Genomic DNA, 72089 nt, shown 5'->3' on the forward strand with positions numbered 1-72089 from the left:
ACAATTAGTGCTGTTGTAAACATTCATTTAGATTTATTCATATATTTACTATTTCCCTTGTTTAACAAACCTTCTTTCATCTCAGATACATATTTTTAGATATGTCATCAATAAGAGTCTGCAAATACAAAAATATATTCAGTTTTTAAAATGTCAACATTTTAACACAATGTAAAGTTAAATATATATGCAGATTTCCAATTTTTTTCTTTCCATATTTTGATGGTTTAAAAGACTGATTTGGGCCTTATTTTAATGATTTTTGGGAAGTCAGCTTTCCATTTATTTATTGTTTTATGATAACCCTTTTTTTAAAGATTTTATTTATTTATTTGACAGAAAGAGAGAGGTCACAAGTAGGAAGAGAGGCAGGCAGAGAGCAGGCTCCATGCTGGGAGAGATCCCAATGTGGAGCTTGATCCCAGGACCCTGAGAACATGACCTGAGCTGAAGGCAGAGGCTTAACCCATTGAGACACCCAGGCACCCCTATGATAATCTATTTTTCTCTCTGGCTTCTTACAGTTTCTGTTGCTTTGATATTGCAACTTAAATTATGATATATTGGTATAGGTATTTTTATTATTGTATTTGATTTGATTTCTTAAAAGCATTAAGTTTAGGGGATTCTTTGATTATCTTGACTCTGATGATCACTTCTTTCATAAATTTGGGATAATCTTCAGTTATTTTTTTCCAAATATTAACTCTTCTTCCCATTGAGGTTTTCTCCTTAGAATTGCATTTGTCTGCAAATTGGACTCCTCACTCATCAGTATCATTTGACATTTTTTTTGTATTTTTGTCATCTATTTAATGTCTGTAGTCTGCTGCATTATCAGGCATATCAGCACTTGGCTATTTCTCTCTGTCTAATACATTCTTTAGATTGTTCATTTCCCAGTTTTATATATATATAAATATAAATATAAATATATGAATATAAATTAAAATGAAAATAAAAATTAAAATATACATTTATCTGTATCTATATCTATGTGCATATAATTGTTAGAAGATTTATTCTTGTCTTTTACAAATACATATGTTAATTTGATAGTGATTTATTCTTTCTTCATACATACAATGGAATTTTAAGTAGTCATACCAATATGTTTTAATTATATATATTCTATCTGATAAATTCAAGATCTGCTGCTGTCTTAATATATCTGATCTCACTATTTTGTTTTGTTTTAATCTCCCACAAGAAGCTCCATTCATGGTAGCTTGGTTTCTTGCCTATTAGATATTTTTATTTATTATTTCTGTTGTTGCTATTGTAAAGTCACACTTACTGAAATCTCATCTGCAAAACATCTTTGGCTCTTGGGCATTAAACTCTAAGTTATGTTTCTCCAGATTATTTTTATTTCCTTTTCCCTCCACGTAGGGGCATTTAACCAATGTGGAATGACCTTAAACTAAACTTTTGTCTTTGAGATGGTTTTCATTACACAAATATTTAAATTTATTTCTATTTTTAGTAACTGTCAAAATAATTGTGTATGTGTATGCATGTATATTTAATTATATTTACTTTATTATATATATTACTGTACCCTCCATTCAAGATCAAAGATGAGACACAGGTACCTTGTCTATTTCCCAATGTATTGTTTTTTTCTTTAGTTCACTGTGGGTTTTGGCTTTCATGAATGCAGACTTACTATCAAGGTCTTGTATGAAACCCACATGAATTGCATGGGTCTCTGACTTTATCACCAGTCTAACACAAAAAGACTGATTTAAATACTTAGCTCTAGGCAATCAGAGATAACCAGATGCTCCAGAAAATGTGCCATAGTCAATACTCAATACTGTTTTAAATTTACTTTCTTTCTCAATCTCTAGCCTCTGTAGATTGTCTTATTTCATACTACATCTTATTTTTATCCAGGACTTTTTAAGTACTGTATTTCACAAGGATTGCTCTGGTCACCAAGACCACCATATTGCTAGAACTGAAAATCCAGTTTTGTTACTTTAAAAGTCATAGCTGTCAAAAACAGAATCTAACATATAATTTAAAAATACAGAAAAACCCCACCCCACAACAACTTCTATTTCTGAGTTCCACACTCTCCCTTCCCACAAACATAAACTATAGTTTAAATGAGTACTTAATTATGCACTGGTAACATTGCTAGAGAACTTGGCAGACATTCTACTTTTAGAAGCACTCCACACAGATTTATATATCACATTTTACATAATGAAGACTTCTTTCCCACCTCTTACTAAAGCAAAGTAATAATAATGATAATAATAAGTTTCTTAAAAGAAGGATGGGGATATATCAGGAAGGCTTAGTGAGCTGAGACAAGGAACAAGTTAAGGGTGTTGCAAGTTAAAGGGTGGGTGGTAGACACACTTCAGATGCAAGTTAAAAGACAAGATTTTGTAGCCCCAATTAGATCATATTAGTGTTTAAAGCTTCCCAGATTATCTGCATTGTTGAAGGAAAGACACAAAAGCTAAACATATGCCTGAACTAAACAGCATTTCCTCTGGATTACACCCATGTGGGGTTTCACATATGGCTGGGCTCTTTTTCTCAAACTCTAAAATAAGATACAATTTAGACTGTTATTTGAGTAACTGTCTGAATACATGGGCAATATTTCTTATTTTTTCAATTGTTTGAAGTTAAATGATTGGAAAAGCAGACCTTCATGCTTCCAAGCATGGTTGCTATTAGGTTTGTGTTTCTGAGAATGCTGACTTGCTCAAGAAAGCCTTGAGCCCTTTCATGAACATGCGCTAAACTGAGTAATTCTGCCTGCAAGCTTGGACACATGTGGCAAGATGTCCCCTTTACAAAACTCTCTCCTATGCAAAACATAGGCAACATGAAGAATATTTCCTTTCTGTTGATTATGGCACAAGTGATTCTATGCCAGTTCTGAGTCTAGCCTTTAAGAGTACTGATAGCTTCTATCTTGTTCTTTTGAGACCTGAGCCACATAGAAAATGTTCCATTATTTTGGTAGAGAGATAATACAAAGAAACCCTATGATTCCATTGATAGGGAGAAGTACTATCTAAGATTGGGCTTGAAGACAACAACCATATAAATGAAGCCATCTTGGATGCTCCAGAAAAACCCACCTGCAAGTTAAACAGCACTAAATGACCCCAGTTGAAACCACATGAGCAGAAAAATTGCTCATTTGAGCCCTTCCCACATTCCTAAACCAAAAAATTATGTAATTAAATGAAATTGTTACTTGCAAATAATTTAATAGCAACAAATAAATGAAGTACTTATTAAGCAGAACTTATCTCCTTTGTCAATAGTCAGAAAATATACTTATTTTGGATATGGAACTTCTCTCCACAATTACATTGTTCATGAGTGAACTAGAATTTGGACATTTAGAAGGTTTTTTTGTTTGTTTGTTTGTTTGTTTGTTTTTTGTTTTTTTGACAAAGACATGATGAGAATTTTTACTTCAGTAAAGTGATCAGATTTGAGGTGCACTATTTTCAGGCCTCACCTCAGGTAGCTGCTATTAAGTTGATCTGTATAAGAGAACTGGAAAGCAAGTAAATAAAGACCATCTGAGATCTGTTTCAAAAATAACTTTTGGTGTGGTTAACTTATACATAAAACCAACTAGAAGTAAAAAATAAGAAAGGTAATAAGGTTTTGAAGAAATTAAGTTGCTGAAGAACATCAGCCTCTTCTGAAAATCCTGTTACTGTTTGGCAAGTCTTAAAACAGTAGGAAGTAGATTACAGAAGGTGCACAGGTCCCAAAGAGGACATGTACCTCTATAGCCATATCTGATATGTCTGGAAAATAAAAAAATGTGGAGAGCCACTCAGGGATTTGCTGATTTTCCTCCATAAGTTTATAAGCTTTTGATCTTTCAGAAGATTCTTTATATGTTGATTAATTCAATCTGATTATGTTGAGTACACTATATAGGTACTGAATTGTTTTTTTAGGTTCTACCAATGACCAAAGGAAGGGAATGAAAATTAATAAGTTTAACAGTAGATTTTTCTATTTCCCTCTGTGACTCTGATAGTTTTTGCTGTTTGCATTGAGGCTTTAGTATCAGTGTATCTTCCTGGTAAACTTCCCTTTTTCTCATGATAGAATATTCTACCTTATTTTGGTAATAAACTTTGTTTTAAAGTATACTTAGTATTTTTTCTTCTTGTTATAGTGTGCATGCCATATTTTTTTTCTATTCTCTTGTTTTCAACTTATCATGTATACAGCATATAGTTCAGTCTTAACTTTTTTAAAATTTTAATTTCAGTTTTTTAAGCCAGTCTGAAGCTCTCTTCCTTTAATTGGAAACTTTGGTCCATTTATACTTAATGAGATTACATAAACACTTAAATCTGTGTATCCCATCTTAGTATGGATATCTTTCAGCTCCATCTGTTCTTTGTTTCTCTCTTCCTCCTAGGAAAAGAGTCAGACTTGTTTATTTAAAAAAAAAAAATTCGAGGGACACCTGGGTGGCTCAGTTGGTTGGGCAGCTGCCTTCGGCTCGGGTCATGATCCCAGCGTCCTGGGATCAAGTCACACATCAGGCTCCTTGCTCCGCAGGGAGCCTGCTTCTCCCTCTGCCTCTGCTACCACTCTCCCTGCCTGTGCTCTCTCTTTAAAAAAAAAAAAATTTTTTTCGAAAAAAAAAATTCGATAAGATGAGATTTTTTTTTTAAAGATTTTATTTATTTGACACAGAGAGAGATCAGAAGTAGGCAGAGAGGCAGGCAGAGAGAGAGGAGGAAGCAGGCTCCCTGCTGAGCAGAGAGCCCGATGCGGGGCTCGATCCCAGGACTCCGAGATCATGACCTGAGCCGAAGGCAGCGGCTTAACCCACTGAGCCACCCAGGCGCCCCGATAAGATGAGATTTAACTTTTTACTCAATCATGCCACAAACATTCTCTGATTTAACACATTTCTTCTAGTTTTATGTCAAAAACATCAATTTCTCCATCCTGGCATATCTATCAATGGGATGTAGCTGCGGGAAGACTCTGCCATCATTAGTCATCCTTCATCACTTTGCTGCCCTTGTATCAATATCTTTTGCCTACATTCATAAGACCAGGTGTTAAAGTGAGTGGCTCAGTTCATCCAATATAATATCAGGAAATATATCACCAAGTGCCATGCTTAATCAAATGCAGCTACATGACTAGAGTCTAGTACTTCTGTTAAAGAAGAAAATGTAGTTAGTCTGACATAATTTATTTCTGAGGCTTTACACTCTTTTTGTTCAACATATCCCCCCAAGAACCATTTCATCTTTTTCCCATAAATTCAGTTTTTCCATAAATTAACTTCTGTGTATGCTACTCTCCTGGATAATTAATTCCCTCTCATTTGTGTCCTGCTTATCATTTCCACAGCCCTACCATCATGCAAACCACTGCTCACCTGTGTTACCTCACTCACATCTTCACATGCCTCTCCTCTCCACTTTTCAGCCTCTACCCTACCAGTATCAGCATCACCTAGAACTAGATAGAAACACAAATCCTCAGGCACCACCCCGGAGTTACTGGTCATTCTGTAGTGCAGTCTGGCAATCATTGATGATTTGGAAGCACACTGCTGTACACTAAGGATGATTTCAAATATCCCCTCCTACCATCACATTATCTTTAACACCAATTGCCCTTTCCCACTGAAGCTGCTGATTGAATAAGTATCATACTATTGCACAGAAAATCTGGAAAATTCTCTTAATCTTTATCTTAATTATTACTTATTGTTTTGAAGTAAAACAAGTTTTATCTCTGTTTTATTATTATTATTAACATTTTTTTTGCAAAAACTAGCCAAAATGAATTAATTAACATCCAAGTGTGCCCTGATACCAAAATAGACATGAGGTGTTCTAGTCGAGCAGTCTGTACACGGTGATCCATAGGCCAAATCTAGCCTATGCCTTATTTCTGTGAATAAAATTTTACTGCAACACAGTCAAGCTTATTCTTTTCTCTTTTTTTGATATTATTTAATAGCTGCTTTTGATTTATAGTAGCAGATTTGAGCAGTTGTAACAGAGAATACATGCCTTACAAAGCCTAAAATATCTGGCACTTTTACATAAAAAGATCTTGACCTCTAATTGACATTGTCACCAGGTATTCATGCAACATATATGTGCTATTAACCAGGCACTGTTTCAGGCACTGAAGATCTAGAAGTGAAACAAGGACACAGAGCTCTGCAGTTGTAGAACATATATCATAATGAGGGAGGATGGCTGAAAATAAATAGCATACCAGTAAATAATTAATAAGATAATTTCACAAAGTAATTTGTGCTGTGAAGAAAACAAAGTGGATGCAACAATAGAAAGTGACTATCCAAGAAGCAGCACCATTGGGTTAAGTGTCAGGAGGCCTCTCCAAGGAGATGGCATTAAGCTAAAACCTCAAAGAAACGACAAAATGATGGAAAGAAATAAGATGTGCATAGTTCATGGGAAGGAAGTGACCTTGATTTGTCCTAAAAACATAAAGAAGTCCAGCATGACTAGAACAAACTCAGTATGAGGAAGATATGAGGCCCTGGCTGAATGTTTGCAAGACTCCTGATCAATGACGAATTGTATTCTTTCATTTCCACTGTGTCTAATAGAAGGAAGTGATATTGATTAAAGATTGCTTACTATTCTTTTTTGTGTTAATGATTTATGTTGGTTGTGCTGGAAGCATAAATGATTTTTACATCAATGGTGAGAAAATTAGGAACTTCTGATTAAAAATTTTAAAAAAGAGCAAGATTAATGTCCTCTTTAGATGCAAGGTTGAAATACTGCTCCTTACTCGTCTCTACCTTGAGCAGGCTGTTTAAGGTGACATCATTAAGTCAGACCTTAAAATTTTCCACTTTCCTAAACCTAGGAAATGGAAAGAGGCAATAACTTGAATATAAACAAGAAATAAGTTTAAGAATATATACAAATCTTCTTTTGTATTTCTTATGAAATAAAGTGTTGAGTGTAGGTACATTGTGAGGGATGGTAGTTTGTTGGGTAGAGGAAAATGTATATTGAAACACTAAGAATTCAAATTAAGAATCAACAGCTTACATGCTTGCTTTGGTATCACATACACTAAAGTTAGAAAGATACAGAGATTAGCATGCTCTGGTGCAAGGACAACATGCAAACAAAAGACATATGCCATATTTTTTTAAATGGGCAGAGGAGATGTATAGAGATTTCTCCAAAAATGATATACAAATGACCAACAAGTATGTAAAAAGATACTCGACATTAGTAATCACGAGGGAGTTGCAAATCAAAACTATAATGAGGAGTCACCTCAAGCCTCTTGTGTACTGTCAATGGGAATGAAAAAAAGTGTGCAAGTTCTTTTCTGGAAAACAGCATGGAATTGTCTCAAAAAGATTAAAATAGAACTATCAAATGATCCACAAATTTTACTCCTATAACCCAAAATCCTAAAAGCAGAATCTAGAAGTGATACTTATACAACCAAGTTCAGAGTAGCACTGTTGACAAGAGCCACAAGGTTGAAAAAATCCAAGGACTATCAATGGATGAATGGATACACAAAACATGGTTTATACATACAGTAGAATATTATTTAGCTCTAAAAGAAAAGAAGGAAACTTTGATACATCCTTCAATGTGGGGTGAGCCTAGAGAACATAATGCTAAGTGAAATAAGTCAGTCACAAAAAGATAAATAATGCATGATTCCACTTATATGAGGTATGTTGATTAGTCAAATTCAGAGACAGAAAGTAGAATGGTGCCTGTCAGTGACTGAGGGCAGGGGAGAAGAGGAGTTATTGTCTAACAGTACTGATTTTGCAGAATGAAAGGGTTTATGGGGTGGATTGCAGTGATGGTTTCACAATAATGTGAATGTGTGTAACTACACTGAACTATAAATGTATAAATAGTTGAGATGACAATATTATCCTATGTGTATTTTTACCTAAATAAATGTTTTAAAAAGTATCAATAACTTGTAGAAAAAAAAAGAGTGCCATCAGATTAGAACAGAGTTTAGGGTATTATAGATCAGAGTAGGTGGTTGACTTGTTAATATCACATGAAAATGTCATGCAGATATAAAGGATTGAAAAAAACTAATTTAAAAATGATTTCTCCGACTTTTAAGAAAGGACCAATGTGAAGTAATCATACACAGATTCTTGTTTTCTCCTTTTCACATATGTTGAGACCAGAAATTAGCAAAAGGTGACCACAGCCATTTTTTTATTTGACTCTGTTTTATGACTTCACATTAAGTTCAGGTTTAAACTTATTTGAAACAGTGTTATCAGTATCACTTTAAAGGTTAGCAACCTGAGGGTGAAGAGACTGAAGAACCATAAGTAGAGGCCATTCCAGTGGAGTTGAAAAATTGCCTATTCCTGTCAGAGTCTAAAACTTGGGTACTTGGTACTGCAACACTATGTTTCTTTTACATTAACTTCTGTTAGAACCCAGTTTCTCCATTTAATGGAGAATCCACACAGACTTTGGAAATGCAGAGACTAAAAGATGCCAATTCACAGGAAGCAGCTATTTATAAACTCACTTAAACCATCTCCTTTCCACGTGGACCACACAGAGAGTTTATTCTTTACTATTTTCCTCAGCATTGGCGATGATCAAAGACTTCATAAATGTCTATGCTACAAGACACAAAGCCCTGCCTTGGGTTATAAGAAGATGTGGATTCATTACCTGGTTCTGCGATATGCCAAGTACATTAGTGTGGGCAAGATTCAGGTGCTGCAGTTAAGTTTCCTCATCTATAAAATGATTTCATGTGCCTTGTAATGTTGTTGTAATAGTTAAGGGAAATAACTTTAAACAATAAAATTGTGTGTAAGAGCAAGTTATAATTATCATCTAAATCCTTGTAAATCTGGGAGGAAGAGATTACAAAGAAAACCTTTTATAAATCCTAAAAATAGAATCTTTCAATGCATTATCTATTGCAGTAAAACATTCAGATTAAAATGAGAGTATTCCTTTGATAACTTATTTTGAGAATAGTAGGGAAATAAGAGAGCTTTTCTGTCCCAGAATAGTCAATATTCTAGGTCTTAATTTCTTATCAAGGAAATATATTATCTTTATTTTATGCATAAAAAATTATAATCTAGAATCACAGAATCTCACATGGGATCTATAAATATTTTATTTGTCTGTAAAAATTAATTCATGAAAACCTTGATTCTGAGAGATTCAGTATTTTTAATGATGGAAGATTAGGGGCCAATCTGGATTCTAATAGTTTCTATAGATGATTTTGATCAAGTTCTTACATGTTTACAACCTCTTTTTTATATCTATTGAAGTGCAGAACAGTTTGTTTGGGTTAGTTTGGGTTCTCCACAAACAGTGCCTGAGACATGGATTTGGATACAGTTTATGTGGAAGATAATCACAGAAAGCAGAGTGAGGAAAATAGGACAAAGACATAGTAAGGGAAGAAAAGGTAATGTAAGAGGTATCTCTAATTTCTCTGGTGGACTACTAAAGCACAATTGCTCTGAGAATTGTGCAGAGGACTGCATAGACTGCTTCTCAAAGTAATCCCTCCAAAGGGAGGAAAGCTGATGTATTTATCCACTCACTCCTGTCCCTCATTGGTTGAGGACAGCTCCCATGCATGTCTGCATGAGGGCTGAGTGTCTCTCAGGCTTCAGAGGAAGTCTGAGAGGCAAGAAAGCAGAGAGCCACCAAAGCAGGCATTTGTGGTCGGTGGATGCTGGCCAAGGGCGTTAAAAACTAGTAGGCCAATCAGATACAGTATAGGCATAAAAGAACGTCTTGTACCTTATTGGTTATTGTGAGCACTAAGTAAATTGATATGGATGTACTTAGAATGGTGCTCCAAACATTGTAAAAACCATAAATGATAGCTGATGTTTTTATTAGACTATGAGATTTGTTTATAGACACTACTCATTGGTAGGATTTTGCTCTGGCCCCCTAATGCTTACTCTTTTTCTTTTTTTTCCTATGCCTTCTTTCTAGTACTCTATTACTAAACATATCTTTCCATGATTTGCATAGATATGTCTCTGTGTGAATATGATCACTCTTCTCATTAGCAATTTATACAATTTATTTTCTCATCTATAACATCCCATTTAAATGGCAACCCATTGAAAAACAAGATCAAGTGCTTCATTCAATTTTGTGTAATTGTGAGAACCTAGAACAATTTTCTGTGTAGGATGGTGTTTAATAAATATTATGCTTTTCAACATGGTTATAAAGTGAATGTCTTTCAGTTGCCCTCACAACTGAGTTTTACCACTATAAACACATGGCCTTATTACTTCACTGAAAATTCAAATTCATAGCTTCCATTAGCATTGCAGACAATTTCTGGCCTACTTTCCCTGGATATTAATGGAAGTTCAGATCTTTTAATGAGCTTGGTATGGGAAGAATTTTGGTATTCACAGAAACTACTGTCCCTGTCTTAGCCTAGGGCTAGAGAGAAAACAGTCACTATGTTGGTCAGGTAATTTCAAAGATACTTAACTGACAGAAAAGCCACTATGTACTGCATAAACAACAAATACACAGTCATCTTTGGTGCATTTCGATGCCAAATTTAACTTCCAGGACACAATTTTTACTTGATCTCTTCTTACCTCACGGACAGATCCATCTCAGTCACTTTTCTGTTTCTCCTTATTTCATTTTTTTGTTTGTTTTTTTGTAAATATTCAGACATCAGGGATGAGCATTTGAAAAGAATCTCTTCATCAGTCTCCCTCCACTTGCCAGCCCAGTCTTCCCTCCTGAACTTCAGGAACTTATAACTGATTATGTTTTCAATATCTCAACTTTGATGGTGTGATAGATTAAACCATATTTTAAAAACCACTGATTCTGCCCTTGCTTTACATACATCTTTGCAAGGTGTTGCTGATGGTTCCATCAAGAGGTTGAATCTTCTTTGCCCCATTAAATCCTGGTTGAACCTATGACTTCACTGACCAATTGCATGCCAAGAAATCAAAAGAACTTGCAGTTTCCAGCCTCTCCTTTCTTGCCCTGAAATTTCCACATATAAAAGCCTGGGATCAGGGGCGCCTGGGTGGCTCAGTGGGTTAAGTCGCTGCCTTCGGCTCAGGTCATGATCTCAGAGTCCTGGGATCGAGCCCCACATCGGGCTTTCTGCTCAGCAGGGAGCCTGCTTCCTCCTCTCTCTCTGCCTGCCTTTCTGCCTGCTTGTGATCTCTCTCTGTCAAATAAATAAATAAAATCTTTAAAAAAAAAAAAAAAGCCTGGGATCAGAGCACTTGGGTGGCTCAGTCTGTTAAGTGCCTACATTTGGCTTAGGTCATTATCCCAGGATACCTGGATCCAGTTCCACATTGGGCTCCCTATTCAGCAGGGAGTCTGCTTCACCCTTTCCCTCTGCCCCAACCCATTGCTTGTGCTCTCCCTCACTCTCCCTGTCTCTCTCAAAGTAAATAAAAACAAACAAACAAACAAACAAAAAGCCTCCTGGGATGATCTGTTAAAGGACAAGACCATGAGGAGAATGATCCATCCCATCGGAAGTACCCTAAGTCAACCAGTCTTCAATTAATCAAGCCTATTGCAGCTACAAGTGACCCAAATGAGGCCTATGGAACCACTCAACTGAGCTCAGAACTAGTTACTAATACAAAGATTCATAACCGAATAAACCACAAAGTTTTGTGGTTAGCAGTTTGTTACATAGTTATAGGTATCTGATACAGATGTTGAAGAGATATTGCTAATTTAAGATAAATAAGAATGAACCCTTGATTATAGCCCCTAAACATAGTACTTTACAGTTTCCTTTTTAAAAGATATTGGTCATTTCTACCTTCTAATTCCTCAAGCCAGATATTTTACAATCATCCTTGCAACCTTTCTTTCCCTCATGTCTAAAACATCAACAAATCTTGTCAGCCCTTCCTTAATACCTTAAATTGGAGCACTTTTCTCTATTCTCCATTGCTTACATGCTGCTTTAAGGCAGATGGTTGCAGTTAAATTCTGAATTGTTTCCTTGATCCTCTGAAAACTATTCTCCTCATAGCACTAAGAATAATCTTTTAAATCATAAATTGTATCAGGTCCTTTCTCTAACCAAAAACCCTTCACTGAAAACAAGTTTTTGTTCCTTACAAAGTTAAATGCACAATTACGTGTAACTAGGAAATTCTGCTCCTAGGTATATATCTAAATAATTGAAAACAGGTGTTCAAACAAAATTGTAAATGAACATTCATGGAAACATTATTCACAATAGCCAAAAGATGGAAACGACCCAAATGTCCATTAGTACATGAAAGGATAAACTAATAGCAGTATTTTCATATGTCATATTTTTCAGCCATAAAAAGAAATGACGTGCTGATTCTTGCTACAACATGGATGGACCTCAAAAACAGTATATTAAGTGAAAAGTAAGTCACAGAAGGTCACGGACTTTATGTATATTAAATATCCAGAATAGGTAAATCCATAGGACAGTAAGCAGATTGATGGTTACCAGGGGCTAAAGGTAGGAAGGCATGGAGAGTAATTCTGTAAAGTATCCAGGATCTTAGTTTGCACTGATGAAGTGTTTTGGAGCCAGATCCAGGTGGTGGTTGCACAACACTATAATGTATTAAATGAATTTTTCACTTTAAAATAGATAAAAGGAATTAAGAATATGCTTATTGTGATGAGTACTGAGTAACATATAGGCATGTTGAGTCATTGTATTGTACACCCAAAACTAATATAACACTATATGTTTATTATACTTAAAAACTTATTTTAAAAAATGGTTAATTTTAAGTTATGTGAGTTTCACCTCAATTAAAAACAATGTTTCAACAGTTTTTCATGTCATACAGTGCAGCTGCCCAATCCTCACAAGGACATACGTGTCCCTGTGTTCCAGTTTCCATTCCCACTCTTCCTTTTGCTCTCTCCTCTCCTGCAAGACACATCATTATGTTTTGTCAAACATTCCTCGTGCTCTCTTGTCTTAAGAGTCATGCATCCTTGTCTCTCTTGACTAGATTGCTTTTTCCCTAGATAGTAACACAATTCACTCTCCCCTGCCTTTCAGTTTATTCAGATAGTATAAAAGATCAATTTATTTAATTTCTTTTTTTCATCTATTGAGTCTGTATAGGAGCAAGGACAGTAATATGTATAATGTCAAAATGTTGGTTACATCTAGTTCCCTCTGGAACATTTTCCCAGATCCTAAGTTGGTGTATACTGATCTAAGCTGCCAAAACGTCTCAAGAAAAAGAATATGAGACCCCCAAAGGCACATCTACAAATTGAAGCTAAAGTTCACAAAGGAAGGCTGAGTTTCTCCATAGCTACTAATGTCCCAGCTGCATGGGTTATTTGTTGTTATGGTGATGGGAGGGATTGTGAAATATTGCATGGAGTTTTTTAGTTTCATTTTAGTTCTGCTCTTTGGACAAAGACTATAAACATTCTAGAACCTGATTACATTGTATTGTCAGACATCACTGATTTTTTTTCATCCACATGAGATTTGGCTTGCTACATGTTCCTTTAAAAACTCAGAAGAGCTGCTAAAAATAAGCATGGTCCCTAGTGGAAGTAACATAAACTGTTTCTTATGAAATAAGCCAAAGACAAGTCAAGGTTTTACATCTACAACACAACCTATTATAAAAGGAGTCTTACTGGAATATAATCTAGAAACAAAAGCTGGAAGTTGGTTGTAGTTGGAATGGAGAACCTCATCTATTTTATTATAATTAATGATAATCCAAATCTAGGGTAGCATATATATATGTGTGTGTGTGTATACACACACACATATCTAAACAATGATGCATATATATATCCTCATATTAATAACTTTATATGCATCCTTTCTATTTTTGTTCTTTCTGTCCCTATACTGATAAAGACACTACATAAATTCCCGGAGATATTTACATGTTTCTTTGAATGAAAACTGCTTGCTCCCACACCTGGGTAAGTATAGCAAGCATTATCAGTAAGTCATTTGTGGACATGTAGTGAACCAGCTCCAAATTCAGGAAGAATGGTGGTCCTAGTACCCACAGGGATGGGATTTATAAGGAATGGATGCTGGTATATTCAGAGATCCTTTTTCCATCTACAAACCTTTCTCCATCTTCAAGACAATTTACTCTGTTTGACCAGATATCCTGAAGCTCAGCTCTAATTTGAAATAAGTATTGTTCTTTGCATGTGCCAAATTTTCCCTTGATTTGTTTTTAAATTGCTTAAGTGAAACAAGATTTCAACTCTTGAAGTAATTCTTAGCGTATGGTGGAGCTTATATAACATCTTGTATATCGACAGAGCTCTCCTTCAATCTCGGGCTGTAACTGATCTGAATGCTGATCATCATTCTACCAATGAAATCTCCACACACACAGAACAGAGCTAATTTCCCTATTCATTTGCAATCACTTATTTTGAATATGCATACACAGGTTAATTTTTCATGAAAAGTGCACATTGGATCTAGTTTGACAATTATTCCTTTGCTTTAAAATTCCTTTGAAAGAAAAGAGAAAAAAATATTATCACTTTTAGCATATGTGCTATATGCATAATTGACAGGAGTTTTTTTAATGGTTTAGCTCATGATTCACTTCTAAAACATATGAAAAACAACAAATTATTGAAGGAAAGTAGCAAGCATACTTTATGACATAAATAGTAAGCATCCAGTAAGTGCTTGAATCAGTTTTAAAAAGGGTTACTTTTGATATAACAGGTAGGCATTTAATAAATACTTGATGAATGAATGCCATAAGAATAACTTCAGTATGACTTTTGTATGTCTCTCTTGATGAGATACTGACTTCATTTGACTTCATTCTTCTCATACTTTCATACTTTCTCTTTTCATAACTTTCTCTGGTATGACTCACTTAACAGAAACTAGCAAAAAATCTCTATATATCAATCAAGTTACTTTACAAGATCCATTCCATCTTTTATTTTTTCAACTGATATAGTCATTCAGCAAATATTTTTTGAACGCTGATGGTGCCAAGCATTGTCCCAGGTGTTGGAAATCAAGGAACATGGAACAGACAGCGGTAGGATAAGATGTCATGTATTAAAAAGAAGGAAAATGGGGCGCCTGGGTGGCTCAGTGGGTTAAAGCCTCTGCCTTCGGTTCAGGTCATGATCCTGGGGTCCTGGGATCAAGCCCCGTGTCGGGCCCTCTGCTCAGCAGAGGGCGTGCTTCCTCCTCTCTCTGCCTGCCTGTGTCTCTGATTACTTGTGATCTCTGTCTGTCCAATAAATAAATAAAATCTTTTTAAAAAAGGAAAATATAATTTTTATGTGAGCTCCTATTAGAAGGCATCTAATCTTCACTTGGAGAACAGGGTTAAGCTTTCAGAAACAAGCAACATCTTAGGGGTAATCTACAAAGTGAGTAGGACTTAGCCAAGTGAGTAAAGGTATTGGATGGAAAAGGACATTTCTGACAGAATAGAAGGAACAACACAGATTTTAGCTCATTGGGGAATTGGTAGGAATTCACTATGGCTACAACACAAAACCCAAAATACTATGAAGACTCAGTGTTCAAACTGTACCTCTTTGGAAGCAAGGTAGTGTTTTACAAACCTTTTTTGTGTATGTGGATGTTCACATAACATTTATTTATACTTCAATTACAAAAGATTTTACAGTGAGTTAATATTAATAGTTCATACTTCTCTTTGTCTCCCCAAACAAACCTTCTTAAGTATGAAATTTACACTGAAGTCATAAGATTCTAGAATAGAAGATCAGTAATGACAATTATGATTCAAATCTCTTTACTTGTATTGCTTTTATAGAATATCTGATTTCTTAATTTATAAACTCTCTCTGTCTACATAGGCTTTCCTAAATAGATTTCTCCCATTGGCTTCCCTGATCTTCTGACCTGGACTAAATGTAAACTGTTTAAAAATCCAGAACTCTCCCTTCTGTGGCTTATAAATCTGACCCATGACAAATTATCCAGGCTTCTCTAAGATAGGGTAGATGTGCAACTTGAGAAGGTATACTTGGTAAAAGCCTTATTTCAGTTAACGTAAATGCACTCAGAGAAGGGCTTAAGAATCCATGAGAATTCTCTAGTTAAGGAGTAGAAGCCTCAAAGCACAGAAAACTATTTGAGAGTTGGAAAGGCCATCAAACGTTCTGAGTAGGGGGGAGGATCTGAAATGGTTTGTGTCAAGTTAGGGTGGAAGACTGATGGCTTGAGAGCTTGTACTTGGGACAGTGAATGAGGGACATGAGGGTGGGCATTCAAGGTGGATTAGACTCAACTGTGCCTTGATGGGCAGAGAGTTTAGGAGCTTGGGACTTAGCTGGCTCAGACTGAGAACCGACTCTCAGTAAACCTAGAAGCTGTTTTGCTCTGGATGGCCTTGCTCATAATTGCAGTTTAAAAAGAAACCTTAATGAAAATAGTGGTATTTTGAAATTTTCTACAGTTGGAAGCAGGCTTGCCAATAACTATACCATGCAGTCCAAAATATGCTTAGCATGATTTTAAAATGCTCTCAGACACACATTCCAACTTAGTTCATTCCAGTGTTTTGCTCACAAATGTTGTGTTCCATTTAAACAAAACCACTGTTTAAATCCATGGCACCGATCCAACTCCCTGCCCTAGGCTATTGTACTGGTAGGGTTCATTATCCTAATTCCTTTACTGTGGACTACTTCTAATTCCACCTTTTGAAGGAAACTGCCCAGTGTATTCTGTGTCCCCCACAGTGTTTTGTATAACGTAACATTTGTGGTTGTGTGTCATCCATACACACGTTTGTTCCTAATAACCAGTGTTTTTCAACTTTATGTTTTCTGTTCTACACACAAGTTCACTTAAGCAATTTATTCCCAAGGGAATACTCAATATTATGAACTATTTCTTATCCTATGTTAGTAACTCGTTTTCTTCCACATTTATTTTTCTAATTACTCCATTTTTTAAAACTCTATAACAATTTAAGATTTTATTTACTTATTTGAGAAGAGAGCACAAACAAGGGGATCAGCAGAAGGAAAGAGAGAAGCACACTTCCTGCTGATCAGGGAGCCTGATGTGGGGCTCCATCCCAGGACCCTGGGATTATGACCTGAGCTGAAGGCAGACACATAACTGACTGAGCCACCCAGGTGCCCCTGCTTCCATATTTAGGAGAGCATATTAGAATTATGGGAGTGATCATTACATTATTAAAAGGAAAAACTTGAGTTTATTTTATATAATAGGTAAATCATCAGTAAACATCAGTGTTTTGACAAATAATAGTAAATCCTTATGAAATGCTTGGTAATTTAGTAGATTCACCAGTGAAGGATGAGGCTATCTGGAGTCTTTTGCTTTTGTCTTTGTGTCCTAAGATGGATGCCATGCCTGAAATACTGTCAGAGTTTAGCACATATAAGCATAATGATCCTCTAAATGAACGAATGAACTATTTGGTTAATTGACATTATATTCTCATGTGAAGCCATAATCAGGAAGATACCAAATTTCAAAGGAACCCAATGACATCTAAGTCTCCATCAACAAATGTTCTGAGTAATTAAATATCTGGCACAAACACCCAAAACCTTGAATTAAGAATCTGAAATCACAAGCCACCAAGATGAATGCCTGTGTATTATAGTGTGTATATAGATAGCCATGCAAGGGATACAAGTCAATAACTCCCCTATCTCTCTCTGAATTTTGTTCAGGGAAAGCATAGCTATTTGAGCACAGCAAGTCCACCTGAACTGTCATGGGAGTTAGAGGCACTGGCTGTATTGACAGAACTGCTGTGGATGCCTTGAATCAAGGGCAAGTCATCAAAGGCCATGGTCAGAACTGTGACCACTGGACAATATGACATAGACCTTTTAGGGGACAGAAATGTCTTCATCACTAGCAATTCCTTCGGGTTGTTGCACTTGAGATCACAGACGCTGCCAAGACACATTTCAGCTCCTTTGGATTAAGAACAATGCCAGAAGAACTCCTGGGTGGCTTAGTCAGTTAAGCATCTGCCATGGGCTCAGGTCTTGATTCCCTGGTCCTGAGACTGAGTCCTGCATCAGGCTCCCTGCTCAGTGGGGAGCCTGCTTCTCCTTCTGTCTGCCACTCCCTCTGGTTGTACTGTCTCTCTCTCTCTCTCAAATCGATAAATAACATCTTATAAAAGAGAAAGAACACAGTATCAGAAAGTGTGAAACCATGGATTTTGCAGAGAGTGAGAAGAATAGAATATTCTGTACATGAAGTTGGTCTCAGTAGGTGGAGCAAAAGCAGGGGTCTGGAGACTGCTCCCTGGGTTTGCTGTCCAGCCTCGTTATCTCTTTGCTATGTGACGCTGGAAATGCTACTTAAAGGTGCTGTCCCTTTCCTTATTGTGATACCTAGATCACAACGCCTGCCCTGGAAGGATGATGTGAATGGTAATGATAAAGGTCAGTATGTCGGACATTGCAAGTGTTTGGCAGGGTGCAGCTCTCGTTAACAGTGAGGGAGTGTTTTGGTTACATAAAAAAGAAGGAAGATACATAGTGCATCTCCTTGGAGAAGTGATACCGTCTCATCAATAGCAGAAACTTAAATGCCTTGAACTGGGCAGTCGGAACACCTACCTTTCATCTCCTAAGTGAAATGCAAGAGGCATCATCACTCTATGGGTGAAGTCCCTGTTGTCACATCCTCGTTATCCCAGGCAACAGCAAGTGTTCACTGGACGCCTGATGAGTTATTTCCTGCAATGCTAAATCATCACTGCTTACTCTATCCTCTTGCTTCATTTCAAATTTTGTGGCTTTATATTTTCCCGTTAATCTGTATTTATTTGCACCAACTCGATCAGAAATTTTCTCATCTAGTCCTCCTTTTCCTAGTCTTCTCACTTTCTAACTTGGGCACTTCTGCTAAATTTCCTCAAAAAAGCCTGGATCCCAGAACTAACTAAAGTTCTCAAAGTCGTCTGATTTTTTAATGTGTTCTTGCGCATCATCAGGTCCTTTTGTACCCGTTTCTTTTTCCTTTAAAGGGCATTGCTACCAATCCACAGTTCTCAGATGCAATGTTTCCCATGCTTCTTATTGATGAGATGAGAAAGGACACTAACTAGTCTTTCCAGCATTGAGAGAATTTTAGCATAGCTAAGATGAAGAGGGGACAAGCAGGGATCTCTTTCATCATTGTTAGTGCAACAACCGTTGACCTTCTGCCTCATTTGAACTGCAAGATGTTACATAATTCTCTAGCTCAGACCCTGACTTCTGGATACCTCTCACCCCTACACACACATTTTTGCATAACCTCCATTTACAGATTTATAGTCCTGCTTTGAACCTTTTGCTTCTTTGTGGTTTTTGCAAGTGTTCCCTGACTTTAAGAGAATAATGTCATTTTAAAATATTTTAAACAATTCATTAATCATCTTGCTAATCATAAATAACAAAGCTTTTAAACAAAACAGAATGAATACTAGCCCAAACTGAGCCCCGAGTGTCATTTATATAATTTGCCATATATTTTCATCACTCATGGTGATCTTTGACCTTTTTCCAAAACCACGATTAAATCACTTTTCTTTGAGTCATTCTGATTAATTCTTTGTTCACACTTGGGTGACTCACCAAATCAAAAATATCCAAATGTTTGACTTTTGGTGGTTTTTTTTTTTTTTTTTTTTTTTTTATTCTCCTTTTAATTTCTTCTGTGGGTTAGTGATGACAAAGCTGAAAATTCATGTGTCCTGCCTTATCCTTTTTAAAGGGAGTGTGCCAGTTACCCATTCTTAACATTTTTCAGAGGTATCAATATGCCATCTTTACTGATTGCCCTTCCTGGGCAAAAGTTTCCAAAACCTTTCAAGAGACTACTTTTTCCATATTCTCTGAAATGCTAACATTCTTTCATTTTTCTAAGAATAAACTTATGTGGATCAGTAAACATGCTGGCCAATTCCCTGAATAACTCAGGGTGATATGGCCCTTTCAGTGCCTGCCAAGTAAGGAATTCCCTATCTTCATGTTGACTAGAGCAATTTTTGAAATGTCTTCATTACTCCCTAATTGTCTATATTTCTTTGGTTCATTTCTCTTGTTAAAGGCAGATTTAAAAAATGAGTTCAATAACTCAGCCGTTTTAGAGCCATCATTAATTTCATGCCCTTCCTCATTCATTAGTGGACCTATTTTCTTGTGGTTTTCTTTTCCCTCTGGGTCTTTTTTTTTTTTTTTAATTCTTCTCATTTATTTTAACCCTTTGATCCCACTCCATTATGACCATTATGTCTTCCCTCACAACATGAGTAACATCTCAGTGAAAAATTGATTTGGTTTTCTAAGTTTCCCATTATCCTTAAAATAAGTGTTCCTTTACTTTTTGCTCTGAAAAGTTGGACTGTTATTTACACAATTTAAAAAATCTTATTCAGAGGAAATTTATAGGTCATTTCTTTAAAAGAATGCTAAAATATGCTTTATAAGTGTCTTCTACATGTGAAGGCAGCGTCTTTGAACTAAAATATTTTTAAAAAAAGACTAGATGTCTAAAAACAATTGATTTCTTAAAAATTGTTTTCACTTCATCACACTTTAAATTTCTGTAGTTCAACAACCATCCCCACTGCAGTCTGGGTTTAGTCTCATATTAGCAGTCCATATTTCTCCAGAATCCAGTAAAAGCCATGACATTACTTCTTATCCCCTGCTCCCTGTGGTGTGCAGTTTCCCAAACATTAAGAAAGTTCTTAACAAACAAAAATGTGAATATGAAAAATTCAAATTAAACAAAACATGCTTTTGTAACCGGATTATTTGAATACAAATCAGGTGTTCAGCTCAATTTTTTTGTCTGCATTTTTTATTTTCTGAGACTATATCCTCAGTTAAATAGATTTTATATTCACTTTGTCTTACTGAGGGGTTACTAGTGGGGGCACTGTGTGTAGGCAGGTTCTCCTTAGATTTTTCATTCTTTGAAAATGCTATTTTCTTCCATTTCCTTTTCTTCATTCAACTTAAAATTGTTTGTTTCTATGCTAATACTAGAAAAATAACATGAAAAAGAAATGAAACTGAAATTAGGCTGACCTGGATTTGCATCCAAATGGTTCCACTTATAGGGTAAACTATAGAGCAGTTTACACAAACTCTTTGAGATTCAATCTCATCTGTAAATGGGAACTATTAGTATATTGCCCCAAGGCAATGTACTATGAAGGTTAAGTAAAATAATGATAGTATGTATTTAGAAGAATGTCTTGCACATAGCATGTACCAACACTTGTTATTCTTTTTTACTCTTTGTTATTGCTATTTTGGTCATTGATTTTGTGTGCTCCATCTCCTTTAATCTATGTTTGTTTGTTTATTTGTTTGTTTCAAATAGTTGAATATTGAAATAATAATGAAGAATGTAAAGCACATAGGAAATGGGTTTGTTGTTGTTGTTGTCGTTGTTGTTGTTTATCTGTCAGTAACAGAGTTAGGTCATTGAGATATCAGATTTAAAGCTTCAAAAGATCTTAAAAATAGTTTAGTCAAAGTCTCTTTTTCTAGCTGAGGAAAAACTCCTAGAGCCCTCAAACTCACCCAACCTACCTATGATCTCTAATATCCTACTGAGTTCTCAAAGGAATAATTAGGAAACTAGAATAGGGAAGAGGTTTCCATGTAGTAAAAGGCTTAAATTGGTGAGAAGGCTACTCTAGACTTAAGTCATTATTACAGAAATCTGTTCCAATGAATGATTCAGAATTTTCATGCAGAGCTGAATATGTCACAAATACTCCATACTGTAATTTAAAACAGCTTTTCCCATAGTTTGTTTCAGGAAACATCATTTCTATATGGCGTTACACCCTGAGAGATTGCCTTAACTACAAAACTATGGAGATGCTGAACGGAACTAAATGAAACAAGCTTGTTCCCAACAGACTTTCTGAAAGCTGTGAACATCTTAAAAGAAAGATACCTGTCTGTGTGCATGTGAAGAGCATATGCTGAGCTCTTAGAACCCTGTGTTGTGCACAAAGCTCATTCACCATACACTGAGAAACACAACGATTGCCTTTTTGTCTTTAGAACTCTAAACATGGGCTTATCCTGTCAGTGGATTATTACAGTAAAAAAAAAAAATCAATAAAACAGTATTTGACATGAATACAAATAAGAACAAATAGAAGTTTTTGACCAGTTTTTAGACTTTTCCAGTAGACATTTTGGAATCATGAAGAAACTGTCACTGTCACCTAAAATAATCCAACCACATTAAACTTTTAAAAACCCATGTACAAAAAATGTGAAGCTAAAGTGTTCACCTTTAATCTCCTGACATTTATGGAGCAAGACGACATGACTGTAATGAACCACCACTGATTGTTTCATGTAATGTGGAGAGGCATCATTAGTTTATGATAACAAGGGGTGGGTTGTTGGGCTTTTCCTGAACTGATATGATAATTAGGCATACAACTGTTTTTTTTTTTTTTTTATTTGACAGACAGAGATCACAAGTAGGCAGAGAGGCAGGCAGAGAGAGAGAGGAGGAAGCAGGCTCCCTGCTGAGCAGAGAGCCCAATGTGGGGCTCGATCCCAGGACCCTGAGATCATGACCTGAGCCGAAGGCAGCGGCTTAACCCACTGAGCCACCCAGGCGCCCCAGTCATATAACTGTTTTATTTTCCTTGGTAATGAGCATATGCCAAAGGGTTTATTGCAAAAAGATGCATTTTTCAGAAATCTAAAAAGTACATTGAATGTGAGATACTGTTTTTTTTTCCCAAAATTTCTTCTCCAAGGCACATGTTGATTTTCACACCATAAGAACATAATTAGAAGAGTTTTTAATTCTACAGCTCTTTTTATTTTTGGAGGCCTAAAAAACTCTTATAATCTAACATATATTACCTTATACGTGCCTCTTCCTTCTCAATCTTGGATATTTGTAAATATAAAGTGAACTGCTGTGCATATCTACTAATCCCCAGCAAATTCTGTCTGTGTAATAGAACTTTTTAAATACCCAATAATTGGATTCCTCATGAGTTGGTAGGTGGGTAAGTAGGTGGTAAGTATTGCTGAGTTTCATATCGTCTACATTTTTATAAGTGTCTAATATTCCGCCGCCACAAATAAAAGGATACATTATTAAATTCCTCTTTGGCAGCTCTTTAATAGGATGAGTCTGAATCTTTCACCCCCTTTTTTTTTTAAGATTTTATTTATTTATTTGACAGAGATCACAAGTAGGCAGAGAGGGAGGCAGAGAGAGAGAGAGAGAGAAGCAGGCTCCCTGCTGAGCAGAAAGCCCAATGCGGGGCTCGATCCCAGGACTCTGGGATCATGACCTGAGCTGAAGGCAGAGGCTTAACCCACTGAGCCACCCAGGCGCCCCTCTTTCACCCCTTTTTGACAGGATCTAATTTCTATTCTTTTCAACAGTTCCACTGACCTCCTATGCACTCTTTCCTATGCTGCAGAGTTTCACTTGACTGCTGATCTCCCCATCTCCATACATTAAAGATGCATTTATACTTTTTTTTACAGTGCTCTGAACATAATTACAAAAGCTTTGAATCCAGAATCAAAAACGAGCAGTTTGATCACATAAAAGCTAATTTCTGAAAACCACTACACACAGAGATTCAAAGTCAAAGGGAGGACAAACTTAGAACTCTTTAGGAGCAACCGGCAGAAAAACATTTTTCTAAGCAGACTCGTGGAAAAGTTTATTATGTACAGCAATTCAAAATGCTGACTCCATCTACCTTTTGTTTTCTAAACCCGTTGAAGTCCTATTATCCAGTCTGTTGAGTTTTTTCATTACAGGTAACTAATGTGCCATTTCTATTTTATAAGAGTCTCTTTCAATTTCCCCTTTGTAATTAAGGTACATGATCAACCATTTAATTGTGAAATTTAAAAAAGTAACATAGGACAATACCTAGCAGCCACGTTTAAACAAACAAAAGGTATACCTAGAGTCCAAAAGCAAGTACAGCATTCTCAAGCTGTTTTTTTTTCTTTTATAAATATTTCCAATGTACAGTGTGTGATAATCTTGCCTTTTGGGTTCAGATTCAACTATAAAAAGTGAAGGGAGAGTAATTGTTTGCTGTGTTTGCTCCCTGAAGTGAAGTTTGATTTTCCCTTAAATCCAAACAGAAAATTTTGTACCTTTATTGCAGAAAGAAGAAACTCTGCTAGAGATGTTTTTCCTCACAATCACTTCCCCTGATGACGTGCCCTGCTCCTTCAACATTAGTTCTGCTGTCACCCCTCATGGAAGCTTTCCTTCACCTTTCATTAAGGTCAGAGACACCACTGCTGTTTTTTAATATAGTCTGGGCTGTTCAAGACCAAACCAGTCCAAATGACATTAGCTTCAGTTATTTCATTGTCTATTTCCCCACTGAACTTTGAGATTCTCAAATACATACATTATAGCTTTATCCCATCCTGTAAACACCAATTTTCCATATAACAGAAACCCAATACATAGTTTTTGAATGGGGATGAGGTCCTCAAACCACACAGTGAAAAAGATGGCACTGGGAAACAGCTCTTCACACAGGCAATCCAATTTAATTGTGAAAAATTTAAAAGTAGTAATAATTATTATATAGGACAGTATTTAGGAGCCATTTTGAAGAAATAAAAGGCATGTCTAGATTCCAAGAGAAAATAAAGAATCCTCTCACTGTTATGCATAAGCTTAAGCAGTGGAAAAATTATGTAAAGAAACGTCCAAATTACACCTTGTTAATCAGTCTTCTCTCTCCCTGAATTCCTCTATATATGTTTGCAGGGGGGTGAAGCCCTCCTAAAAGCCACTTAAACTAGCTACAATGTCTTCCAGTTTTTCCTTTGGTAAACAAATATATATCAAATATCCAGGTATTAGGATCCATGTTAAGTGTTGTAGACATACACGAATGCATGCTTATAATTTTCAATTTCATAGATGAAGTAGAATATGAACAAGCAATTTTAGTAATAATTCAAGGTAGAAGTCTGTTGAACATAAAAGGAAAGCACAAAGAGGGAATCATCAACATTATTAGGGTCAAGAGGGGAAAATAAGAAATACTTCATAAAGGAAATACTGGTTGAATTCAATCTTAGTAATGTGGCAGAGACATAGACAGATGAAAATCCTTTGTTTAATAGAGAACTTGAAGGAGAAAGAGTGAAAAGTTTCTATACTCCCAAAACACCAGGTGAGCACAAATCAAAAACATGGTTCTTTCCCAGTGTCTATTTTTACCTTATATTTTGGTGAAGAATTTAGTGCCAACTTTCATATAAATATGAATATAGCATTGCATTTTGTGGTAGAAAGAATTTTTAGAGTACACTCCCAAAGATATTCTTCTTTAATCAACAGAATTGTGAATATGATGAAATATCATTCCTTTGAATATATTATAATAATATGGTATCAGGTACAGTTTAACCTTGAGACAGGGAGATTGTCTGGGTGGCCCTGATCTAAACATATCAATCTTTTTAAAGCACAGAGCTTTTTCTGACTGAAGGCAGAGATCTCAGCGTTATTCAAAGTGTGAGAAGAGCTCAGCTCAGGGCTGTTGCTTTAAAATGGAAAAACTGTATGAGAGGAACACAGATGAGCTAAGCTGCTGAGGGAATCCCCCAGCTGAGAAACAGGAACCTCAGTCCCATCATCACAATGCACTGAACTCAGCCAACAACGTTAGTGAGTAAATTCTTCGTCAGAGCATCCTGATAAAACACTAGCCCATGTAAAACTTTTTAAAAATTTTATTTCTTTTCTCTTTTTTTTTCTTTCCAAATTTTTATCTAATATTTAGTTAACATATAGCATAATATTGTTTTCAGGAGTAGCATTTAGTGATTCATCACTTAGATACAATACCCAGTGTTTATCATAACAAGTGCCCTCTTTATGCCCATCAATCGTTTAGCTCATCCCCCACCTCCCTCCCTCCATCAACCCTAAGTGTGTTCTCTATTGTGGAGTCTTTTATGGTTTAAGTTCTCTCTCTCTCTCTTTTTTCCTTCCCCATGTGTTCATCTTTTTTTTTTCTTAAATCCCACGTATGATTGAAATCATATGGTATTTGTCTTTCTCTGTCTGATTTATTTTGCTTATAATAGGCCCAGATGAAACCTTAATTTAAGCCCTGTGAAACCTTATGTAAAAAACCTAGTCAAGCCATTTGGATTTTGGCCAAAAGGATTATGCTAATTAATGGATATTGTTTTTAACTAAATTTCTAGTAATTTCTTATGAAGTAATAAAATGTAATAATGATTTATTGTGTGTTTTTTTCTAATGAAAATTTGAGAATATATGAAGTGTTCAGAAACTATTGATTAGGCCAAGAAAAAAAATAGGGCACAAATTAGCAATATCAGAAATGAAAAGGGGTCATAACTACAGAATCTATGGACATTAAAAGGATAATACAAAAACACTATGAACAACTCTATACCCACATATTTGATAACCTAGGTGAAATGGAACATTTCTTGAAAGATACAGCTGCCAAAATTCACACAAGAAGAAACAGAAAATCTGAATTGACCTATATCTATTACAGACATTGAATCAATAATTAATAACCATCCAAAAGAGAAAACACCAGACCCACATGGGTTCACTGGTGAATTTGACCAAGCATTTAAGGAAGAAATTATACCAATTCTCCATAACCTCTTTTAGAGGATAAAAGCAAAGGGAATGTTTCCTAACTTGTTCTATGATGCTGTGTTACCCGAATACCAAAACGTGGAAAAGACATTATAAGGAAAAAAAAAAAAAAAGGTACACACCAATATCTCTCATGAACATAGATGCATAAATCCAAAATGTTAACAAACTGAATCTAAGAATGGAAAAGGAATAATTATTTACCACAACCAAGTGGGATGTAAAGCTGATTCAACATTCAAAAATCAAGTAATGTAATCCATCACAGCCAGAGGCTAAAAACTGAAACTACATGATTATATTAATAGATTTAGAAATAATATTTGACAAAATCTAACACTCACTTATGATAAAAACTCAGTGAACTAGGAGTAGAAGTGAACTTCATCAACTTAATAAAGACAATATAGAAAAAATTACAGCTAACATCATACTCAATAGTGAGAAACTTCCCCACTAAGATCAGGTACAAGGCAATAATTTCCCTTCCTATCATTTATTTTCAACATTGTAGAAGAAGTTCTAGCAAATGCAGTAAGATGAGAAAAGAAAAGGTATACAGACTGAAAAAAAAAAACCCTCTTTACATTCACAGATGACATGATTTTTATTTAGAAAATCCAAAAGAATCAACAACCAAAAACCTTCTAGAACTAACAGGTGATTATAACAAGGTTGCAGGATACAAGATTAATATATAAAAATCAATCACTTTCTTTTACATCAGATATTTTAAAATATAATTTAAAATTTAAAATGCAAAACCATTTACATTAGCACCCCAAAAATAAAATACTTAGATATAAATATAACCATATATATAGGATCTACATGAGGAAAACTACACAATACTGATGAATGAAATCAATGAACTAAATAAATGGAGAGATATATCAGATTTATAAATAAGTTTATAAACCAGAAGACTGCATGTTGTCAAAATGTCAGCTCTTCCCAAATTGATATATAGATTCAATGCAATCACAATTAAAATCTCAGCAAGTTGTTTTGTCGCAATTGACAAACTGATTCTAAATTTTACATGGAGAAGCAAAAGATCCAGCATAGCCAATAAAATTTGAAGAAGAAAGTTGGAGGACTGACACTACTAGACTTATTATATAGCTATAATAATCAACACATTGCCATATTTAATGGAAAAATAGACGAATGAAATAGAAACTATAGCCCAGAAACAGACGCCCCCAAATATAATTAACTGATCTTTGACAAAAAAGAAAAGCATTACAATAGAGCAAAGAAAATCTTTTCAATAAATAAGTAAATAGATGATCGATGATAGATAGATGATAGATAGATGACAGATAGAAGATAGACAGATAACAGATAGAAGATAGACAGATAGATAGATGATAGATAGGAAGATGATAGATAGATAGTCAGTCCAGTCTGGACATAGATCTTATATCCCTCACAAAATTTAACTCAAGAATGGATCTTAGACTACAAGCAAATTTTAAAACAGTAAAACTCCTAGAAGATAAGGTAGGAGAAAACCTAGATGACCTGGGGCAGAGTGATGTTTTTTTAAATACATTAAAGGTATGATTCATCATAGAAAAATTTGACAAATGGGAATTAATTTAAATAAAAAAAAACTTCTCTGAAAAACAATGTCAATAGAATGAAAAGACAGCCTCAGACAGGAAGAAAGAAAACATTTGCAAAGATAAATCTTATTATGTTCACATATATATGACCCAAAATATACCAGAACTTTTAAAACTCAACAATAAGAAAATAACTCATTTAAAAAAATGGGTCAAATACCTTAACAGACATATCACCCAAGAATGTATACAGATGACAAATAAGTATATGAAAAGATACTCGACATCATAGGTCATCATGGAGGGACAAGTTAAAACAATAAAATATCACTACACACCTATTGCCAAAATCAAAACACTGACAACACCAAATGCTGAGGAGGATGTTGAGCAACAGGGACTTTCATACATTCCCAGTAGGAATGCAACATAGTACAGCCACTTTGGAGGAAGTCTGGTGGTTTCTTACAAAACTAAACATCCTTTTATCATATGATGCAGTAACTGTGATCCTTGGTATCTACTCAAAGTACTTAAAATCTTATTTCCATACAAAATCCTGCATATGGATGTTTATAGCAGCTTTTTCATAATGGCCAAAGCTTAGAAGTAGTCTTTCAGTAGGTGAATGGATAAATACAAATAGTGATATATCCATGCAATGAAATATTATTCAGCACTAAAAAATATGTCTATTGAGCCATGAGAACGCTTGGTGGAACCTTAAATGCATAATATTATGTGAAAGAAGCCAATGTAAAAAGACTACTTACTGTATGATTCCAACAATACAACATTCTGACATAAAACTATACAAATGATAAAAAAGATCTCTAAAAGTGGTTGTCAGGGTTTGATGTGGGGTTAGGGGAAGAATAGGTGGAGCACAGAGGATTTCAGAACAGCTAAAATACTCTATATAATGCCATAATGATGGATATATGTCATTATACATTTTTCCAAACCCATGGAATGCACACCACCAAAAGCGAATCATAAAGTAAACTATGAACTTTGGGGGATTATGATGTGTCATTGTTAAGTTCATCCACTGTAGCAGAGATGCCACGGTTGTGGGGGGTGTCATAATGAGGGAGGGTGTGCATGTGGGTGGCAGGGACCATATGGGAAATCTCTGTACTGTCTCCTCAATTTTGCTGTGAATTTGTCCTAAAAAATAAGTGATCAAAAAATTATTGAGAACTATATTGATTATATTAATGAGAGAGTTGATAGGATACAATACACATTCTAGTTGTCTAACTCAACATTCATTCCACTTTTTCTTTGGTAAAATAACTGAATCGGTTCGGTTGGCAATATGCCCAACCCAAAGATTACACTATCCAGTCCTTCTTGCAGCTAATGTGACCAAGTTTTGGTCAACTATATTTAAAAAGAAGTGTAACATGAGAAGTCTTCCTAAAGATAGGGATTACATACTTTTTCATCTTTTTCTCCTTTCTGCTACATAGCTTTTGAAACATGAGATAATGGCTTAAGTTCATCTTGCACCATAAGGTGATATGAACAGTATCTATTGATACATTATCTGCTAATGTATCTATGGCACACTGTATAAAATGACCCCAAAACTTAGTGGCTTAAAAAACAAACATATTGGGGCACCTGGGTGGCTTAGTCGGTCTGCCTCCAGCTCAGGAGCCTGGGATCAAGACCCACATCAGGACCCCTGTTCAGCTGGGAGTCTGCTTCTCCCTCTATCCCTCCCCTCTGCTCGTGATCTCTTATGCTCATTCTCTCTCAAATAAAATAAAATAAAATAAAATAAAATAAAATAAAATAAAAACCTATCATTATTATATTTCAATTCTGTGGATCAGATGATTTTTTTGTTCCATACAGCATTATTTGAGGTTTCTCATTGAAAATTAGCTAGGCAGCAGGGCTGGTTTGCAAGAACCATGATAGCTTACTCTTATTTCTAGCACTGTGATAAAAATGGCTAAAAGGTGAAACCCAGCTGGGTCCCTTACCTTTTCCATATACTCTCTGAGCCTGTCTGGATGATCTCTCCAATGGGGTAGTTGGATTTATTACATGACAGCTCAGGGCTCTAAGAGCAAATGTTTCAAGAAGTAAGAAGTAGAAACTGACAGTACCTTGAGGCATGGGTCTGGAAATTGGCACAGTGTCATTTCTGCCATATTCTATTATTCCAAGTAGTCCCTTATTCTGCCCAGATGCAAGGAGAGGGGACGTAGACCTCATCTCTAAATAGGAGAAGTGTGACGAATTCGTGCCAATTTTGATCTGCCATAGGTGACCTAAGGATGGCAAAGATGAGCTGGAACAGCCTGGGCCCCTGACATAAAGCTTCTTAGCTAGCTCTTTGCTGCTTACATCTGAATTTATTTTATGTTACCATGAAATAAATGTGCATCTGTTTTAAGCAACTGGATTTTAGTTGGATTTTAGTTTTATGTAGCAGAAACTGATTCTGAGAACTTCAGGAAGAATTTTATAAGGATGTGGAATCTAGAATCATGGTTATTTACCTAATATGTCCAATTTCTGTCTTCCAGGGCTTCTCATGGCCTTTTATTATCACATATATAGTGATAAAAAAAATACTCTATTTTATATTGGAATACCTAAACTGCAACTTTCTTCTGATGGATATGTAAGAGTTATGTAATTTTGGAATTCATCTGCTCTATTCATGATAAAACACTTAGTGACAGAATACAAAGAGTTGCTGTATTAATCTAAAACAATGAGGTTTTCATGGATAATGAAAAAAATAAGTGAAATGAAAAGCAAGGATCCTGAAAGAAGAAAAGAAGGTGTAAAATCCAATGAAATCATATGCAAATGGGAGAAAATGTTTGCATTAGCAGCTTGTCCTTCCCTTTTCTTCTGATAATGTCCTAGCTGTGTTTTATTTGTTGTAAGTTGTTATGGTGATAGGCAGAGGACCTGAAATCAATGCAGCAATAGGAGGTTGTGTTTTATTTGTTGCTTTATTTTACTTACCATTGTTTTACCTGACCACAATGCATTTTAAAGCAACACTCTGTCACACTCAGAATCTTTTGTACATCCATACCCTATTCATTCAAGTTCCTACACATTCCCCACCCTTGTGCACACCCAGACTCAATCTCAAATCCTCCCAAACACATTTTAAGACTTTCACAAAATGTTTTGAGTGCATGCCCATGAATGTTCATTCTCCTATACATTTGCATAATTTTGCACTTGCGCTCGTGTTTATTCAATCTTTCACAAACTTACTCTTGTAAATTCACACCCTGCCTAATGAACTTATATACTTGTCTGTTGTACACACACTTTTTGATGCATTTTTTGACAAGATAAATGAGTTTTCTTAAGTTTCTCTAAGCCAAACAGACCTCATTCTTCTCTACTCCAGACTAAAAGAGCATGTCACATGAAAGGGGAAGGACCAGAGGCAGGTAACTTGTGATGATACTAAAGAACTAATGTTTCCAGACTCCTTCCTTGCATGAATCCTTTTCAAGGCTCTGATAAGAGCCTTAGTGATATGGTCACATGTGTGTTCACAGGTTTTTGAAAAAAAATATGAAAAGGAAGATATTTTAAGATCATGGTCTTTTTTCATACTTTGCCACATGTTGTATGTTATTGCATGAGCACAGGGCATTACTGGGGTCCTTTTCAGAAGAAGCTTATTTGAAATTACACTATTTTAGCTACTGTATGTAAAGATGAATATTCCAATTTCATTGAAAAAAAAACTGGTAAATTGCAAACTTTTAGTTGAACTTATAAGCTGGACTTTTCTCACTCTAATTAATAAACTAGAAGATTCAGATAAAAGCAGATTATAAAATAGAGCCACCAAATCAATGAATTCATACATATTTTCATGCAGAGAGGTAAATGTGACTCCCCCCGAAAATGATTAGACTACATGAAAGTAGCAGTTCAGTAAAAGGAAAAATTCCCTTTTAAAAAAGGATGAATAGACCCTTGAGAAGTCTCTTTAATTAAGAAGTATGAAACATAAGAACACATTGAAAAATTTAATTTTTTTGCTGACTTGATGAAAATGTTGACATCAATGCAGTTAAAATAAAATTTTTACATGCCACTAGAGGATATTGGCACAAACCGGTTATGTATGCGGTCATTTCAAAATATATTTAAGTCATTCCTTGAGAAAACTAGAAATGTTTTGCCATCTAATGACATATATGTGAAAGAAATTTGATAACATTTCTTCAACAGCACTCATAAAATGTGAGATTACCCATAATGAGCTGTAAATTGGAAGGAAAAACCCCTAAACTTCTATATCTACTGCTACTTTACTACCGCTGCTAATATTAGCAACAACAGATTTTGAGCAACCATACTAGAGAAAGTATCGAATTACCTTTCTAATCTTTCTACAGAAGATAGCATAGGGCAATTCCTACATGAAAAGGCAATCAAACAAAGAATATGCAGCCAAAAATACATGGAAAAGCACGATAGAGGAAGTTAATTAATTACAATACTATTTTGTACTTATTTGTGATATTTGTCAATTTTTAAGCATATATTTGCCATGGTTTATTATCTCATTCTAAATAAAAGCTTAATTTCATATCTAATATTTTATTCATAATTTTATATCTTTTTTTCCCCCTCAGAAAAAGGAGTTTTCCCTCAGATTAAATCATCTGGCACCATCAAGACTGAAACGACCTCAGGAAGAGGATGGAGTCAGTCACAGTGAGAACAAATGGATTAAAATAAAACCAGGGACCAAGATTTAGGACAATCACAAACCTATTAAAAAAAAAAAAGGAAAAGAAAAAAAAAGAAAAGATTCTATATTGAAGGAAAGGTGAGGTAGGAAGTATGAAAGCAGGGTAAAAATAAACAGAACATGGGGAGAAATCTCTGTGAAGAAATGTACTTTAATATCAGCTCTTCAAAGAGGTGAATAAAAAGGAAGATGTATGGGGTGCTTCCTGAAAGTGGTATGAGATGTGCCAAACTCTGAGGGTGAGGACCTTATGAGTGGTGGCTCAGATGAAGAACATGGGAAAAGAATTCAGAAAAATGGGAATAGCATTCTTCAGTGCCATGTGGAGGAGGTAATATTAAAGATCCAATGATATAGTTGAGCCCTGAAAATGTTAGTTTTTAAAATTTCACTCAAATATTTTTTCAAGTTTTCTCATTCATACAGATCACCGGACTAAATAAATGATCACCAGAGAAACCAAACATTGCCTATCTTTATTTAGCCTTTGACACTTGGAAAGAACACAACATTTTTTTTCCCCTAGCATCAGCAGCTAATGCTATTACATTAGTTAATTCTCCCTGTACATAAATGAAAACAACATGGGGATCGTTTCCTTCAGATACAGGCTAAGTTTCACATGACAAGCTCACTGAGTTCAGTTGGTCCACTATAAACTTCTTATTTAGATTAAGAATACACTAGACATCTGGGCCATCCAAGGAGTTCAGGAATAATCCATTAGCAAACCTGCCACTAGAATACAAATATATAGTATTGATTTTAAAATGGAAAAAAAAAAGGGGTGCCTGGGTGGCTCAGTGGGTTAAAGCCTCTGCCTTCGGCTCAGGTCATGATTTCAGGGTCCTGGGATCAAACCCTGCATTGGGATCTCCACTCAGCAGGGAGCCTGCTTCCTCCTCTCTCTCTCTGCCTCCCTCTCTGCCTATTTGTGATCTGTCTGTCAAACAAATAAATAAAATCTTTAAAAAAATTTTTTTAAATGGAAAAAAAAGTCATTAGGTTAATAGAAGCCCCAAATTCCAAAATACATCTTGATATTTCTCAAGGAAGGATGACAAATATAATTTAGTTCTCCCATTAAAATATTTAAGACAGTACCCAACTATGCAAATTCTGTTCTCCATTCTCAATTTTCTCTACTCCCCTCCCCCAACTTTGATGAAGATTCCCATGGGAGAATCCAAAACATTATTATTGGGAAGATGGCATATACATCTATAGTGTCTCTCATAATAGCTTTTACATCATGCCCCATTAGGGTTTCTTTTTACACTAGTCTGGCATGCCAGTGTAATTCCCTGTTAAATGCTATATTAGCAAGGATGAGTAATAACTCAATGTGATGCTAACATAGCACAAGTTTAAATTGCTAATTCAATGAAGCCTTCATTTTGTTTTACATTGCTCTAGTCATTGTAATTATTGCAATAAAATATTAGAATCCCATAAAGATTTAAAAAAAAAAACATGAATATAGTACCCGTGTTTCCTACTCTTGGCTAAAAATACATCTTCAGAGGGAAATGGTTCTCTGGCTTTAGTATCAGCACTTATCAAAGGGGATGCTCAAGAATCTTTTCAAAAGCTTTTCAAAACTCAATGTATGAATAGTGTTGAGTCTTCCCTCATTCTTCTGGTTCCTTTAATATGAGAATCAATAAATTACTAAGTCTGCTGTCATATTGTGAAACCCTTTTCAGATTTACTCTCTCTTCCATTCCCAAATTTTTTTTTCTTTTTTCTTTTTCTTTTTTTTTTTTTTTTTACAGCTTTATAAACATATATTTTTATCCCCAGGGGTACAGGTCTGCAAATCGCCAGGTTTACACACTTCACAGCACTCACCATAGCACATACCCTCCCCAATATCCATAACCCCACCCCCCTCTCCCAACCCCCTCCCCCCATCAACCCTCAGTTTGTTTTGTGAGATTGAGTCACTTATGGTTTGTCTCCCAATCCCATCTTGTTTCATTTACTCTTCTCCTACCCCCTCAACCCCCCATGTTGCATCTCCTCTCCCTCATATCAGGGAGATCATATGATAGTTGTCTTTCTCCAATTGACTTATTTCGCTAAGCATGATACCCTCTAGTTCCATCCTCGTCGTCGCAAATGGCAAGATTTCATTTCTTTTGATGGCTGCATAGTATTCCATTGTGTATATATACCACATCTTCTTTATCCATTCGTCTGTTGATGGACATCTAGGTTCTTTCCATAGCTTGGCTATTATAGACATTGCTGCTATAAACATTCGGGTGCACGTGCCCCTTCGGATCACTACATTTGTATCTTTAGGGTAAATACCCAGCAGTGCAATTGCTGGGTCATAGGGTAGTTCTATTTTCAACATTTTGAGGAACCTCCATGCTGTTTTCCAGAGTGGTTGCACCAGCTTGCATTCCCACCAACAGTGTAGGAGGGTTCCCCTTTCTCCGCATCCTCGCCAACATCTGTCATTTCCTGACTTGTTAATTTTGGCCATTCTGACTGGTGTGAGGTGATATCTCACTGTGGTTTTGATTTGTATTTCCCTGATGCTGAGTGATATGGAGCACTTTTTCATGTGTCTGTTGGCCATCTGGATGTCTTCTTTGCAGAAATGTCTGTTCATGTCCTCTGCCCATTTCTTGATTGGATTATTTGTTCTTTGGGTGTTGAGTTTGCTAAGTTCTTTATAGATTTTGGACACTAGCCTTTTATCTGATATGTCATTTGCAAATATCTTCTCCCATTCTGTCAGTTGTCTTTTGGTTTTGTTCACTGTTTCCTTTGCTGTGCAAAAGCTTTTGATCTTGATCAAATCCCAATAGTTCATTTTTGCCCTTGCTTCCCTTGCCTTTGGTGATGTTCCTAGGAAGATGTTGCTGCGGCTGAGGTCGAAGAGGTTGCTGCCTGTGTTCTCCTCAAGGATTTTGATGGATTCCTTTCTCACATTGAGATCCTTCATCCATTTTGAGTCTATTTTCGTGTGTCGTGTAAGGAAATGATCCAATTTCATTTTTCTGCATGTGGCTGTCCAATATTCCCAACACCATTTATTGAAGAGGCTGTCTTTGTTCCATTGGACATTCTTTCCTGCTTTGTCGAAGATGAGTTGACCATAGAGTTGAGGGTCCATTTCTGGGCTCTCTATTCTGTTCCATTGATCTATGTGTCTGTTTTTGTGCCAGTACCATGCTGTCTTGATGATGACAGCTTTGTAATAGAGCTTGAAGTCCGGAATTGTGATGTCACCAACTTTGGCTTTCTGATTACATGCTTAGCTCTGAACATACATCATTCTTTTTTTTTTTTTTTTTTTAAGTAGCCTCCACTCCCAGACTGGAGCCCTGTGCAAGGCTTGAACTCATAACCCTGAGATCAAGACCTGAGCTTAGATCAAGAGTCAGACGCTTAACTGACTGAGCCACCCAGATGCCCCCAGTTTGAAACACATCAAACTGTGTGCTCCCACCATATTAATCATCATACGCACAGACATATACACACAGACAAACACACACACTTTAACCCTGTCACTCATCCACTCAAAAAACTTGGAAGCTTGCATTGCTTATATGGTTATTTTCTGGCTTTCAAAGGATTATAAGACATCAGATAATATATACACAGATACATATGTTTGAACTGTGCAGGTCCACTTACAAGCAGATTTAATTTTTTGATAAATACAGTGAAGCACTGTAAATTTATTTTTTCTTCCTTATGATTTTCTTAATAACATTTTCTTTTCTCTAGCTTCCTTTATTATCAGAACACAGTATATAATAATATAACATACAAAATATGTGTTAATTAACTATTTTTGTTATTTGTAGAGTTTCCAATCAACTATGAGCATTAGTAAAGTTCTATGGGAGTCAAAAATAAACTGACAAATTTTTATTATGCTAAGTGTTATTGTGAATTGTTTAATAGATAATTTATTTCCTCAATGTTACATTTATAAATTCAGCCTTATTTTATGATTTGTAAGAATTATTAAATATTAAGAGATTGTCCATGGGGTGCCTGGACTGCTCAGTGTTATGTGGCTGCCTTCAGCTTGGGTCATGATTCCAGGGTCCTGGGATGGAGCCCCGCATTGGGCTCCCTGCTCTGCAGGAAGCTTGCTTCTCCCTCTCCGCCTTCTCCTGCTTGTGTTCCCTCTCTCGCTGTGTCTCTCTCTGTCAAATAAATAAATAAAACCTTTTTAAAAATGTTAAAGGTTAATATATTTTTAAACATTAAAATGTTAGAATTCTCACTGAATTCCATTATCATTTCAACTATTTCATCAGTTGAAATCAATAGACAATCTCACTGAATTCAATTGTTTTCTGAAAATAATAATTATTCTTAAAATGATATTTGTTCTTTTCATTGCATTTTTTGTCCTATTAAGCATTTCCAATGTGAAAACATGGTTCTAAATTTTTGTATGCATTTTTGTATGTTTTACAGTTATTTATTATATTTTTATGTATAAATTGTTCAATTTTTACATTGTCAAAACTATTATTTTTCCTGTTTGTTCTATGATTAAAGAGACTCTTTTTTTTTTAAAGATTTTATTTATTTATTTGGCAGACAGAGATCACAAGTAGGCAGAGAGGCAGGCAGAGAGAGAGAGGGAAGCAGGCTCCCTGCTGAGCAGAGAGCCAGATGCGGGACTCGATCCCAGGACCCTGAGATCATGACCTGAGCCGAAGGCAGCGGCTTAACCCACTGAGCCACCCAGGCGCCACTGATTAAAGAGACTCTTAAACATGATGATCTGACAATATTTTTGAATTTTTCAAACAGTTAAATAATTGTATGAATAGAACAACTTATTCTTAACTCACTGATTTCCAGAGTCATACTTTATATACATTAATTTATCTCATACTAATTTCAGTATGCTATATATAGATTTCCATATATTGGACCAGACAGGTGGTATATTTTACTCTCATTTTCCAAAAACTCTTAAATGAATAAATTCCTTCCATTTGTGCTGGAAAGCAAAAAACAATGTTCTTTGTTTCAGAAATTGTGCAAAATTCTTAAAAGATGGAAAAAAACAGAATTTCTTTGACTAAGGCACACAAGTATTTGCTTTACACTTCAAGACATAAGTACCCAGAGTAAGAGGAGCCACATTGATTATTTACAGGATTTTAGTTTGAACTCCCCTGAAGATTTCCAGGTGAATTATCCCACACATAATCTCCCTCTGCTCCCCTTGGTACTGGTGGTAGAGTTAAGATACCTATAATTTAGAAAGATCAATAAATGGGAGCATTTGGGTCAGTTTTCCAGTGTTTGATAACCTGTGTGTACAAATACACAGATAAGATCCATCAAGATAGCCCACATTATCAGTGTACCTTTTCCTTCTCCAACACCGTGGGAAACAGATCAGCAAGATGACCCATTACTCCCCAGATGGTGATTGTGTGAGCAGCTATTGTTAGCATACACTGACAATGCAAAGCACAGGAGGAGTGCTCAAACAAAAAGACCCCAGGGCATCTGGGTGGCTCCACTGGTTAAGTGTCAGACTCTTGGTATTGACTCAGGTCATGATCTCATGGTGGTAGAGTTGAGCCCTGTGTCAAATGCCCTATTGGCCTCCACACTCAGCCTGGAATCTGCTTGAGATTCTTTCCTCCTCCTCCTCCCATCTCCTCTCTTCCTCCCCCTTCTAGACTCTCTATCTTTCTCTAAAATAAATAAATAAATAAATAATAAAGTCTTAAAAAATATTCAACACTGTTCCAGTAGAGTCATCCACATGAATAGGAAAGATAACAAACTTAATGACATAAAGTATTTACACCCAAGAATATAACATCAAGGTGACAAGTAGGATAGGACTTTTGAGTGAGAATGGAGATAGAGGATAACACTGTTTATAAGGTTATTTTCTGGCTTTCAAAGGATTATAGGACATCAGATCTTTATATATAAAGATCTGATATATATATATAATATATATAGCAGTATGAAATGGAAGTTAAATATTACGTAGTTTATCTAAATGTTTTTTGCAGTATGAAATGGAGGTTAAATATTAGACAGTTTAACAAGATATGCTTAAAGAACAAATTAGTAAAACAAAAAACTGAATATAGATATTGCTCCAAAATAAGAAAAGAAATAATTAAAGATACAAGATACATGATTATAAAAGTGTTAGGAGACATGGAAAACAGATTCCGTAGTCCCAATGTTCATTTTAACATAATGTTTTAAAGAATGTGCTTTAAAAAGACCAGAAAGGAGGAAAGATTAAAAAAAAAATACCATTTTCTGGTTTCTGATAATACGGCAGTTTAGGTTATTTGTACGAGCATTCAAGATAGAACAATTACAAAATGGAACAAAATTAAAACAAAATCATAGAATATCTTAATGCCATCAATAAGCTGATCAGAGGGAAGGCTAGTCTCTACATAAATGCATAAAATGAAAGAATTAAGCAAAGCCCTAAAACGGTTTTCCCGGAGGGCATTTGGCAAACCAACGGAATACAAGATCTCTTTTAAATTTCAGTGAGTACAGAGAGGAGAGGAAAATCTTAGAGCCTATCCAGAGTGAGGAGACAGTTCCTCAAAAAATTTAGCTCCAAAGACTACACTTTTCAAGTCAGAGTAAACCAGAATTAAATATTTTCTAAATCTAAGACAGATATAAAGGGTTTTATTCTTTCTGTAGATTCTATGAAGAATCTGTTTCTTTTTTCCAACTTCTGGAAGCCACCTACATTTTTTACTCCATCTTCAAAGCCAGCAGTCTAACATCTTCTCTCTTATCTGACCTCTGCTTCCATCCTCACATCTCTTTATGACTCTGACCCTCCTGCCTCACTCTAAAGAGAACCTCTGTTGTTACATTGGGTCTACCCAGATAATTGAAAATAATATTTCTATCTCAGAATTCTTAACTCAATTACATTTTCAAAGTCTCTTTTCCCACTAATAAGAAAACATATTCACAGTTTCTAGGGATTAAGATAATTGATATCTTCAGGGGTCATCACTCAGCCTACCATAGGAGACCATCCAAAAAAAAAAATCATGTATTAATTTAATTACAAGTAGGAAGAGGTACTTGCGTATTACCTTAGGCACTTGGAAGAAACTCATATATACATTCTGGAAAACACAGCTTTATTGTAGCCCTCAAAGAATGTCTATAAATATGTTTGGAAAAAAACACAATGGATTACATTAAAAATTCATCAAACATGCAAGAAAATAGGAACCATGAAGAAAACCCAACAGAAAAAAAATGCAGAAGAAATAGATATCAAATTATGAGAGTACAATGTGAATGTACTTAATATCATTAAATGGTACACTTAAACATAGTTAAAAAGGTAAATAGTTAAAAACATAGTTAAAAAGGTTTTGTTATGCATATTTTACCACAAACAAATAGGAAAGAAATCATAAAACAACTATAATGACCAAGTTGAAAGAAATTAGAAGCAAACTTTAAAACTATGCAGAGATTGAGAACTATAAGAAATTACCTAGATTTTTGAAAATGGTTTATAGAACTTCCACAAATAAACCACACAGAAAGTGAAATTTAAAAATGTAAAGCATTGTACACAATTAAAGAGAGAAGAATTAGGGAAATGAAAGACAAGCAAAGAGAGAGGAAAGAGAATCTGCTTTTGAAATGATAGCATAAAGACCACCATAGACCCACACCTCCAGTGAAAAAATCATAACTGATGAAAACTATTATAAACAAACAAACAAACAAACAAAACAAAACAAAAAAACCCAAAGTCTCCAGAAATTATCATCAGGACATACAGCAGATGAAGAACATTTATTCAAGAAAATCTACTGTATCTCAGTAAAGAAGAGCCAATGTCTGTGGCACATGAGCCTCAAGATGCTACTCCTACTACCTCCAGCTCCACTCAAGGTAGGTGTGATCAAGAAGACCATTCTCATCCTATCTTCCCAGCTTTGTTGTAGAGATTAAATTCCAGATGAGTACAGCTGAGAGTAAGGGACCCTGTCCTACACCCAACCTCCAATGATAAAGTGAAACCTTTACTCCAGGAGTAGCAGGCCAGAATATTAGGTCCTCAATCACCCTCTACCCTGTCACCTCAGGATAGGGATGCCATGTTGGGAAAGACATTCTATGAAAACCAGAGGCCACTGTTCCCACTCAGCTACCAATTCATACTACACAGGTCTTACTCCAAGAGAAGCTAACCATTGATCATACTCTGAAGTCCAGAGTAGTAAAATAGAGAATTTGATCAGGATGAGAGACAGACCATAAGAACAGAGAGCTCTGAAGCACTCCCCATACAAACAGGCTAACTTAATTAAAATAGAGTATGAAGAAATTCAAGACTAAGAATGCTCTTGAAAATAATGGATATTTTTGGTGCTAAGCAATAAAAGAAAGCTGGTAACTTCAAGAGAATAGCAAGCTAAACTATAGGTCAGATATTTTACCAGAAAAAATTGAGGAAAGAAGCAACTAAGAGCACTTTGGGATTGAGAAACTACCTCAAAGACTGACTGCAAAAATTACTACCATGGAGGGGTCTTAATTTAATGGAACTCAAACTGTAGAGCAATGTATGTCCTGGAAGATTGTCAAAATCAATATAGTAATCAGCTGGCAATTAGTGGACTCTAACAGCTTTATTGATACCAACAGAGTCAGAAAGCTTAACAGAGAGATCAAGGAAGAGATAGCAAAAGAGATTCCTATTTAAACCAATCATCCCAGGGTCACTATGCACATGCCAAGGCTGTGCTTTCTGAGGAGTGACTTTTCACTAAAACCATAGAGCAAAAATCAAACAAACAAAAAACCATCAAGCTGCAGAGGAATGGGAAACATTACTCAGGGTTGCCACAACATTTTGTTTAAAACCTCCAGTTTTCAAACACAAAAAACACAAGACACTCAAAGAAATAAGAACATTTGACCCATGCATGAAGGGAAAAATGCAGGGAACAGAATTTGAATGTGAGAGTACCCCTTGTGGGATTCAACAGACAAAACTTAAAAGCAGCTTACCATAAATATACTCAAAGAACTAAAGAAAATCATGTTTAAGAATTAAAGGTATAATGACAATGTGTCATTGAATAGTTTCCATAAAGTAATAGAAATTACAAAAAGTATATTTAAAATAGTAGGGAAAGAATTAAAGAACTTAGAGATCAATAATTATGTGACTTAAAGAAAAACATGAAAATGAATAAACAGAAGTCAGAGAAATGTGGGACTTCATTGAGCTTACAGATATATGCATAGTAGGAATAGCAGGAGAGGAGAAAGGAACAGATAAAATAACCAAGAAATAATAGTAAGAAAGTCTTTCAAATAGAATTAAAAAAAAAAAAAAAAAACATTAACATGCAAATAAAAGAAGCAAGAGAAATACCAAGAAGGTTAGCAACAATGGAATCCACACCCAGACCTATCATGGTATAGATGCTAAAAGACAAAGAAAACATCTTGAAAGCCAGTGAGAGATTACTTTAATACATCAATGCAATCCCAGTAAGGTTAACAGCTGACTCCATATCAGAAACAATGTAAACCATAGGTAGTGAAATGACATATTCAAACTCCTGAAAGAAAAAAAAAAGTCTACTAAAATTATTTCTTTTTTTAAGATTTTATTTATTTATTTGAGAGAGAGTGAGCAAAAGTAAGAGAGAATGAACACTAACGGGAGGAGAGGCAGAGGGAGAGGGAGTAGCAGTCTTTCTACTGAGAAAGAAGCCTGATATAGGGATGCATCCCAGGACTCCAGGATCATGACCTGGGCAGAAGACATGCTTAACTGACTGAGCCACCCAGGTACTGCATAAAAATGGCTACTAAAATTCTTATATCCAATGAAACTATCTTTCAAAATGAAGACAAAATATATAACTCTAGTCAAATCATGAACAAAACATCAGATTAATTAATTCCAATTAAGGGACATCCCTGACACACCTGATGATTACTTCTCCAAACTGTCATGGTCATCAAAAACAAACAAATAAAAAGACTGATAAATAGCCACTGAGAGGAGCTTGAGACATGAAAACTTATGTAATATAATATCCTGAATGGGATTCTGGGACAGAAAAAGAACATTTGTATAAAAATTAAGAAAATCCTCATAAATTATGGAATTTAGTTAATATCTATAGAGATAATATATATTAATATTGGTTTTTTTTTTTATTTTATTTTTTATAAGCATATATTTTTATCCCCAGGGGTACAGGTCTGCAAATCGCCAGGTTTACACACTTCACAGCACTCACCATAACACATACCCTCCCCAATATCCATAACCCCACCCCCCCTCCCAACCCCCTCCCCCCATCAACCCTCAGTTTGTTTTGTGAGATTAAGAGTCACTTATGGTTTGTCTCCCTCCCAATCTCATCCTGTTACATTTATTCTTCTCCTACCGCCTTAACCCCCCATGTTGCATCTCCTCTCCCTCATATCAGGGAGATCATATGATAGTTGTCTTTCTCCGATTGACTTATTTCGCTAAGCATGATACCCTCTAGTTCCATCCTCGTCGTCGCAAATGGCAAGATTTCATTTCTTTTGATGGCTGCATAGTATTCCATTGTGTATATATACCACATCTTCTTTATCCATTCGTCTGTTGATGGACATCTAGGTTCTTTCCATACTTGGCTATTATAGACATTGCTGCTATAAACATTCGGGTGCACGTGCCCCTTCGGATCACTACATTTGTATCTTTAGGGTAAATACAAAGCAGTGCAATTGCTGGGTCATAGGGTAGTTCTATTTTCAACATTTTGAGGAACCTCCATGCTGTTTTCCAGAGTGGTTGCACCAGCTTGCATTCCCACCAACAGTGTAGGAGGGTTCCCCTTTCTCCGCATCCTCGCCAACATCTGTCATTTCCTGACTTGTTAATTTTGGCCATTCTGACTGGTGTGAAGTGATATCTCACTGTGGTTTTGATTTGTATTTCCCTGATGCTGAGTGATATGGAGCACTTTTTCATGTGTCTGTTGGCCATCTGGATGTCTTCTTTGCAGAAATGTCTGTTCATGTCCTCTGCCCATTTCTTGATTGGATTCTTTGTTCTTTGGGTGTTGAGTTTGCTAAGTTCTTTATAGATTTTGGACACTAGCCCTTTATCTGATATGTCATTTGCAAATATCTTCTCCCATTCTGTCAGTTGTCTTTTGGTTTTGTTCACTGTTTCCTTTGCTGTGCAAAAGCTTTTGATCTTGATAAAATCCCAAAAGTTCATTTTTGCCCTTGCTTCCCTTGCTTTTGGTGATGTTCCTAGGAAGATGTTGCTGCGGCTGAGGTTGAAGAGGTTGCTGCCTGTGTTCTCCTCAAGGATTTTGATGGATTCCTTTCTCACATTGAGATCCTTCATCCATTTTGAGTCTATTTTCGTGTGTGGTGTAAGGAAATGATCCAATTTCATTTTTCTGCATGTGGCTGTCCAATATTCCCAACACCATTTATTGAAGAGGCTGTCTTTTTTCCATTGGACATTCTTTCCTGCTTTGTCGAAGATGAGTTGACCATAGAGTTGAGGGTCCATTTCTGGGCTCTCTATTCTGTTCCATTGATCTATGTGTCTGTTTTTGTGCCAGTACCATGCTGTTTTGATGATGACAGCTTTGTAATAGAGCTTGAAGTCCGGAATTGTGATGCCACCAACTTTGGCTTTCTTTTTCAATATTCCTTTGGCTATTTGAGGTCTTTTCTGGTTCCGTATAAATTTTAGGATTATTTGTCACATTTCTTTGAAAAAAATGGATGGTACTCTGATAGGAATTGCATTAAATGTGTAGATTGCTTTAGGTAGCATAGACATTTTCACAATATTTATTCTTCCAATCCAGGAGCATGGAACATTTTTCCATTTCTTTGTGTCTTCCTCAATTTCTTTCATGAGTACTTTATAGTTTTCTGTGAATAGATTCTTAGTCTCTTTGGTTAGGTTTATTCCTAGGTATCTAATAGTTTTGGGTGCAATTGTAAATGGGATGGACTCCTTAATTTCTCTTTCTTCTGTCTTGTTGTTGGTGTAGAGAAATGCAACTGATTTCTGTGCATTGATTTTATATCCTGACACTTTACTGAATTCCTATACAAGTTCTAGCAGTTTTGGAGTGGAGTCTTTTGGGTTTTCCACATAGAGTATCATATCATCTGCAAAGAGTGATAGTTTGACTTCTTCTTTGCTGATTTGGATGCCTTTAATTTCCTTTTGTTGTCTGATTGCTGAGGCTAGGACTTCTAGTACTATGTCGAATAGCAGTGGTGATAACGGACATCCCTGCCGTGTTCCTGACCTTAGTGGAAAAGCTTTCAGTTTTTCTCCATTGAGAATGATATTTGCGGTGGGTTTTTCATAGATGGCTTTGATAATATTGAGGTATGTGCCGTCGTTCCCTACACTTTGAAGAGTTTTGATCAGGAAGGGATGCTGTACTTTGTCAAATGCTGTTTCAGCATCTATGGAGAGTATCATATGGTTCTTGTTCTTTCTTTTATTAATGTGTTGTATCACATTGATTGATTTGTGGATGTTGAACCAACCTTGCAGCCCTGGAATAAATCCCACTTGGTCGTGGTGAATAATCCTTTTAATGTACAGTTGAATCCTATTGGCTAGTATTTTGGTGAGATTTTTCGTATCTGTGTTCATCAAGGATATTGGTCTGTAGTTCTCTTTTTTGATGGGATCCTTGTCTGGTTTTGGGATCAAGGTGATGTGGCCTCATAAAATTAGTTTTGAAGTTTTCCTTCCATTTTTTTTTTTTTTTTTTGGGAACAGTTTAAGGAGAATAGGAATTAGTTCTTCTTTAAATGTTTGGTAGAATTCCCCCGGGAAGCCATCTGGCCCTGGGCTTTTGTTTGTTTGGAGATTTTTGATGACTGTTTCAATCTCCTTACTGGTTATGGGTCTGTTCAGGCTTTCCATTTCTTCCTGGTTCAATTGTGGTAGTTTATATGTCTCTAGGAATGCATCCATTTCTTCCAGATTGTCAAATTTGTTGGTGTAGAGTTGCTCATAGTATGTTCTTATAATTGCCTGTATTTCTTTGTGTTCGTTGTGATCTCTCCTCTTTCATTCATGATTTTATTTATTTGGGTCCTTTCTCTTTTCTTTTTGATAAGTCTGGCCAGGGGTTTATCAATCTTATTAATTCTTTCAAAGAACCAGCTCCTAGTTTCGTTGATTTGTTCTATTGTTTTTTTGGTTTCTATTTCATTGATTTCTGCTCTTATCTTTATGATTTCTCTTCTCCTGCTGGGTTTAGGGTTTCTTTCTTGTTCTTTCTCCAGCTCCTTTAGGTGTAGGGTTAGGTTGTGTACCTGAGACCTTTCTTGTTTCTTGAGAAAGGCTTGTACTGCTATATATTTTCCTCTCAGGACTGCCTTTGTTGTGTCCCACAGATTGAACCATTGTGTTTTCATTATCATTTGTTTCCATAAATTTTTTTAATTCTTCTTTAATTTCCTGGTTGACCCATTCATTCTTTAGAAGGATGCTGTTTAGTCTCCATGTATTTGGGTTCTTTCCAAATTTCCTCTTGTTATTGAGTTCTAGCTTTAGAGCATTGTGGTCTGAAAATATGCAGGGAATGATCCCAATCTTTTGATACCAGTTGAGACCTGATTTAGGACCAAGAATGTGATCTATTGGAGAATGTTCCATGTGCACTAGAGAAGAATGTGTATTCTGTTGCTTTGGGATGAAATGTTCTGAATATATCTGTGATGTCCATCTGGTCCAGTGTGTCATTTAAGGCCTTGATTTCCTTGTTGATCTTTTGCTTGGATGATCTGTCCATTTCAGTGAGGGGAGTGTTAAAATCCCCTACTATTATTGTATTCTTGTCGATGTGTTTTTTTGATTTTGTAATTAATTGTTTATATAGTTGGCTGCTCCCACGTTAGGGGCATAGATATTTAAAATTGTTAGATCTTCTTGTTGGACAGTTCCTTTGAGTATGATATAGTGTCCTTCTTCATCTCTTATTATAGTCTTTGGCTTAAAATCTAATTGATCTGATATAAGGATTGCCACTCCTGCTTTCTTCTGATGTCCATTAGCATGGTAAATTCTTTTCCACCCCCTCACTTTAAACCTGGAGGTGTCTTCGGGTTTAAGATGAGTTTCTTGTAGGCAACATATAGATGGTTTTTGTTTTTTTATCCATTCTGATACCCTGTGTCTTTTGATTGGGGCATTTAGCCCATTAACATTCAGGGTAAGTATTGAGAGATATGAATTTAGTGCCATTGTATTGCCTGTAAGGTGACTGTTATTGTATATTGTCTCTGTTTCTTTCTGATGTACTACTTTTAGGGTCTCTCTTTGCTTAGAGGACCCCTTTCAATATTTCCTGTAGAGCTGGTTTGGTATTTGCAAAGTCTTTCAGTTTTTTTTGTCCTGGAAGCTTTTAATCTCTCCTTCTATTTTCAATGATAGCCTAGCTGGATATAGTATTCTTGGCTGCATGTTTTTCTCGTTTATTGCTCTGAATATATCATGCCAGCTTTTTCTGGCCTGCCAGGTCTCTGTGGATAAGTCTGCTGCCAATCTAATATTTTTACCATTGTACGTTACAGACTTCTTTTCCTGGACTGCTTTCAGGATCTTCTCTTTGTCACTAAGACTTGTAAATTTTACTATTAGGTAATGGGGTGTGGACCTATTCTTATTGATTTTGAGGGGGGTTCTCTGAACCTCCTGGATTTTGATGCTTGTTCCCTTTGCCATATTGGGGAAATTCTCTCCAATAATTCTCTCCAACTTACCTTCTGCTCCCCTCTCTCTTCTTCTTGTGGAATCCCAATTATTCTAATGTTGTTTCGATTTATGGTGTCACTTATCTCTCAAATTCTCCCCTCATGGTTCAGTCGCTGTTTGTCCCTCTTTTGCTCAGCTTCTTTATTCTCTGTCACTTGGTCTTCTATATCGCTAATTCTTTCTTCTGCCTCATTTATCCTAGCAGTGAGAGCCTCCATTTTTGATTGCACCTCATTAATAGCTTTTTTGATTTCAACTTGGTTAGATTTTAGTTCTTTTATTTCTCCAGAAAGGGCTTTTATATCTCCTGAGAGGGTTGCTTTAATATCTTCCATGCCTTTTTCAAGCCCGGCTAGAACCTTGAGAATCATCATTCTGAACTCTATATCTGACATATTACCAATGTCTGTATTGATTAGGTCCCTAGCCTTTGGTACTGCTTCTTGTTCTTTTTTTTGTTGTGAATTTTTCAGCCTTGTCATTTTGTCCAGATAAGAGTATATGAAGGAGCAATTAAAATACTAAAAGGGTGGCAACAACCCCAGGAAAATATGCTTTAGCCAAATCAGAAGAGATCCCAAATCGTGATGGGGGAGAAAGGGGATAAAAAGGGGTTCAGAAAGAAAAAAAAAAAAAACAAGAAAAGAAACTATTATAAAAAGAAAGCCGATAAAAAATATAAAAAGGAAAAAAATATATATATATTAGATAAACTATTTAAAAAACGTTAAAAAAGAAAACGGTAAAAGTTAAAAAAATTTAGCAGAAGAAGAGAAAAAAATATTGAAAAAGAAAAAAAAATTAAATTAACTGCAAGTCTAAAGAATCATGGGGAGAAAGCCATGAGTTCCGTGCTTTGCTTCCTTCTCCTCTGGACTTCCGCCGCTCTCCTTGGTATTGAAACTGCACTCCTTGGTAGGTGAACTTGGTCCTGGCTGGGTTTCTCATTTATCTTCTGGGGGAGGGGCCTGTTGTAGTGATTCTCAAGCGTCTTTGCCCCAGGCGGAGTTGCACCGCCCTTACCCGGGGCCGGGCTGAGTAATCCGCTCTGGTTTGCTGGGTTTGCTTTTGGGAGCTTTTGTTCCCTGAGTGCTTTCTGTAGAGTTCTTTCAGATAGTGGTTGATTTTCTGTTTCTAGAATTGCTGTTCTTCTTCTCTTCAATCTCCTGTTGGATTTGTAGGTGTTTGCAATCTTTAGATAAGCTATTTAGCTGATCTCCCGCTACCTGAAGTAGTCTCAGCCTGCTACTTCTCCACCATCTTGACTCCTCCCCCCTAATATTGGTTTTTTTAACTGCAACAAATATATCATACTAATGTAGGTATGACATTAACAAAATAAACAGGAAAACATAAAGGCAGAATGAATCCATTCCCAGATGAAACTGATATAGCACTCTGCTGGCAGACCCATTGCATGAAAAATGAAAAAGGAAGTACTTCAGAATGAAATCCAGTGGCACCAGACAGCAACTGAAATCTATATATATAAACAAACAAAAAGAACAAATAACAAAATTATGTCCATACAAATGTGTTATAACATACCTCCATGCAGGTGTTTATAACAGCTTTATTGATAATTACTAAGCCTCAAAAGCAACAAATATGTCCTTCAGTGGGTATATGGATAACAAAAAATTATCTACATGTATACATGGAATATCATTCAGTGCTTAAAAAAATAAGCTATCAAGCCATGGAAAGCCATGGAGAAAATTTAAAAGCGTATTAGTAAGTACAATAAATTAATGTGAAAAGCCATATACTGTATGACATTCTGGAAAAAGCAAAATTATGGAAACAGTAAAAAGATCAGTCATTGCTAGGTATTGGTGGCAGAGGAGTAAATGACTAGATAAAGCACAAAAAATTTTAAGGGCCGTGAAAATACTCTATGATACTGTAATGATGAATACATGTTATTATATGTTTACCTATACCCATAAAATATACAACACTAGTAGTTACTAGTAACTAGTTGTAACTAGAGTTAATTAGATGTAAACTATGGAATTTGGGTGATTATGATGGAGGTTTATCAATCATAACCAATATAACACTCTGGTGGGGAACATTGATAAAGGGATAATCTGTACGTTTTGGGGAATAGTCAGTAGGTATATGGGAAATCTCTGTAACTTTCCCCTCAGTTCTAAAAGTGAACAAAAACTGCTTTAAAAATAAAATCTTGGTTTAAAAAAATAAATTAAATCATACACACACACTTATGAGATACGGCTAAAGCAGTGTTTACAGGGAATTGAAAAGCTCTAAATGCCTATAATAAAAAGAAGGAAGAATTCCAATCAATAATTTAACCTTCTACTACAAGACACTGGAATAGCAGAGGAAACTACCTAAAGCAAGCAGAAAGAAGCCAATAATAAAGAGTATAGTGGAAATTAATAATGTAGAAAATTAAGATAAAAACAGTAGAGAACATAAACAAAATCAAAAGTTCGTTCTTTAAAAAGAACAGCAAAATTAACAAATCTTCAGCTAGACTCTCCAGAAAAGTGGGGGAAGGGAGCTCAAATGATTAAAAACGGGACATTAATACCTAACTTAAGGAAATAAAATTTAAATTTTATTTAAAAATAATAAAGGGGGCACCTGGGTGGCTCAGTGGGTTAAAGCCTCTGCCTTCGGCTCAGGTCATGGGTCCCAGATCCCAGGGTCCTGGGATCGAGCCCCGCATCGGGCTCTGCTCAGCAGGAAGCCTGCTTTCTCCTCTCTCTCTCTGCCTGCCTCTCTGCCTACTGTGATCTCTGTCTGTCAAATAAATAAATAAAATCTTAAAAAAATAAAAATAAAAATAAAAATAATAAAGGAATGTCATAAACAAAGGTACCAAAAAATGGAAAAATTAGTTTAAAAAACAAATTCCTAGAAAGATGCAAGTGATCAATCAGATTCAAGAAATAATACAAAACATAAATAGTCTTGCAACTAGTACAAAGCTTTTAAATCCTTGGGGGAAAAAAATAAAAAACAAAAAACAAAAAGAAGCCCAGACTCAAATGGTGTTACTGGGGACTTCCACCTAGTATGTAAAGAATTAATAAATTCTTCACAAATTCTTCCAAAAAAATAGAAGAGGAAGCAAAATTCCTCAACTCATTTGATGAGTACAGTCTTATCCAAATACCAAATAAGACAAAAACATTATTATAACAAAATAAAACAGATCAATATCTGCCATCAGTATAGAGAAAAAAGCCCTCAACAAAGTATAAGCAAACTGAATCCAGCAATATAAAAAATAACATTAAGAAAGTGAAAAGGCAACCCACAGAACAGAAAAAAACACTTAGATAATATGTATCTAATAAAGGATGTAAGAGAATATAAGACAAATTTTGATCAATAATAATAGGATACATAACCCAATCATAAAAAAATGGGCAAAACTTGAATAGACAATTCTCCAAAGAAGATATACAAACAACAATAAGCACAGAAAAAAGTGTTCAATATCATTAGCCACAATGGAAGTGCAAATCAAAGCGATAATGAGATACCACTTCACCTTTATTAGGATGTCTACAATAATTTAAAAAGACAGAAAAGGGTAAGTCTTGTGGATGTGGAGAAATTGAAACCTTTTTCCTATTGATAGGGATTTAAATGGTACAGCCATGTTGAAAAAACAGTCTGTCCATACATTAAAACTGAAGCACAGAGTTATAGGACCAAACAATTTCACTCTTAGGGATCTATGTAACCAAAAGACATGAACACAAATGGACACAAAAACTGATATATGTTTATTGTATTTGTTTTTGAAGGATGTTATAACAAATACTACAAACTAACTAACTCGACTAACAGAAATTTATTTTCTTACAGTTTGGAAGCTAGAAATCTGAGGGGGAGGTATAAGATTGTTTCTGAAACCTCTCTCCTTGGTTCGTAGCTGATCATCTTCTTTGGGAGTTTTCATATAGTATCGCTAATAACTCTGCATTGTCTGAGTCCTAATCTTCTCTTCTTGCAAGGACACCAGTAGCACACCCTAAGGATCCCATTTCAACACATTTACTTCTTTTTTTAAAAAAAAAATTTGTTATTAACATATAATGTATCATTAGCCCCAGGGGTACAGGTCTGTGAATCGCCAGGTTTATGCACTTCACAGCACTCACCATAGCACATACCTTCCCCAATGTCCATAACCCAACCACCCTCTCCCTATACCCCTCCCCCCAGCAACGCTCAGTTTGTTTTTTTGAGATTAAGAGTCTCTTATGGTTTGTCTCCCTCCTGATCCCATCTTGTTTCATTTATTCTTTTCCTATCTTCCAAACCCCCCATGTTGCCTCTCAACTCCCTCATATCAGGAAGATCATATGATAATTGTCTTTCTCTGATGGACTTATTTTGCTAAGCATAATACTCTCTAGTTCCATCCACACCATCACAAATGGCAAGATTTCATTTCTTTTGATGGCTGCATAGTATACCATTGTGTATATATACCACTTCTTCTTTACCCATTCATCTGTTGATGGGCATCTAGGTTCTTTCCATAGTTTGGCCATTGTGGACATTGCTGCTATAAACATTCAGGTGCACATGCCCCTTCGGATCACTACATTCGTATCTTTAGGTTAAATACCCAGTAGTGCAATTGCTGGCTTGTACGGTAACTCTATTTTCAATTTTTTGAGGAACCTCCATGCTATTTTCCAGAGTGGCTGCACCAGCTTGCATTCCCACCAACAGTGTAGGAGGCTTCCCTTTTCTCCACATCCTCGATAACATCTGTCATTTCCTGACTTGTTAATTTTAGCCATTCTGACTGGTGAGAGGTGGTATCTCATTGTGGTTTTGTTTTGTGTTTCCCTGATGCCAAGTGATGTGGAGCACTTTTTCATGTGTTTGTTGGCCATTTGGATGTTTTCTTTCCAGAAATGTCTGTTCATGTCTTCTGCCCATTTCTTGATTGGATTATTTGTTCTTTGGGTGTTGAGTTTGCTAAGTTCTTTATAGATTTTGGACACTAGCCCTTTATCTGATATGTCGTTTGCAAATACCTTCTCCCATTCTGTCTTAACTGTTTCCTTTGCTGTGCAAAAGCTTTTGATCTTGATGAAGTCCCAGTAGTTCATTTTTGCCCTTGCTTCCTTTGCCTTTGGCAATGTTCAGGAAGAAGTTGCTGTGGCTGAGGTCAAAGAGGTTGCTCCCTGTGTTCTCCTCAAAGATTTTGATGGATTCCTTTCTCATGTTGAGGTCCTTCATCCATTTTGAGTGTATTTTTGTGTGTGGTGTAAGGAAATGGTCCAGTTTCATTTTTCTGCATGTGCCTGTCTAGTTTTCCCAACACCATTTGTTGAGTTGGGAGACTGTCTTTTTTCCATTGGACATTCTTTCCTGCTTTGTCAAAGATTAGTTGACCGTAGAGTTGTGGGTCTATTTCTGGGCTCTCTATTCTGTTCTATTGATCTATGTGTCTGTTTTTGTGCCAGTACCATACTGTCTTGATGATGACAGCTTTGAAATAGAGCTTCAAGTCTGGAATTGTGATGCCACCAACTTTGGCTTTCTCTTTTAATATTCCTCTGGCTATTTGAGGTCTTTTCTGGTTCCATATAAATTTTAGGATTATTTGTTCCATTTCTTTGAAAAAATGGATGGGACTTTGATAGGGATCGCATTAAACATGTAAATTGCTTTAGGTAACATATACATTTTCACAATATTTGTTCTTCCAATCCATGAGCATGGAACATTTTCCCATTTCTTTGTATCTTCCTCAATTTCATGAGTACTTTATAGTTTTCTGAGTATAGATTCTTTTCCTCTTTGGTTAGGTTTATTCCTAGGTATTTTATGGTTTTGGGTGCAATTGTAAATAGGATTGACTCCTTATTTTCTCTTTCTTCTTTCTTGTTGTTGGTGTAGAGAAATGCAACTGATTTCTGTGCATTGATTTTATATCCCAACACTTTACTGAATTCCTGTACAAGTTCTAGCAGATTTGGAGTGGAGTCTTTTGGGTTTTCCACATATAGTATCATATCATCTGCAAAGAATGATAGTTTGACTTCTTCATTGCTGATTTGGATGCCTTTTATTTCTTTTTTTGTCTGATTGCTGAGGCTAGGACTTCTCGTACTATGTTGAATAGCTGTGTTCCTGACCTTAGCAGAAAAGATCTCAGTTTTTCTCCATTGAGAATGATATTCATGGTGGGTTTTTCATAGATGGCTTTAATACCTTTTATTGAGGTATGTGCCCTCTATTGTTACACTTTGAAGAGTTTTGATCAGGAAGGGATGCTGTACTTTGTTGAATGCTTTTCAGCATCTATTTGAGAGTATCATATGGTTCTTGTTCTTTCTTTTATTAATGTATTGTATCCCATTGTTTGATTTGTGGATGTTGAACCAAACTTGCAGTCCTGGGATAAATCCCACTTGGTCATGGTGAATAATCCTTTTAAGGTACTGTTGGACCCTACTGGCTAGTATTTTGGTGAGAATTTTTGCATCTGTGTTCATCAAGGATATTGGTCTGTAATTCTCTTTTTTGATGGAATATTTGTCTGGTTTTGGGATCAAGGTAATCCTGGCCTCATAAAATGAGTTTGGAAGTTTTCCTTCCATTTCTATGTTTTTGGAACAGTTTCAGGAGAATAGGAATTAATTCTGCTTTAAATGTTTGGTAGAATTCGCCTAGGAAGCCCTCTGCCCCTGGGCTCTTGTTTGTTTGGAGATTTTTGATGACTGCTTCAATCTCCTTACCGGTTGTGGTCTATTCAGGTTTACTGTTTCTTCCTGGTTCAGTTGTGGTAGTTTATATGTCTCTAGGAATGCATCCATTTCTTCCAGATTGTCAAATTTGCTGGCATAACGTTGCTCATAATATGTTCTTATAATTGTTTGTATTTCTTTGGTGTTGGTTGTGATCTCTCCTCTTTCATTCATGATTTTATTTATTTGGGTCCTTTCTCTTTTCTTTTTGATAAGTCTGGCCAGGAGTTTAATGATCTTATTAATTCTTTCAAAGAAGCAGCTCCTAGTATTGTTGATTTGTTTTTCGTTTGTTTGTTTCTATTTCATTGATTTCTGCTCTGATGTTCATTATTTCTCTTCTCTTGCTGGGTTTAGGCTTTCTTTGTTGTTCTTTCTCCAGCTCCTTTAGGTGTAGGGTTAGGTTGTGTATTTGAGAGCTTTCTTGTTCCTTGAGAAAGGCTTGTATAGCTATATATTTTCCTCTCAGGACTGCCTTTGTTGTGTCCCACAGATTTTGAACCGTTATGTTTTCATTATCATTTGTTTCCATGAATTTTTTTCAATTCTTTTTTAATTTCCTGGTTGACCCATTCATTCTTTAGAAGGATGCTGTTTAGTCTCCATGTATTTGGGTTCTTTCCAAATTTCCTCTTGTGATTGAGTTCTAGCTTTAGAGCATTGTGGTCTGAAAATATGCAGGGAATGATCCCAATCTTTTGATACCAGTTGAGACCTGATTTAGGACCCAGAATGTGATCTATTCTGGAGAATTTTCCATGTGTATTTTGTTGTTTTGGGATAGAATGTTCTGAATATATCTGTATTGTTCATCTGGTCCAGTGTGTCATGTAAGGCCCTTATTTCCTTGTTGATCTTTTGCTTTGGTGATCTATCCATTTCAGTGAAGGGTCAGTGTTAAGGTCCCCTACTATTATTGTATTATTGTTGCTGTGTTTCTTTTATTTTGTTATTAATTGGTTTATATAGTTGGCTGCTCCCATGTTAGAGGCATAGATATTTAAAATTGTTAGATCCTTTTGTTGGACAGATCCTTTAAATATGATATAGTGACATTCCTTATCTCTTGTTATAGTCTTTGGCTTAAAATCTAATTGATCTGATATAAGGATTGCCACCCCAGCTTTCTTTTGATGTCCATTAGCATAGTAAATTGTTTTCCACCCCCTCAATTTACATCTAGATGTGTTTTTGGGTCTAAAATTAGTTTCTTGTAGACAGCATATTAATGGGTTTTGTTTTGTTATCCATTCTGATACCCTGTGTCTTTTGATTGGGACATTTAGCCCATTTACATTCAGGGTAATTATTGAGAGATATGAATTTAGTGCCATTGTATTGCTTGAAAGGTGACTGTTACTGTATATTGTCTATGTTCCTTTCTGATCTACTACTTTTAGGCTCTCTCTTTGCTTAGAGGACCCCTTTCAATATTTCCTATAGAGCTTGTTTGGTGTTTACAAATCTTTCAGTTTTTGTTTGTCCTAGAAGCTTGTTATCTCTCCTTCCATTTTCAATGATAGCCTAGCTGGATATAGTATTCTTGGCTGCATGTTTTTCTCATTTAGTGCTCTAAATATATCATGCCAGTTCTTTCTGGCCTGCCAGGTCTCTGTGGATAAGTCTGCTGCCAATCTAATATTTTTACCATTGTATGTTACAGACTTTCTTATCCTGGGCTGCTTTCAGGATTTTCTCTTTGTCACAAAGACTTATAAATATTACTATTAGATGATGGGGTGTGGACCTATTCTTATTGATTTTGAGGGAGGGTCTCTGTGCCTTCTGGATTTTGATGCTTGTTCCCTTTGCCATATTAGCAAAATTCTCTACAATAATTTGCTCCAATATACCTTCTGCTCCTCTCTTTCTTCTTATTCTTCTGGAATCCCAATTATTCTAATGTTGTTTCATCTTATGGTATCACTTATCTCTCATATTCTCCCATCATGGTCCAGTAGTTGTTTGTCCCTTTTGCTCAGCTTCTTTATTCTCTGTCATTTGGTCTTCTATATCACTAATTCTCTCTTCTGCCTCATTTATCCTAGCAGTGAGAGCCTCCATTTTTGATTGCGCCTAATTAATAGCTTTTTTTTTATCTCAGCTTGGTTAGATTTTAGTTCTTTCATTTCTCCAGAAAGGGCTTTTATTTCTCCAGACAGTGTTTCTCTAATATCTTCCATGCCTTTTTTGAGCCCATTTAGCACCTTGAGAATCCTTATTCTGAACTCTAGATCTGTCATATTACCAATGTCAGTATTGATTAGGTCCCTAGCCTTTGGTACTGCCTCTTGTTCTTTTTTTTGTGGTGAGTTTTTCCACCTTGTCATTTTATCCAGATAAGAATATATGAAGGAGAGAATAAAATACTAAAAGGGTGGCAAAGACCCCAGGAAAATGTGTGTTAACCAAATCAGAAGAGACCCCAAATCATGGGTGGAAGAAAGGGGGTAAAAAGAAGTTCAGAATTTAAAAAAAAAAAAAAAACCTAAAAAAAAAAGAAAAATAAAAAATATATAAAGATAATATATACATTAGACTGGTGAATAGAACAGAGCCACCTCCTTAGTTTGGGGAGTATTTTGGTCTCTTAGAAGAAACTACCTCCCAAAATTTTAAAGAAAGAAAAAAAATATGTGCATATATATATATATATATATACACACAAAATAAGGATAAACATGATGAAGGGATGGAATATGACTATAAAGATGAAATTTTTAAAAAAAAATCTAAAAAGGGGGTAGATAGGATGGTTTGGAAAAGAAATAAAAAGAAAGTGGAGAGAATTTGCTCAGGGTGGAGACTTGAACAAAGCCCTGTGCTGGATTTAGGGTATATTTTGATCTATTAGAAGAAGTTGTATCTCAAATTTTTTTAGAAGAATAAAACCCTATGTGTATACAAAAAATAAAGTTAGATACAATGAAGGATAAAATATGACTATAATAATGAAGGTTCAGAAAGATTTTTTTAAATGAAAGGTATTGTTAAGATAAACTAGTTAAAAAAAACCTTAAAAGAGGAAAGAGTAAAAGTTAAAAAAATTAAAATCACAAAAAAATAAAATTAAAAAAATTAATTAACTTTACAAGACTAAGGAATCATGGGGAGAAAGCCATGAATTCCATGCTTTGCTTTCTCCTCCTCTGGAATTCCACTATTCTTCTTGGTAAGTGAAATTGGTCTTGGCTGGATTTCTTGCTGATCTTATGGGGTAGGGGCCTGTAGTAGTAGTGATTCTCAAGTGTCTTTGCCGGAAGCAGAATTTCACTGCCTGCCAGGGGCTGGGCTAAGTAATCTGCTCGCTTTCGCTTTTGGGAGCTTTTTTTCCCTGAACGCTTTCTGTAGAGTTCTGGAGGATGGTAATGAAAATGGTGACCTCCCAATCTCCAGCCCAGAGGAGCCGAGAGCTTGGTGCCCCACTCCTCAGGGCGCCCTCAGAGAAAAGGGCTTAATAACCCCTGTCTCCCTGGCCTCCAGCCGCACTCCAAGCTCACCCACCCTGTGACCAATGGTCTCTGTCTATGGCACACAGCCCCGCCTGGAGTCTCCAAACCCAGCAGATCCCTGCCACTCTTCCAGGGGGATGTCCCCAGATCTGCCACTTGTGGGGTCCCTGCTCAAAGACCAGTGGTCTGACTGTGCCACAGATCACAGTTTAAGGTAACCCCAAGTTGAGAGCTCACTCCTCAACTCTGTCTCTGTAGCCAGCTTCCCAGCTCTAATACCTGCAAGCTCTGTGACACTCAGACACCCCAAATACTTCTGTGACCCTGTGGGACCTGAGACCATGCTGTTCCTGCGTGGGCTCCACCCTGGCTTAGCCTCTGGAGCAATGTCCCTCAGTGGAGCAGACTCTTAAAAGTTCTGATTTTGTGCTCCATTGCTCCACCACTTGCAGGGAGCCAGTCCCTCCCCACCACAGTCTATCTTCCCCTTGCCTTGGATTCACTTCTCTGCAGTTCCTACCTTTCAGTCAGAAAGTGGTCGATTTTCTATTTCTAGAATTGCTGCTCTTCTTCTCTTTGATCTCCTGTTGGATTTGTAAGAATGGTTTGATAAACTATCTAGCTGATCTTCTGCTACCTGATGTCATCTTAGCCTGTTTCTCCTCTGCCATCTTTTTTTTTTTTTAAGATTTTACTTATCTATTTGACAGAGATCACAAATAGGCAGAGAGGCAGGCAGAGAGAGAGGAAGAGAAGTAGGCTCGCTGATGAGCAGAGAGCCGGATGCAGGGCTTGATCCCAGGACCCTGGGATCATGACCTGAGCCGAAGGCAGAGGGTTTAACCCACTGAGCCATCCAGGCACCCCTCATCTGCCATTTTGATTCCTCCTCAACACATTTACTTCTTTATAGGCCTTATCTCCAAGTACAGTCACATTCTGAGATACTGGGTGCTAGGGCTTTGACATATGAATGGGGGGCCCAATTCAACCCATACCAAATATTTATAGGAGCATTATTCATAATAGCCAAAAGTGGGAACAATCCAAAGGCCCAACAATTGATGAATGGATAAATAAAAGTGGTATTCTATACAATGGGATATTATTTGGGAATAACAAGGAATGAAAAATTTGTGCATGATACAACAAGGATGAATATGGAAAATGTTAAGCTTAGTGAAAGAAGAAGTCACAAAAGCTTTGTATTGTCTAATTTCATTTTTTTTAAAGATTTTATTTATTTATTTGACAGACAGAGATCACAAGTAGGCAGAGAGGCAGGCAGAGAGAGAAGGGGAAGCAGGCTCCCTGCTGAGCAGAGAGCCCAAAGTGGGGCTCGATCCCGGGACCCTGGGATCATGACCTGAGCTGAAGGCAGAGGCTTTAACCCACTGAGTCACCCAAGAGCCCCCTAATTTCATTTTTATTAGATGTCTGGAAGAGGGAAATCTATGAAAACAGAAAATTGATTACTGATTGTCTCTGACTGGGGGTCACTTTGGAGGAAATGAGGAGTGATGATTAATAATTACAGGCTTTCTTATTAGTTTGAAGAAAATATTTTAAAATCAATTATAGTAATGTTTGTACAACTCTATAAATATACTAAAAACTATGGAATTCTATACTTTAAATTAGCATCATTTGTGTTATGTGAATTTTATTTCAATTAAGTTGTATATATATTAAAGCAAAAAGAAAGCTGATAGAATGACCAAGGATATCTAACTAAAGGATAGTGATAGTTAAGTATAAGTCTGAATAGATTTCTAAAAGGGAATAAGAAATAAAATGTGATCAAAACAACATTTTAAGAGTAAAAAGCAAAGATGTTTCTAAAACAAATGACAACACTAATAGGAAGACTTCATAAAGCCGAGAAATCCCACATTGAATGCAATAAAAAGAAAACCATACCTAGACCCATCATAATGAAACTGCAACTATCAAAAACAAGAACATTTTTTTAAAGATTTTACTTATTTATTTGACAGACAGAGACCACAAGTAGATAGAGAAGCAGGCAGAGAGAGAGGAGGAAGCAGGCTCCCTGCTGAGTAGAGCCTGATGCAGGGCTCCATCCCAGGACTCTGGGATCATGACCTGAGCTGAAGGCTGAGGCTTTAACCCTCAGCCACCCAGGCGCCCCCCAAAAACAAGAACATTTTGAAAGAAGACAGAGGAGGGGAAAATACAGATTGTGTTGAAGCCATGACATTCAACTTTTAATTGTTTTGTATAATATGCAAGCTTTTATTTTTTGAGAAAATCTTGACCCAAAAGCCATGAATAACTTTTTCAGTGTCTCACAGCCATCAGAATTTTCAGGCACAGTTCACAATTATACTATTTTCACCCAGTTATTTATCATAACTCATTGCTTAAAAAATTATTTCTTGAATAAAAAAATGTGAAGTGAAAATTCAAATGTAAGGCTGATTATAATCATAGTTACTTTCCTACCCTTCCATGTGAAATGTGATATTTTCAAAGTATGGGCCCAGTTTATCCAAATCATCTGTTCAAATATTGAATGATCATGGTAGCATCAGGAAAGTTCTGGGCATACCCATTTATCCAGCTTGTCTCTACTTCCAATTCTTTTAGCTGTAAAAAGGAACGAATAATTCACCTTTTACATCTTCTCATAATGTAAAATAGAAATGAATTAAATATTGAGATCCAAATAGTTATGCTTATTATTTACGCAGGACTTTTATTGATTTGCCATATTCTTCCCGTGTGAGTGAAACTCCTTTAAATTATTCTAAACCTAGGGGCGACTGGGTAGCTCAGTTAAGCATCTGACTTCTGCTCATGTCATGATCCCAGGGTCCTAGAATCACCCTGCATAAGGTTCCCTGCTCAGTTCAGAGCCTGCTTCTCCCTCTCCCACACCCCTGCTTGTGCTCTCTCTCGCTGTCAAATAAATAAACAAACAAATAAATAATCTTTTAAAAGTATTTTAAGCCTAAATATTACTAAAATGCATCATTTATTGATACACCAGTGTCAAATAGATCAGCTTTCCATCTTATATAACTTCCTGATGGGCTTTGGAATGTGGAATAAAAAGATGTCTAATAGAAATAGTCTCTCAGGCTAACAGACATGAATGCTTCTGGTCTAGGGTTTCCCCATTCTAATTTTCATTTCTGTTCTTTCAAACTCATCAGAGTAAACCATAATTAAAAGAACAACAGACAGTTAATAGAGGCTGCTATTTCTTTGAGGATACTAAGCTATGGGCCTTACTTGACAATTACCGAAAAAGCAAATACAAAAGATTGGTCTAGATAATTTCCCAAGTTGGAAAAAAAAAAAGAAAGAAAAGGGAAATGTACAAATTATCTCTCACTAGAATTCTCTAGAACATGCTAATTTTTTAGCCTACTGTTTATTCTACTTGGCATGGCCTCCACTGTGACAAAAATGTCTTCTCTGTGCTTTCAAATTATTTGGAACATCAGTGGCTAATAATAATAGCAGGCATGGTTATTATAGTATAAATCAAGGTTGATTAGGGTTTCAACAAAATTTTCTTTTTCTTAATGATACAGCCTTTCAAATGTCATTTAAAAGAGAACCAGTTTGATCATATCAAGGATGTGGGAAAATTGTAATTTACTATATATCTATCAATAATTTCAAATCACATAAAATTCAGTCACAGTAAATCTTTTTATATTCATATTTTAGTCTCCTACAATTTGATGCGGTGTGTTCATTAACCATATCTCTACTTTGAACAAATCTAAAAAGTGTTTTAATGCACTTGATTTAAAATCGTCGAATGAGAAAAATGAACCTCTCAAAAAGACATGAAATAATATTTAGGCTGTAGTTAAGGGTAGTAAAATTCAGAAGTCACTGACTAAAGACAAAAACCATCAGAATAAAGAACACATTCAATATTTTTTTTTAAGATTTTATTTATTTATTTGACAGACAGAGATTACAAGCAGGCAGAGAGACAGTCAGAGAGAGGAGGAAGCAGGCTCCCTGCTGAGCAGAGAGCCCGATGTGGGGCTTGATCCCAGGACCCTGGGATCATGACCTGAGCTGAAGGCAGAGGCTTTAACCCACTGAGCCACCCAGGCGCCCCGACATTCAATATTTTTTTACATCAAAGTCACCCGGTGAGTCTCCCAACCTTGGTGGGCTAGTAAGACTTTGTTTTTAACAGAAAGAAATAAATCAGGGAGATACATGTTTATGTCTCTCACTGTGGATAGGAGCCCCCAGCTGCTATAGTTCTTAGATATAGGTAAAATGGAGCTGCCTTCTAGTGACCTAGCTTATTTCTTTGGGAGATGAGCATCTTCTAACTTCTTAGATGGAGGAATAGTGGAGAAGGAACATGGAGTAGGGAGAGAGAGCTACAGAGGGTCTGCAATTAATTCTGTTACCTACTTCAGTTTTTCAAGCACCTGCCTACCTTTCATAAAAGTTGCTTCTTCTTGCTAGATGGTTCTTTGCTTTGCTTTCTACCTGGCATATTCCTCAGCCTAGAGGTCAACTTAAGTATCACTTATTCAGATATGTCTTTTTATAAGCCTAAGCATAGTTTCCACTTCCACCACAGTTGTGTTATATTAATCAATTATCTCCCTTAATGTTAGTTATAATACTATATGTTTGCATTGGCATATACAATTATTTGTTTTAATGTATGCCTCCTACACTTAAGTGTCTATTTTGTTCACCAGTATATTCCAAGATGTAACACAGTGTTTTGTACCTAGGCATTAATAAATAGTTGTTCTTTTTTTCCTCAAATATATTTGGGTATTTACTATGAGCAGAGCCTTATGGCTGTGTTGTACCCATGAATGGTATAAAGATGTATAATGCCATGCTCTTTCCTTTAAAGATCATTTAATTTGGAGGTAAGATTATATAAATTGTCATAAAACGAAGCAAAAATTGAAGTCACAGGAGAGGGAAAAATCAAGAACTTGAACTGAAACGAAGGTTACAGTCATTGGAATATTTTCCTCAAGGGATTTTAAGGACCCTAATTAACTAAATGCTCTTTGTCCTTAGGGTGAACAAGTAGCTATCTTGGAAAAAGTCAAGTAATGAGTCAGTAGACACATCTCTGTATCTGAGCAACCACTTTTCTTCCCACAGGCTTCCTACACATCCAAATTTTTTTTTTTTTAATCTTCTTACATCAGTTCCTCCCTGCCTTTGAGCAGAGCTAAAGTTCAAGTATGTTTAGGAGAGAATAGGGAAGTATCACAGAGAAAGCTGTAAGGCAATTTGAAGATTCTAATCACAATGAAGTCTAGTCTTCACAATGACACAGAAGTCATGAGGCAGTGTTAACTTCCACTGCTTGGACTTAACAATTAAAAGATGTTTAACTACCAAACTAAGGTCTACATTTCAAACCTCCAAATGCATTCTTATTACTATTTCATCTACTTATTAGTCTTTTTGTAAAACGTAACATTTACAAAACAAGAATGCTTAATACTGACATACAAAAATATATAAATATGACTTCCAATAAACAACTATAGTATGGGAAATGGAGGCATATAAACAACTGAATACAATATTATGTCTACTAATATAGAGCTAATTTTCAAAATCTAAGTCCTGTGCATATTTTGTTGGATTTACACCTAAGTATCTTATTATTTAAACTATTTTAAATAATACTGCATTTTTAATTCAGTTTCCACATGTTTATTGTGAGTATATAGTAATACAATTGAGTTTTACATGTTTGTCTAATATAGTACACTATTTCTTTGCTGAACTAAATGATTAGTTCTAGGAGTTTTTGATGTTTTCAGATTCTTGGGATGTTCTGTGAAGATTGTTATGTCATCTGCATATAAAGAAAATGTCATTTTTTTTCTTTCTGATCTGTGTGCATTTTGTTTCCTTTCCTAGTCTTATCATTCTATCTAAGACCTCCAATATGATGTCAAATACCAGTAGTGAGAGAGGGCATCCTTGCTTTGTTTCTAATCTTGGGGATAAAATGCTCAGTCTTTCAGTATTATTCCAGTATTATATTATCTATAGGTTACTTGCAGATTTCCCTTTCCAAGTTGAATAAGTCCTTCCCTATTTCTAGTGTCCTGAGACCAAGTCCTACTTGGTCATGATATATTCTTATTCTTCTTATTTATTTTTATGTATTGCTGAACTATATTTGGTGATATTTTCTTAAGATTTTTTTTTCTCAGTCAGTTAACTTTATTAACATATAATGTATCATTTCTTCCAGGGATACTGGTTTGTGATTCATCAGTCTTACACAATTCACAGCACTCACCACAGCACATACCCTCTGCAATGTCCATCACCCAGCTTTTTGATTCATGCTCATGTGGTTTATATAGGATTTGTTTTGCTCCCCCACCCCTTTCCTTTTTGTATCAACTTTCTCTGGTTTTGGTGTCAAGGTAATAACAATAGGTGTCAAAAAATGACTTGGGAAATATCCTTTGCTCCTCTATTTTCTGGAAGAGATGATATAGTATTGACAATTCTTTTTTAAACATTTGATAGAATTCTATAGTAAAATCATTTAACCCTAGAGATTTCTTTTTAATGAGATTTTCAATTGAACATAAAGGAAGGGAAGGAAAAATAAAATAAGATGGGAATTGAAAGGGGGCAAACCATAAGAGAAGCTGAATGTTGCAGGATGGGAGGTGAGTAGGGTGAAGGGATAAATGGGTGATGGACATCAAGGAGGGCACATGATGTAACGAGCACTGAGTATTATATGCAACTGATGAATCACTAAATTCTATCCTGTACTAATAAAAAAAGAAAAAAAACATGAATATATGCATATATTTGCATAAACCAGCTAGAAAGATAAACAAGAGAGCAATTAAAACGGTTGCATACAGCAGAAGGGAAATGGGATGGATGAAGCACAGAGGAGGATCTCTGTGTTTGTCTATTTTTGGGTTTTAGAGGAAGGGGGGCACGTCAAAGAGAGAGGGAGAGAGAGACTCTCAAATAGGTTCCATGCCCAGCATAGAGCCCAACACTGGACTCCATCTCAGGACCCAAAGATCATGACCTTAGTCAAAATCAAGATATGCTTAAATGCCTGAGCCACCCAGGCACACTGTGTTTGTCTTTTTAAATAGTTTTGACTTTCGATCATAATAAATATTGATAAATGTAAAAAAAATTTGATTTCCTTCACCTGAAACTAATATTACTCTATATGTTAACTAACTGGAATTTTAAATAAAAACAAAAAAAAAAAAGGAAAAAAGAAATTCAATTTCCCTAACAGTTGTAGAACTATTCAAATTATCTATTTTAACCATGTGGTAGTATTATGTGTTTTTCAATATTTAGATCCATTTCACCTAAGTTGTCAAATTTGTGTGTGTAGAGTTGTTTGCAGTAGCACCATATATATATATATGTATATATACACATATATATGTATATTTATATAAAATATATAAATATATTTAAAATATATAAATATATATATTTTATATATATAAATTTATATATATAAAATATATAATATGTAAAAATATATAAAAATATATATATTTTTTACTTCTGTAAAGTCTTTGCTATCCCTCAGTTAATTCCTGATATTAGTAATTTTTGTTTTCTCTCTCTCTTTTCTTTGGTCAGTCTCAATTTTAATTCCTTATGTATGTATGCATATATGTATTATAGTAATAACACTTAACATAAGATGTAGACTTTTTTCAAGTAAGTGCACAATGCAGCATTAACTATAGGCACAATGTCTTGTAACAGATCTTTAGAACTTATCTTGCATAATCATTGAACATCAAATTCCCATACTCTTCTCCCCCATTACCTGGCTATCATTATTCTATTCTTTATTTCTATGAGTTTGACTACTTTAGATCTCTCATATAAAAGGAATCATGAAATATTTGTTCTTCTGTAACTGGCTTATTTCATTTAGAATGATGTCCTTCAGGTTCATCCAAGTTGTTGCATATGGCAGGACTTCTGTTTGTTTTAAGGCTGAAAAAAATATGTATATATATACACACAAAACAATATTTTCAGTGGCATATATACCACATTTTCCTTATCCATTCACCTATCGATGGACATTCTGGTTCCTTCCATGTATTGGTTATTGTGGATTTCAGTTTTTTGGGATAAATACCTCAAAGTGGGATTACTAGATCATATGGCAGTTCTATTTTCAATTTTTGAAGACCCTCCATACTGTTTTCCATACAGCTACACCATTTTCCATTCCTACCAATAGTATAGAGGGGTTCTAATTTCTCTACATTCTCTCCAATGCTGCTGCTGTTGCTGCTTCTTCTTCTTCTTCTTCTTCTTCTTCTTCTTCTTCTTCTTCTTCTTCTTCTTCTTCTTCTTTTTAATACTAGCCATTATAACTGGTGATAAGTAATGTTTTTTTTTTTTTTTAAGATTTTATCTATTTACCTGACAGACAGAGATCACAAGTAGGAAGAGGGGCAGGCAGAGAGAGAGGGAAGCAGGCTCCCTGCTGAGCAGAGAGCCCGATGCGGGGCTCGATCCCAGGCCCCTGGGATCATGAGTTGAGCCGAAGACAGAGGCCCCATCCCACTGAGCCACCCAGGCGCCCCGATAAGTAATGGTTTTGATGTGCATTTCCCTGATGATGAGTGATGCTGACTACCCTTCACAAACCTATTGGCCATTTATATATCTTCTTTTGAAAACATTTTTATTCAAGTCCTCCATCCACTTTTAAACTTGGTTTATTTGTTTTTCTGCTATTGAGCTATGGAAACTCCTTATATATTTTGGATAGTAACACCTTATCAGATGTACAGTTTACAAATATTTTCTCCCATTTCACAGGATGCCTTTCACTCTGTTGATTGTTCCCTTTGCTATACAGAAGCTTTTTATTTTGAGGTAGTCCCATTTGTTTATTTTTGTCTTTGTTCCTTTTGTTTCGGGTGTCATATTAAAGAAATAATTGCCAAGACCAATGTCATGAAACTTTCCACCTATATTGTCTTTAAGGAGTTTCATAGTTTCAAGTTTCATGTTTAACTTCTTAATTCATTTTGATTGTATGAGATAAGGGTCCAATTTCATTCTTTTCCATTGGATATCCATTTGTCTCACCACTATCCTTTCCCCATTGTGTATTAAGTTAACTTTATATACATATCCTGTCCTCATTGTATATTCTGGGTACTTCTGTTGAAGAGCAATTGAACATATTTACATAGGTTTTTTTCTGAGCTAGATCCTTTGTCACTGGTCTGTTTGCCTTCACACTGGAAACCACTATACATGTATAGTAGGATTGAAAAATTAATTAAATGGATGGTATATAGTGGTTGCCAGTTTTTTTTATCATTAGAGTAGAATTCACAAGTAAGCAAGGATCAGAATCAAGGATAAGTCACATGTTAATGGTTTAGAGTTAGAGACATCAGTAAAAAAAATTATGTTTTGTTTACAATAGAGGTAATTAAATATAATAATATTTATAAATATTTGTATATACACAGATCAGTATAAACACATCTATTTATTTTCTCTTCTCACTGAAAAGGCTGAAAAGGAATGGGCCCAGAAGCCAACCTAAAAGCTTCTAATGGCCAAATCTTGAATAATTTGAGCAATAAAATTTAAAAAGTAGTATTAGATCATAATTCAAAGTAAAAAATCAATATTCATATTAATATAAATCAATGATTTCATAAATTAACTAATAAAAGAGACAAATCTCACTTGCAGAAGAATTCAAAATAATTTATGTAGATATTCTGGTAGGCAACCATAAGTCTCCACTCTTTATATCTCAGTTGTGCATAAAGCATTTCTTCCAAAGCATAGAGTATGGAAAAGGGGAGGATTAACTTCCCTTTTTTCTGTAACTTTTCTGTTTTTTCCTGTAACTTTCCCAGTCAGAAAAACAGGAGGCAGAATCTGATAGAGGGGAATCCTACAAAACACGGACCAGAATTCCTTGAAATGGTCAAAGTCATCAAAAATAAGTCTGAAAAAGTGTCTCTAAAAAGAGATGCTTAAAGAGATACAAAAATCAAATGTGATGAGGAATCCTAGAAAGGATACTGGAAAATAAAAGATATCAGGCAAAGAATAAGAACATTAGATTAAAGTATGAATTTTAGTTAATAACAAGGTAATAGTAATGGTTCATTTATGTGGCAAATGTACTATACTATATAATAATAATAGGAGAAACTGGAGGGGAGACTTTCTATATTGGAACTTTCTATATTGTATTAATTTTTCTGTAAATCAAAAAGTACTCTAAAACATAAAGTCTTCTAAAAAAGATCCTTGTCAGAGAATTCTAATATTCATGTCATCTTTCTTTTGGTGTCTGTTAATTGTCTTTTTCTCAATCAAGTTATTTTCACAGTTCTTGATATGACAGGTAACTTTCTTAATTTGAACCTGGAATTTTGGGTATTACCTGAATCTTATTTAAATCTTTTTTTTTTTAAGTGATACTCCTTTGATATTGCATTAGGAAAAGAGAAATGTTATCTCATTACTGCCAGCTGAAGGTGAAAGTCTAGATTTCCCAAGCAATCTCTATTAATATACAGGTAAAGACCCTTATTATTACTGCTGAGTAGGACTGGGAATACTGGGTTACCATGTGGGATCAGGGCATTGTTGTGAATGTTCTAGTTACTACAGAATGGGTATAAAACTCCTAACTTTCCACTAGAACCCCTCTGACATCAACCTATAGGAGAAAGGAGGAAGCAACTCAATAATCATTATCACCACTTGGGGATAGAAGTTTCCACTTCTTGGGGTGAGCCTGGTGATGGGTAGTGCGGAGGGCACGTATTGCATGGAGTGCTGGATGTGGCGCACAAACAATGAATTTTGGAACTCTGAAAAAAAATAAAATAAAAAAATAAGTCTTCACTTCTTTTTTTTTTTAAAGATTATTTATTTATTTATTTGACAGAGAGAGATCACAAGTAGATGGAGAGGCAGGCAGAGAGAGAGAGAGAGAGAGGGAAGCAGGATCTCTGCCAAGCAGAGAACCCGATGCGGGACTTGATCCCAGGACCTTGAGATCATGACCTGAGCCGAAGGCAGTGGCTTAACCCACTGAGCCACCCAGGCGCCCAGAAGTCTTCACTTCTATGTGGAGGATAGAGAAATGGAAGGGGTGAAATTGCAAAGGGTTTCCTTATTACCCAGCATAGATGGCAATCCCAGCTCCCTATCTTTTCCTTACTCTATTATCCCCCTGGCAAAAATGGGGGGTGGAATGGAGTCGTTTGTTATAGTCTAATGATGATGGAGTTCCAGGCTTCCTATGAGAAATTTTCAGGACACTTCCACCACCGCCCAGGACACTTGAAGTAGAACATGGAGAAAAAATATTTTTGTATCAGAAATCTGGTGAATATAATCATGTCATATTTGATTTGGATTTGAAGTATTTCAAGTTTGTGAATAGGAGAAATAAAGCAGCTATTCCTTGTAAAAGAAAATGAAAGGTGACCACAAGTGATTAAGAATGGATACAAGAGGGGCACCTGGGTGGGTCGGTGGGTTAAGCCACTGCCTTCGGCTCGGGTCATGATCTCAGGATCCTGGGATCGAGCCCCATATCAGGCTCTCTGCTCAGCGGGGAGCCTGCATCCCCCTCTCTCTTTGCCTGCCTCTTTGCCTACTTGTGATCTCTCTCTCCCCCCCTCCCCGTCAAATAAATAAATAAATAAATCTTTAAAAAAAAAAAAGGAATGGCTACAAGATGGGGTGCCTGGGTGGCTCAGTGGGTTAAGCCTCTGCCTTCGGCTCTGGTCATGATCCCAGTGTCCTGGGATTGAGCCCCATGTTGGGCTCTCTGCTCAGCAGGGAGCCTGCTTCCTCCTCTCTCTCTGCTTGCCTCTCTACCTACTTGTGATCTCTGTCTGTCAAATAAATAAAATCTTAAAAAAAAAAAAAAAAAAGAATGGCTACAAGATGGGGAGGGGTTGGCTTTCCATTGTTTGGCTGGACATTTGCTTGGACAAAGGATCCATAAATCCACTGAGTCTTTTTGAAGACATAAGAAGAAAATTAGAGTGAGTTGGCACGTGGACAGTGGACACCTGAGAAGAATATGTGAGTTTCCCATGAGTCAAATCACAGCTGAGCTTGAGTTATCTGGTCCCATTTAAGATCTCCAAACTCAGGAGCAGGGAGAGGTAAAAAAGAGGAGACCTCACAATGTGATGAGTTAAACAAACATCCCATGAGATGCATAAGAAAAGCAGGACTTGCAGGTTTGCCATTTCAAAAACAAGTGTCAGCCAGTGTTGGCCAAACAACAGGAGTGGTCATACAAGATTGTTAAAACTTTATCTGGTTAATAAAGGAGAAATTTCACTTATGCTTCCCCTCTCCGCTGCAGCTCTCTGGATGAGTTGGACTAGAAGAGGTGTATGGGTCTCAGAGCCAGAAATCTTACTCTGTCTACAGCCAGGATCTCAGCTCAAACTTGCACTGGCTGCCAGTGATGTTGGGAAGAGAATGGGGGATTACATAGAGTATGGTGAGGAAATGAATTTTAAATTGAGTTTGACTTTTAAGCTTTAAAATTGACCAAATTTTAATAACTGCCAGTGAATTGGTTTGGTTTTTAAAGCTTTAACATGGCCCAAATTCTAATAACTGTGAGTGAATGGAAAGCTGTGGAATTCACATATCATTAATGGATAGCAATGTGAAATTCGACAAAGCTGTGATGGAAAAAATAAAGCCATTTCACCTTTAAACCCCACCACATTGAGCCTTCTTGACAAACTGGTTACTGAATAAATGATATTTAAGACATTGACAATTTTTCTTATTCCTCATTGGGTTTCTGACTGTATGACTGTGTTGGCTGTGATAAAAGGGATGTATGAATATACCTAATGTCATTTATTAATATAGAAAAAGGCTTTTTTTTTTCATGTTCAGCGAGGCCCATTGAACATAATGCTTCTACTTTCTATCCATCTTCCTGTTTACAAAGCAGACTAGAATACAATTCAGAGCTTTTATTGCTATTCTCCTTGACATTTCACTTACCTGTTTTTCTCCCCCATTAGCCTGCCTTTGAGAGAGTGTGGGCACTGGGTAGTAGATCAACTTAATAGCTGGGACATCTGGTACAGCCTGACAGACAGATTGCCTGCCTACTTAGACCCTCTGCATGAGTATAAAAAATCATAAGAACTTGGCCTTTCTGAAGTTGAGCTGACCTGATAAAAATCTTCCCACATAAGGCAATGTCACCTCCTTCCCAGGAAATTAAAAAACAAAACAAAACCCAACTGTGTTAGAGAGGAAATATGAGAAATTAGAATTGATGTGACTTGATTGTCATTTGATTTTTGTAAAATAATGAAATATTTTTAAAATGAAGTTTTATGTTCTGAAGTAATTTCAAACTTAAAGATGTTGCAAAAATTAAAATAGTAAAACAAATAATAGGAACACCTGCTTTTACTATTTACTTATTGTTAATATTTTATTGCATGTCTTATGTGTATGTTTATATAATTTTTTCTGAACCATTTGAACATAAGCTGTGTACATGTCCTGATACCCTTAATATTCAGTGAGTATTTATAAATTTACATTGATACAGTAATTTTTTCTAATCTAAGATCCACATAAAATTTGTTTAAAGTGTATATTTTTAAAAGATTTTATTTATTTATTTCACAGAGAGATAAAGAGAGAGGGAACACAAGCAGGAGAAGTGGGAGAAGGAGAAGCAGGCTTCCAATAGAGCAGGGAGCCCGACGCAAGACTCAATCCCAGGATACTGGGATCATGACCTGAGCTGAAGGCAGATGCTTAACAACTGAGCCATCCAGGCAACCCTAAGATCCACATAAAAATTTTGTCATTTGGCTTAGTAAAGTCACTTATGTCATTTTCAAAAGAACAAAGTCATTTGAAATTTAACTTTAGTGAGGAGTACATTATCTGAACAAACATATATGAGAAATTGCAGGGAATTGTTTTCTTAATGTTACAGTGCATCAAGAG

The 72089-nt window shown here is 35.9% G+C and overlaps 1 long non-coding RNA gene and 1 pseudogene across 1 annotated transcript; both read left to right on the forward strand.

Annotated features, from left to right (window-relative positions):
- Positions 1-7077: 7077 nt before the first annotated feature.
- Positions 7078-7176, forward strand: LOC125089941 (uncharacterized; annotated as a pseudogene).
- Positions 7177-18640: 11464 nt separating this feature from the next.
- On the forward strand, positions 18641-33807 carry LOC125086709 (uncharacterized). The gene is made up of 5 exons (XR_007123252.1): positions 18641-18695; positions 24212-24334; positions 25539-25786; positions 30836-31096; positions 32933-33807. It is a non-coding gene; the product is annotated as an uncharacterized LOC125086709 (long non-coding RNA).
- Positions 33808-72089: the final 38282 nt, after the last annotated feature.

The sequence above is a fragment of the Lutra lutra genome, chromosome 1 (genome assembly GCF_902655055.1).
Source record: "Lutra lutra chromosome 1, mLutLut1.2, whole genome shotgun sequence".
NCBI lineage: Eukaryota > Metazoa > Chordata > Mammalia > Carnivora > Mustelidae > Lutra > Lutra lutra.